Source organism: Vulpes vulpes, chromosome 16 (genome assembly GCF_048418805.1).
Source record: "Vulpes vulpes isolate BD-2025 chromosome 16, VulVul3, whole genome shotgun sequence".
Lineage (NCBI taxonomy): Eukaryota > Metazoa > Chordata > Mammalia > Carnivora > Canidae > Vulpes > Vulpes vulpes.
Window position 1 is genome coordinate 70,851,339 of NC_132795.1, and position 72,089 is coordinate 70,923,427.

A 72,089-nucleotide genomic window follows, 5' to 3' on the forward strand; every position below is an offset into this window, starting at 1 on the left:
AGCTGAAATCAAGAGCTGGCTGCCTAACTGACTGAGCCACTCTCTGATTCAATAGTGACCCAATAGTGACTTTGTTTTTGTTTCACTTTATCATGGTCTCAGGATGACTTTGTCTGATGTTGGTGTTTTATGAGATTGTTCATGTCCATTAGGAGAGTAACATTAACTAGTTGTGTGCAGCAGGCTAGCTTTATAATAATACTGAGGCCTCACTGTCAGACCAGATGTAAGAAACTCCTTTCTTTTATGGATCATGATTTTGCTGTTAAATATAATGCCCAGAGTCACAAAGGTTCTCTTCTATGCATTTTTCCCCCTATAAGTTCTGTAGTTTTACTTTGAGGTCAATAATCTTTTTTTAAATAAAAGATTTATTTATTTATTTATTTATGAGAGAGAGAGAGAGAGAGAGAGAGGCAGAGACACAGGAGGAGGGAGAAGCAGGCTCCATGCCAGGAGCCCGACGCGGGACTTGATCCTGGGACTCCAGGATCACGCCCTGGGCCAAAGGCAGGCACCAAATCGCTGAGCCACCCAGGGATCCCCTCCGGTCAATAATCTTTGGGTTGATTTTCATATATGATGCTTGGTATAGATCAAAGTTTTTTCTTCTTCTATTTCTCCCTCTCCTCCTACTTTTCTTCCTCTTTTTTTTGCCTATAAATAACCAATTAGTCCAGCAGTATTTGTTGAAAAGACTATCCCTTCTCCACTGTATAGGTTTTGCCAAGAATCAATTACCAATATATATATGTGGGTCTGTTTTTGGAATCTCTAACTTATTCCATGGATCTACTTGTTTATTTTGAAACCAAAACCATACTCTGTTGGTTATTGTTGCTTTTTATTGTAGAGTCTTGAAGACTCTGCTTTGTTCATTTTTTTAAAAGTAATTTTGGATATTTTAGGTAATGTGCATTTTCATGTGAGTTTCAGATGTAGCTTGCTAATTTCTACAAAAAGACATGCTGGGATTTTGATTTAGATAGTTTTGGGTTTATAGATCAATTTGGGGGAGATCCTTCAAAATATTTGAAGCAAAAATTGATAAAATCATAAGGTGAAATAAGTTCATAATTATAGCTGGAGATTTCAATATCCTTCTCCCAAAAATCAAAAGAATATGTATGCTGAAAAGAGAATATTACCAATCAAACTGATTGGTAATACTGGTCAGGTCTTCTATATCCTTATTGTAGAACATTTCACCTGTCAACAGAATACATATTCTTCTCAAGTGCACATGGACATTTACTAATATACTACATATTTGAACCATCAAACAAGTCTCAATAAATTTTAAGAGATTCAAGAAGTCATACAAAGTATGTTCTTTGACTACAGTGGATTGAAAATAGGAATCAGTAATAGAAAAGTATCCAGAAAATCCTCAAATATTTGGAAACTGAACAACATACCTCTAAGTAACCCACAGAATGAATAATTGGAATGAATAATTAGATTTCTATATACTAGCAACAAGTGAAAATTGAAACCTAAAGACAATAGTATTTATACTGTGTCAAAAATTATGAAAAACTTAGGGATAAGCGTGAAAAAAAGCACAGCGTTGAGAGAAATCAGAGAAGACCTAAACAAATGGAGAGACATGTGTTAATCTTTAGCGTATCGTCTTTGTAGCTCTAATTTACTCAGCTTTTTTCTCCTAGCTTTCTGGTTGTGAATTTGTTGAATAAACAATCTTTGGGTAAGTGAATTATTACTGTATAGAGAAAGTAGATAAAAATTCAAAAGGAGGGGCACCTAGGTGGCTCAGTCAGTTAAGCATCTGCATCTGCTTGGCTGGGGTCATAATCCCAGGGATCTGGAATGGAGCCCTGGGACAGGCTCCCTGCTCCCTGCTCAGTGGGGAGTTTGCTTCTCCCTCTTTCTCTGTTCCTTCCCTTGGCTTGTGAGCTCTCTCTCTCTGTCTCTCTCACACACACACACACACAAATAAATAAAATATTTAAAAAACCCTCAAAAGTGATTAGAGAGAGAGTTTGGAATAATTCAGTAATGAGAAACAGATCAGAACCTACTTCGACTACAAATGTTATCAGTCAAAATAGAGAGCTGGGGTGGAAATCATTCATGGAAAGGGCTGGTGGTGGGATGGGAGGTGGTGGGATTACCCTACATTGATCACAGGACTAGAAGGTTCTCCAAAGTTGTCTCTTTTTTTTCTATTGCTAATTAGTCTAATTTTTGTCTCCTTACCTAATGAGGAGGCATTTCCTCTTCCCCAAAGCCAGATTTGATTGTTTTATATTTTCTTTAGTCATCAGTCTTAACGTCAAACCTCACCAATTTAGAACAGAGACATTCCGACTCGACACAATGAACATACAGATTCTGGAATATTGCATTTTATTGCATTCACAGAATAAAATAAATGGTGAGACAATAGGCCTTATGTAGCGAAGAATTCTAAAAACTGGTTAATGAGCACAGAAGGGAACATTTAGTCCTTGCTTATACACCAATGTAGCTTTTAACTCCCTCCTTCCAGCAACTTCTGTCTGCAGAACCCCACGTTGGGAGACGTTTTAAAAACTTCGATTTCTGCTTTCTAAGTCGAGAGCACAGCGCAACCGCCGTCCTCCTCCCGGCACCCAGCGCGGTCTCTCTCTGCGTTCTCTGTTAAAACTCCTGTTCTAAATTAGGCTTCTAAAGTGTCCGGGTCTAAAATTTACGGAGGCTGCCCGGAGGCCCGCTCAGCGCCTACTTCGGGCTCTCCCGTCACTCGAGACAATCTCCTAAGTCGAATTCGCTGCGTGCTGCGCACCCGCCCCGGTTCCCTTCGTAACCGCGGCCGCGGGGTGTGGGGGCGGCCAGGCCTGGGCTGCGGCGGCGGCGGCGGCGGGAAGAGAGCGCGCGGCGAGGGGCGCGTGGAGGCGGCGGCGGCGGAGGCGGAGGCGGACGCGCACGCACGCAGGCGCCGGGCCGCGGAGGGTCGCGGGGCTCTCACGGGCCGCCTGGCCTACGGGAGCGAGCCGGCGACGGGGGCGCCTCGCGCGCGGGGCTCGGGGCTCGGGGCTCGGGGCTCGGGCCGCGGCCTGCGGCGTGCGCCCGCCCGGCCCGGGGCGTGGGCCCGCGGCACCTGCCGCCCGCGCCGCGGGGGGCCCCGCCCCGCCCCGCCCCGCCTTGCCTCGTCCCGCCTCGTCCCGCCCCCAGGCGCGGGGCTCTCGCGGAAGGCGGCCGGCGGCGGAGCCTCCGCTCGCGTCGGGCCTGCGGCGCCCCAGCCCGCGGCGATGAGTCCCGAGCCGGTCCCGCCGCCGCCGCCGCCCCCGCGCCCCGGCTGCGACTGCGGGGAGCCGCTCGCCCGGCGCTTGGAGAGGGCCGACGAGGCCTTCCGCGCCGGCGAGTACGGGGCGGCCGCGGAGCTCCTCCGCTCCGCGCTGGCGGGGCCGGCGGGGCCGGCGGGGCCGGCGCAGCCCGAGCGCGGCCTGTGCCTGCGGCTGGGGGACGCGCTGGCCCGCGCGGGCCGCCTCCCCGAGGCCCTGGGCGCCTTCCGCGGCGCCGCGCGGCTCGGCGCGCTGCGGCCCGAGGAGCTGGGGGAGCTGGCGGGCGGCCTCGCGCGCGCCCTGGGCCGGGGCGAGCGGCGGCTGCCGGCGGGGAGGCCGGGCGGCGCCCCCGGGGAGGCGCGCGGGGAGGCGCGGGCGCTGCTGGGCTGTCCGCGCTGCCGGCGGCTGCTGCACAAGCCGGTGACGCTGCCGTGCGGGCTGACGGTGTGCAAGCGCTGCGTGGAGCCGGGGCCGGCGCGGCCGCAGGCGCGGCGGGTCAACGTGGTGCTGAGCGGCCTGCTGGAGAAGTGCTTCCCGGCCGAGTGCCGCGTGCGCAGGCTGGCGGGCCAGGCGCGGAGCCTGCAGCGCCAGCAGCAGCCCGACGCCGCGCTGCTCAGGTGCGACCAGGCGCTGGAGCTCGGTAAGTCGCTCTGCGGAGCTGCCCGCCGGCGCGCGCAGGTGACCCCCTTCCGAAGGGGGCAAGGCGAGCCGGCGCCCGCGGGGCCAGGGGCAGAGGCAGGTGCGCCCAGCGGTCGTGCTCCGCCGGACCTGCGCCGCCTTCCTCCGTGGCCGTGAGGCCCGCACCGCCTTCCACCCCGTCTCGGCCGTCCGGGAGTGGCGGGATGACCCGGTGGTGTTGTTTGCCCCGCAGGAAAATGCAACACCCTAGAGGGGCACGAACGGGGGAGTGCCTGGTGCTGGGGCGGGATTTGCTCGGGGGGGTTTCAAGTAAAGAATCCAGGAAGGATCCTTTTCCGTCGTGCTTTTCTTATTTGCACAGTCTCCCTCAAAGGGCATTAGATGTTGTTCGGGTTTATTAGATAGTTATACTAACTAGTGTTGTGTGTTTAATTTTTAAAAGGTTGCTGAAATTCGTGGCCAGCAGCAGGCTCTCTGATTTTCTTCCCACCTGTTAAGAATATGTCATTTAAAAAGACCAAACTTGGGGATCCCCGGGTGGCTCAGCGGTTTAGCGCTGGCGTCAGCCCAGGGCGTGATCCTGGAGACCTGAGATCGAGGCCCACATCAGGCTCCCTGCATGGAGCCTGCTTCTCTCTCTCTCTCTCTCTCTCTCTCTCATAAATGAATAAATAAAATCTAAAAAAAAAAACAACAAAAAAAAACCAAAACCAAACTTCCTGCCATTGTACTTGATTCCCACTGCATATACTATATTGACAATTTTTTGGGGGTGGTGAAGTCTATGTGGAGGGTGATTCGGATTCCCTGGTTTTGCTACAGGTTATGTGCGAGTTAAATCACTAGCCAAGAAGACTTCGCTTATTTTTTTTTGTTACTAAAAGAATCTTGTGTGCTGTAACTCATTATGCATTTTATTTTAAATTTAGAGTTAAGGTTTTCCCTTTTAGAAGATACACTTGTATTTAATATGGGGGATTCTTTGTTGGATAGAGCAGTTAAACTGTATTATATAACAAATATCCTGTACCATTTTTGCAGCTTGTATCCATATTTTAACAGGCTGTATATTTTCGTATTTTCATCTATCATGTTTTATATATGTAGTGTTGAGCAACACTATCCAGTGGAAAAATTGTGTAAGCCACATATGTAATATTTAAATTTCTGGTAGCCACGTGTAAAAGATGAACAGAAGCAGATAACATTTATCTTAATATTTTTAAACCTATATATCGAAAATACTATTCAACATATCTTCAATGTAAAATATGGAGATTTTACTTTTTTTCCCAAACAGATCTTCCAAATGCATTGTAATTTTTATATGTACTACCAACTTCAATTTGGATACAAAATTTTCATCAGAAATCCCTCCTTTATATTTCAGTTTCATAAAACTTAGTGTTGAAAAAGTAGATCGGCATGTTGAAATTGTTCCAAATTAACTTAAAAGCTTTCCACTAGTCAATAGAATATCAGCTTTTAAAATTAACTTTCAGTTAGTTAAATTTAAAAAGTCCGCATCTCAGTTCCTTTGTCATTCCAACCCCATTTCATTTGCCCTAGTGGCTATTGTCTCAGTAAGTATGGAACATATAGAAACAGTTGCTGGGGTGCCTGGGTGACTCTTGATTTTGACTCAAGTCATGAGCTCTGGGGTTGTGAGATCAAGCCCAGCTTCAGGCTCCCTGCTCAGCAGGAGTCTCCCCCTCCCTCTCCCCCTCCCTCTGCCATACCCTCCCTCTGTCTGCTTATGCTTTCTTTCAAATAAATAAATCAGAAATAAAAACAGCTGCTAGAAGTGTAGAAGATCACAATACCAGCTGTTGGAGAAGATGGAGGAAATGAGAACCATCATATGTTGCAGATGGGTCTGCAAATTATACACCTGGAAAATTGGTAGTATCTGAAGTGTTAAATATAATATTGGCCAAGCAGTTTCAATAAGGTACATATATATGTGCACTGAAAGAATGTACAAGAATGTGCAAGAGCTTATATCCTTATGTAGAGATACCCCTGAAGTGGAAACAACACCCATGTCCAATAAATGGAATGAATGACTAAATATATTATGCCTTTTGGAATACTGTACAAAAAGTAAACCAGCTACAACTACACACTACAACATGGACAAATCACAAACATAATGTTGGGTGAAAGAAGTAAGACTCAAAAGCATTTTTACCATATGATTCTATTTATAAATCCAAACAGACAAAATCACTATAGCATGTTGTAGGTAAGGGCAGTGGTTACCTTTGGGAAACAAAATATTAGCAGATTGAATCCAGTGATACACTTAAAACGGGTCACAATCAAGTAAAATGTTATTTCATTTAATCATTGTGTATCAACTAATGTAATTCACTACATCTATAGAGAAAAATCATATAAGCTGTGTTAAAATCTTTCAGGGAAGTAGGAGTACAAGGGAACTTTCTTAATATGTTAAAGAGTATCTACAAAAATCTGTAGCAGGGAAATACAAATTAAAACCACAATAAGATACCATCTCTCACCTGTGAGAATGGCTAAAATTAACACAGGAAACAATAGATATTGGCAAGGAAGCACTGTTGCACTGTGGGTGGGAATGCAAACTGATGCAGCCACTTTGGAAGACAGCATGGAAAACTTCCTCAAAAAGTTAAAAATAGGACCACCTTATGACCCAGCAACTGCACTACTGTGTATGTATCCAGAGGATACAAAAATAGTGATCCAAAAGGGCACATGCACCCCAATGTTTATAGCAGCAATATCCACAATAGCAAAACTCTGGAAAGAGCCCAGACATCCATCGTCCATCGACAGATGAATGGATAAAAATGTGGTTTTATATATATATATATATATATATATATATATATATATATATATACACACACACACACACACACGCAATGCAGTACTAAGGCATCAGAAAGAATGAAATCTCCCTATTTATAATGACGTGGATGGCAATAGAGGGTATTATGCTAAGCAAAATAAGTCTTAGAAATACAAGTACCATAGGATTTCACTCGTGGAATTCAAGAAATTAAGTCTGTTATCTGTTAAAGGTAGGGAAGAGAAGGAAAAGTAAGATAAAAATGGTAAAGCAAACCATGAGAGACTCATTTAACTCTAGGAAACAGTTGCTGGAGGGGATGTGAGTGGGGGATGGGGTAACTGGGTGATGGGCATTAAGGAGGACACTTGATGGAATGAGCACTGGGTGTTATATTGCAACTGATGAATCACTACATTCTACCCCTGAAACTAATAATACACTATATGTTAACTACATTGAATTTAAAATTTAAAATTTAAAATTTAAAATTTTAAAAAATCTGTAGCAATCATCATAATGAAATATTGAATGTATTACCATTGAGCGAAAAAGTAAACTGCCGTTACTGCCATTTTGTATCATATTAAGATTCTAGGTGCTGCAATGAAGAGAGAATAAAAAGTACTAAGATTGGAAAAATAAAACATTTGTAGATGGCATGGTGGAGTACATAGGAAGTCCAGAGGAATATTTGAACTATTGGAAATTATAAGTGAATTATCAAGATTGTTGACTATAAGATTAATACAGCAAGATCAGTGATGATTATATATACTTAGTAAAAACCAAAAAATAAAATAGAAAACCCATTTAAATAACAAAAACCGTCTTTGGAGTAAATCTTGACATACCTGAAAGTTCAAGACCTCTTCACTGAAATACGAAACATTTCTGGGAGAAATTGAGTAAGTGGAAAGGTACGTGATTTTCACAGATTGTAAAACTCAGTATTGATGTCAGTTCTGGGCATATTGAACTATAGATTCAGTGCGTTCTCAGTCAAAATCTCAGCTAATGATTTTGGTGGAAGTTGATGAATGGCCAAGGCAATACTGAAGAAAAATAATGAAAGTGGAGAACTGATACTTGCAAGATACCAAGACTTATTATAATACAGCTGCAGTAATTAGCACAGAGTTGTATTGGCCCAAATATAGACACATAGAAACAGACTCTCATGTACAGTCACTTGATTTGCTACAAAGATGCCAATAGAGTTAAATGGTTGGGGAGGGGGGAGTGTTTTAAATAGTCAAAGTCTGTTGTTTATCCATTTGGAAAAAAAAAAATGAACCTAGATGCCCATCATACATCATACATGGAAATTATAATCAGATATCTAAAAGAAATCATAGAATATTTTCATGAATTTAGGGGAGGTGATCCTTTTTAAGGCACAAAAAGCATAACCATGCAGGAAAAGATAGATAAATTCGATTAAAATTAATAACTTTTGTTCCTCAGAGACCTCCACAAAAGACTGAAAAGATGATGTGTATTGGTGATATGTATCTAAATGAGAATGCTAATTCAGACTATTGAAAATAATGCTTGTAGCTCAAGAACCAAAAAGGAAGTCTGTCTAAATAATAGGCAGAGTTGAACAGATGCTTTGTAAAACTAGATCTCAGAATGGAAAATAAATATATGAAGGGGTGCCCAATGTAATTACTGATCAAATGCAAATTTAAAACCAAAGAAAGATATTAGAACATACCTGAAAATGAAAACAAGTAACAGTACCTGGTTTTGGCAAGTATTGGAAGCAATCGGAACTCTTACATTGCTAGTTGAAGTGGAAATTGGTATAAGTTAAATATACTTAGGAGTACCTACTAAAGCCAAACGTAACATAACTTCTGGCACAGTATTCACACTTTTGACTATGTCAAATAGAAATTAATGCTTTTACTTGACAGGATGAGCACTGGCTGCTATGCTATATGTTGGCAAATCAAACTCCAATAAAAATAATATATACAAAAAAATTAATGCTTTTGCCCAACAAAAGACCTATACAAGAATGTTCATAGCAGCTTTATATTTATTTATATAAATAAATGCCAAGAACATTTGGATAACAACCCATCAGTAGGATGAGTATATAAATCAAACCATACAGTGTAGTATGCAGCAGGTCTTTTATTCTCTTAAAGAAACAGACATACAGCAGTATGAAGGAATTTCACAGAATGATAGTGACAGATACAAGAGTACATTCTATTCATATAGCCCCATGTATAAGTTCAGAAACAGGTGAAAGTAATCCATGGTAATGGAAGTCAGAATGCTGGTTACCTTTAGAAAAGGTGTACTACCTGAGAAAGTGCACAAAGGAGCCTTCTTAGGTCCTGATCTGGGTCACGATGACTTAGGTGTATAGTATATAAAAGTTCAAGATACACACTTAAAAGTTGTAGCCTTCACTTTATAAGTCCTTACATCACTTCAAACAAATAACCCATGAGGAGTATTGCTGTTGATTCTTTATATTAACCAGGACCACTACTTAGCTGTCATGGCTTTATGTATCAATTCATTCAGCTCTTCCTAAATAACACTTGTACAGTTCTCTACTTCTCACCACTGCCCACTCATTTGACAGATCTTACGGTGGTAACACTAGCTCCCAGCACAATGACAACTCTGGGTTGCAGTTGGAAGAGAACAGTCTTTGATTAACCCTAAATGCAAATGTAGAGAGTAGACTGTCTCTTCCTCACAAAGCCTGATTCTCAGACTGTACTCTTTTTGGCTCATTTCCCGTACAAGGGTTAATTTATAAACTGTTTGCATATTTGTGTCAATTTCTTGGAAGGTGCACACATGTCTTTTTCTTCCATAAGCTGTCTTCACACAAATAATTTTTAAGTTGCTTTTCCTCTTCGATTTTTTAGTGATTCCTCCATAAATTCTCTCAGTTTTATTAAGCTTAAGGCTTAATATTTAGGAAATGTGTAGAGATTTATTTGAAATGTTTTAAAAGATTAAATTTTGAAGTTCTGGCTTCATAAGTGGATTACAAATGGTGGAAGTCAACAAAGAAAACCGTTTAATTTACTCAGTGTCTTGGATGAGAAATGACTTTTTTGGACTTCAGTAAAAGCTTTTAGACTGTGAGGAGTAGAGGCTTAAATGCATTCATTAGAAAAGAATGATTAAAAATAAATGTAAATGAAGAGTATTTTTAACTCCAAAAACTTTGTCAAGATAATGAAACTAACACAAGTGTAAGCATAGAGATAATGAAGAAAACATTAGTGAAACAGGAAAAAAAAAATTGATTTCGCTAAGTCAGAAGCAGGTTCATTACAGAGACCAATAAAAGAAACAAATGTTCGGCAAATGTGATGAAGAAAAAGGAAAACACAGGATCAGGAATGAAAAAGGCAACATAATTGCAGATATAAAGGAACATAACAGATTTTAGAGTCTATATAAAAAGGACAATTTTAAGGAAATTATAAATTATCAAAATTAACCCAAGAAGAGGTAAAAACTTGACACTGACCAATAATCATAAAATAGAAGTGCTACTCAGGGCTTTTCTTTTGAAAAAGCAAGTTTTAACAAACTTTGAAGGAGTATTAACTTTCATCTTATTTCAGATCATGCAGCGATATGAGAAATTTTTCATTAATTTTAGGAGATTAGTGTTGATACTACAATCAAGTAAAGCTTAGGAAGAAGGTTATAGGCTTATATATGTAAATAGCTGCCAAAATCTTAGTTAAATCTCTTAGTATTTGAATCTAGCAATATAGTAAGACTCAAGGCCAAGATGAGATTATCCCAAGAAAATAAGGATAATTAAGTATTAGACAAATTGTTCAATGTAGTTACTATAAGGACAGATTTAAGGAGATACACTCCATGTAATTTTTCACATGCTGAAAGATCATACTATAAAATTCACCCACTTTTTATAATGTCTTCATAGAAAACGAGGAATAGAAAGAAGCTTGACTAATTTGATAAATATTCTCACTTAGGAGCTTATAGTAATAGTTCATGTTAAAGCATTCCACATATCCCTCTTTAAGTTCAAAAATAAGTGGAAAATGTCTGCTATCACCACTGTTACTGCAATGTGGAGTAAAAAGAAACACAAGGAATAAAAACTAGCTTTCCAGAATCAAAGCTGATTGCACATGATATGGTTGCTTAGAAGATTCAAGAGAATCAACTCTGGCAAAGTGGGAACAAAGTGGGAGATCTTCATTCTCACCCACATTTGCAGCAGGTGTATTTCTCAAGCTCCAGCTATAGTTTCAGTGGCATTTTCTTTTTGAGATTTCCAAAATCTCCAAAGATTATTTCTGTATTTGAAAATGTATTTAATTGTGTAGTTGAGGAATTTTCACTTAATCTTCAGTTGGAAATGATTAATCTGTAATTATATTTCCTGTATGACACACTATGGAGACAGATAGGAGGATCTGATAGGATTCAATAAAGAACTTCTAAGCAATAAAATGCTCAATTTAAAATCCTACCCTAGTGGATTGACATCTGTATTTAATATTCCAAGATGAAAAACAAAGTTTCATTACAGATCATAACCAACACGAACATTTTCAATTTATTTTGATGATAGGGAACATTAACTTTGAACTTTAAGGAAAATGTTATCCCTTCCCCCCCAAAGAATTCCATTCTTCGAATTAGTAGACCTTTGTCACAAAAAAAGTACTAAATTATTAATGTTTTTTTTAAATTTTATCAAAAAAAAATCTGAAAGTTTGTTTTCTCTCTTGTTATTTAAGTACCTGTACAATATTCTCAAATTTCTTTCTGGCCTGCAAAACCTAAAATATTTACTCTTCAGCTTTTTACAGAAAAAAGTTGTTGATTTCTAATCTAACCAGTCAATGTCATTTTAAAAGACATTGTTTTGTTATTGCTTTTATTGTTAGATTCTCCATTCCTGCCATTTCTTTCCTCTTTTCCACACTTTTTTTCCTTGTCATACCTTTTCTACATTAAACATATGTAGCAGTAACACAGTTATAAGTAGCCTCATCATCTTGATATGATGTCTTTCTGCATGAGTTCTATTATGCACTCTTGCTCAGTTTCCTACATTAGCTAAGAGGAGATGTAGTCACGTTTGGAAAGGTGGCTAGCTTGAGAGTCAAAGTCTAGGATTTGGAGCAAACTTAAATGGGTATTGGGTAGAGAAATGAGACCACATTTTAAGTACTTACAATATTTATTATCAATTAAAATGCATATTGTAGCTCTCTTTCAAAGATCCTGCAATGAGTATAGGTAGAGTGAACCAGGTCCAGAAGTATGAAAATGGCTGTGATGGTTCTGTCACTTTTCCATGGTATCTTTCCAGGTCAAGGACTAAACATACTACACATTAGAGAGCCTATCTTGGCTTCTGCGTAGCTAGGCTTATGTCCATAGTCTAATACGAGCAGTTCTCAACCTTTCTTCTGTTTGAGAAAGATTTTTCCCCCTTCTTTTCTCACTTAAGAGAATATACTACTGTAGGTACAATTATGATGATAAGTTCACATCCATGCAGTTGTATTAGAGGACAAGTTATGCATTCTTTTGTTTCTAGCATGAATCTCCTTGTGTACTTCAAGAAAGTTATTTTAAATCTTTTCATTTTTAATACCTAGTTATAGCATTAAGATGATTCAGCATTTACTCATTATTATTGCAGATTGTGTTAAACCTAGTGTGTATTCAGCAGTCTGTTTTTCTTGATTTTGAAGTCTTGTTAATTTTCTTTCTGTTTTCCTGAGAGAGGTCTTTTAAAATATACTTACCAAGCTACCAAACCACATGTGATTTGAGGGAGGAAGTGTTTATTTTGCCTTTATGTTTATTTTCCAATTTAATGTTTTTAGTGACTTGAAGATTGATTTTTAAATGTAATCATTTAATTTTTTTTTTTCTATTCTCCATGTCTTTCAGCTCCTAGAGATAACTCATTATTGCTGCTGCGAGCAGAGTTATATTTAACTCTGAAGAACTATGAGCAGGCTCTACAGGATGCTAATGCAGTTTGTCAGAATGAACCTCTCTTGACTAAGGTATTTGACTAAGGTATTGGTTGTCTTTGGAGATAAATGTTAAGTTCATGGGACTTCCTTAAGAATAAACTAAGATGATTGTGATTAGGTGCCTAACACAGCGTACATTTTCCTCATGATAGTAGTCTAAATGTAGCAATCCACTTCATAATAAACCAACTCTGTTTAAAAGACCAAAAAGTCTCCTAAATGGATTTAGTTAAGAAACACTAATTCAGATTACTTTTAGGAGATATTCAGCTGCCTTATATAGTATGCCTTATATACTAAATAAATATATAAGCAATAATGATAAAGTTATATAAATTTGTGAGTAAAGGGAGAATGTTTAAAACCACACTTTAAATAGGAAGATTATATAATATTCATGATTAACAGTTGTCCCCTAATATGCGTGTAGCATATAAATGTTATATGCCTTTGTTAGTGAAAGGACTAATGTTTTCTATTTATTTTGGAATAACTTTAGTCTGTGTTAGAAAGGTCTAATATTTCTTCCTGTGATGATACAAAATAAGCTTTAATTAATAAGTTAATTAAAAATAATAGCTTAAGTTATCCTTGAAGATTAAGAAGCCAGACAATAAAAGTTGTAGCTTTTGCATGAATCTCTGGATTTTAAAACCCAAAAGAGATTTTAAAGTTTTAAAGAACTTGTAATGAAATTAACATGGATCACATGCTCTATAGCTAGTAAATACAAATATTTTTGTCCTTCTATATTACTTTTTATCGTTTTTGTTTTAGAAGCATTGAAGAGGCATTAACCCATTTAATAGAAAAGATGCCCTTCTTTCCTTTCTTCCGTTCAACCTTCCATTCTTTAAAACAAAATGTTTTTATATCAGATTGAGTGTTAAATCGAAATTGAGTATAAGGGTGGGAAACAAATGTTTGTTGGACTAAGCCCAGAAATCTATTTTTTTGCTTGCTTGCTTGCTTCACTATAAAACATTTTCTCCTCCCTTTTCTGATGACTTTTCCCCTATCCCTAGATCTCTAATATTCTGAGGGATAATGAAGGATAGAAATGTATTTCCAGGTTAATATTATAACTAAAGGATTAGGGCAGAAGCAATATTGGAAAGTAAGTTGAAAGGACTGAGGGAAGGATGATGTTGTGCAGCTGTGGCTGAGATGAGATGGAAGCACTTTAGAGCCAACTTCGAGTTTTCAGTTGGGGACTACTATACCAGTGTGTTTTTTCCAGGCAAAACTATTCTTTCAAGCCATCTGTCATGGCTGATGCTGATTCACAAATCTATTTTTTTGCTTGCTTGCTTCACTATAAAACATTTTCTCCTCCTTTTTCTGATGACTTTTCTCCTATCCCTAGATCTCTTAATCTTCTGAGGGAATTTCTGTCAGTAATGATTGAGCCTTAATTGTTATGAATTATAAGTTTAGGATTTCTGAATGACAGTAGACCTGTGTTGTCCTGTGAAGCTAGTTTCTTCTCTACAGAATTGATTTTTGAGCTAAAAACTTGGTAAGTTGGCAGTGTGTCTTTGAAGAAAGACAGACTCTGTTACTGCAAAGTTATGGAGATAATTTTAACTGTAAGAGAGCCAGCAAATGAATCATTAGCTTTTGGGATTTGGGTTATATCTTTAGGATTTATTGCAAATCTGTGGACCTCAATTTTTGATAAATGCCTAGAGAAGAACAGCTTCAGTGGAAGTATACCCTGATAAATCAGTTTAAGATAATGAAGGATAGAAATGTATTTCCAGGTTAATATTATAACTAAAGGATTAGGGCAGAAGCAATATTGGAAAGTAAGTTGAAAGGACTGAGGGAAGGATGATGTTGTGCAACTGTGGCTGAGATGAGATGGAAGCACTTTAGAACCAACTTCGAGTTTTCAGTTGGGGACTACTATACCAGTGTGTTTTTTCCAGGCAAAACTATTCTTTCAAGCCATCTGTCAATCAGCATCAGCCATGATTCACAATTTTTGGTGCAAATGGAGATAAGCCAATGCAAACAAAATATTTGGCCATATACAGAACTATAAATAGGCATGTGAAAGTTTGACCTTATCAAATGGGTAAGCATGCTTGTGCTTTTTAATGCTCATAGATTCCTATGCTGGTAAATTAAATCTCAATAAATTTCAAATTGCTGAAATCTTGAAGAGTCTGCTCTCTGACAATAGAATGAAAAGAGTAATCAATGATAATGAAATATCCAGGAAATCCTTAAATATCTCTTATTTAATTATATTACTTCTGAACAGTCCGTGGAACAAAGATGATATCACAAAGGAAATTAGGAACTATTTTTAAATCGTTGATAATAAAAGCATATTACATCTAATTCATCATATGCAGCTAAAGCTATTCTTTGAGGGAAATTTATAATATTAGTAAATTATTAAAGAAATAAGGTCTCAGAAGAGTGATGTTTCCTCCTTAAAATACTAAGACAAGAAGAGCAAATTAAAACAAAGATAAACAGAAAGAAAAGAAGAACTATAAGAAACAGGGAGGCAATAAAATAGGAAAAAACAATAGAGAAAAGTCGATGAAACAAAACTTGTTGTTTTGCAAGGATAAATGAAATTGATATACCTCACCAGACTAATCAGGAAAAAAGAGAAAAGGTACAGATTACTTATAGCAAGAATGAAAGAGTTGATACCACTATAGATCCCACATTAAAAGGATAAAAAAGGGGCAGCCCGGGTGGCTCAGAGGTTTGGCGCCTGCCTTCGGCCCAGGGTGTGATCCTGGAGACCCAGGATTGAGTCCCACATTAGGCTCCCTGCGTGGAGCCTGCTTCTCCCTCTGCCTGTGTCTGTGCCTCTCTCTCTCTCTTTGTGTCTCTCTCATGAATAAATAAAGAAAATCTTTTTTTTTAAAAAAAAAGGATAAAAAAGAACAATTTTATGAACAACATTATACCAATACATTCAACAACCTAGAAGTTAACTCCTTAAAAAACACAAACTACCAATGTTCATTCAAGGAAAAATAGAGAGCCTCAATAGCCCTATCTCTATTTAGTGAAATTGAAATTATAGTTAACCCCCCCCCCCCAATTTATCAGGACCTGATAGAATTACTGGTGAATTCTATCATAAATTTAAGGAAGAAATAATGCCAATCTTTCAAGATTCTTTTGGAAAACAGAAAAGGAGGGAATACTTATTTTATGAGAACAGTATTATTATTGATAACAAAACTAGGTAAAAACATTAAAAAACAAACTTCAAACTAGTATCTCTATCTCATTTGAAAATTAGTTTGTATTGACAGACTGAAAAAAAATGCAATAAATGGAGATAAAGCATTTGATAAAATTGAACACTCTTCATGTTAAAAACTTCGAATGAACTAGGAATAGCAAGGGATTTCCTCAATCTGATAATGACTATCGTACTTACTGGGGGGACTTTCTGCTAAGACCATGAAAAATAAGAGGTGTTTGCTTTTAGCACTTACCAGTATGGTATTGGAGGTCCTAGCCAGTCTGGTAAGGCAAAAAAAAAAAAAAAAAAAAAGGAAATAAATAAAAGGCATATATATATATATATATATATATATATATATATATGTATATTAAATGTTTTATTTATTCATGAGAGACAGAGAAGAAGAGAAAGAGAGGGAGAGACACAGGCAGACACAGGGTCATTGTATGATTTACTTGCCTAAATGAAATACTGTGAAACTAATAACATTTCTTTTTAAAAATTAAAAAATATAAATAACTAAACACTCAGTGGAATGAACCCAACCTGGTGATAGGGAGTAATGGAGTGTCAATTGATCCATTCAGTAAGGTGGATGAACTTCAGAAGCATCACATTAAACTGAAGGAAGGCACACAAATAAATGTGTTATTTCATTTATATGAAATTCTCAAAAAGGCAAAACAGTAGTGGCAGATCAGTGGTTCCTGGACTAGGAGAGAGGAGAGGATTGACTTTGAAGGGGCATGAGAGAACTCTCTGGGGTGATGGAAATGTGCTACATCATGATTGTGGTTGTAGTTACACACTGCATGCATTTGTCAAAAGTCCTATATTATACATTTACAATTGATGAATTTTACTAGGTATAAGTTATAACTCCATAGAACTGTGGCAGCAAGAAAGCATAAACAAGTATAAGTCCATCACTGAAGGGAATCTCAGCAAATTTTTAAAATGCAGGTGAATGGATGAAAAAGCAGAGATCATGATAGTTCAAATGGGATCTGAGCTCATGTCATAATACAAACTCCAGAGAAGATTCAATTTAAGCTCTTAGGAAAGGAATTAGAAAGGTTTGTTTGATGGTACAGTTCACTCCACCATGCAGAGTAGTAGTAGGGGAAAAAATCCTAGCCCCCCCACCTCCACCTCCTGCAAAGAATTTGGACAGACTGCTTGGGGAAAGTTGTGGCTGCCAACAGGGCCCCCCACCCCTGAGTAAACCCCTCTAAATCCTGGTACATGAGGTTCTCAGCCTAAGGCCTGGCTTCTCTACCACACATACCTGAAAATAAAACATCTCAAATAGATCTCCCACATGTAGATGAAGGACCCAAAGAGCCTTCCATTCAGCAGTGAAGTCTATGAAGTCAGGAGTCTGACTCAACATGGATGAAAATCAGTTGAAACAGTACATCTTCTTTATTTTTATTATTTTTTTAGATTTTTTATTTATGAGACAGAGAAAGAGCATGCAGGGGGAGGGGCAGAGGGAAAGGGAGAAGCAGACTCTCCGCTGAGCAGAGAGCCCAAGGCACAGCTGGATCCCAGGACCCTGAGATCATGACCTGAGGTGAAGACAGACACTTAACTGAGCCACCGAGACACCCCTAGTACATCTTTTTAAAATATGAATGAAGAAACAGGGATTAACAAGAAAAAATTCAATGAAATAAAGAAGAAAGAGACTAATATGAATGATCAGGACACCTGACCCCAATGGAAACTGTGAACTGATATGTGAACTGATAAAACAAATTACAGTGTTTACTATGATTTGAGAAAATACTACAGGCACAAAAAAATGCTAGTGAAAATACTGATTCATATTGCACTTTGTATATTTCTGTTGTAGTATTTTGTATGTTTTGCTTTGTGTTCTAGGTATTTCTGGTCATATCTGTCTTCTCTCACAAGATTGTATGCTCCTTAAAGACAGGAACATAGTTATGATCTGTGATGACTGAATGTATTTAAACTTGGTAGATACCACTTCTCTCTTACTTAGCATGTCCCTTGAAACCCACCTTGGGTTCATATTCCTAGTCTGGTGACTGCTGTGTTCTGATTGTAGATTGTGTTTATGAGGTATTCAGATTTGCTCAGGTTCCAAGGTAGTAGAGCTAGTGTCATCCTAGGTGGGGTTTTGTTTATTCTAGCTAATATGAAAATTAAGTAGTTCTAATGATTTTTTTTTTATCAAGGCTCTTTGTATGCAAGTATATGATCACACTTTTTAAAACGCATGTCTTGTCTTTTGATGAATCCAGGGGCATCATGTGAAGGCTCAGGCTCTTTCTGCATTGGGAAGAAGTAAGGAAGTGTTAAAGGAGTTTCTCTACTGCCTTGCTTTAAATCCGGAATGTAACTCAGTGAAGAAAGAAGTACAGAAGGTGTGATTTTCTTTAAACCACTTTCTTTTTTAGGTCTCATTTATAGCCTTTATGTCCATGCTGAGTAGCTCCTACATGGAGCATAAAGAAGAAATATAATCCTGAGTATTCATGACAATGTAGTTAAAAATACAGGAATAATAATGAGTTTCACATGTTTGACACCTTTTATCCAACGATAAAGCACAATGTTTCATGAGATGGCGTTTGTGCGGCTCAGTTCTGCTGAGATAGTGACAAGGGCTAGGGAGGCAGGGTCAGTGTGTGAGACTGGGGAGGCAAAGCAAATTTTCTTAGAGTTGTAATTTCAAGCATTATAGTTTGTATAGGAATTCTATGAAAGACATTGTGATAATATATAAAATATACAGGTTCAGCTGGTGTTAACTTAAAATTTTTAGAAAAGCTTTACTGGCACAATGCAGAAAGATCTTTTCTCTTATTGGGTCCTTAGCCCAATTTTGTTTAGAGGTCACTGAGTCACAGTTACTGTGGAAATCCACCCTATAAGAGCCTGTGCAATTGTTACAATCTTAGCACTTCCAGTGACCACAGTTCTTGTTTTTATGTCAGTGTTTCCCTATTTTAGCACTATTCATTGCTGACTTCTATCATACATTTACCTTATAATTTTGACTTTAGAGTCTAGTTTTATTTTCTGGAGCAAGAGAAAATGAATCCATTCTTCCTCTTCCATTTTAAACTACCTTAGATATTTGAGATTGGCTGTTATCTTTGCCTTACGTCTTTAGACCCAACAACATCCTTTTCTCATGGAATAAGGTAGTAGGGTTTCCTACTCTGGATGCATTCTAGTGTACCTCCATATCTGACAGCTACAGGTGGGGAACTTTGACCTTCTCTTGTGTTCATATCATGAGGCATGTTTGTTTATTTTTAGCCTAATACCATCACACTGTTGGCTCCTATTAGAACCATAGTTAGCCCAAATACCTAGATCTTTGTTTTTAGTGAGAACCTTCTAGCAATATTTTTCGTCCTTTTATTGTGCAGTGGATTGGTCTTCATTAATGCTGTCAAATATCACTTACAGGTTTTGGCCATTGTTTCAACTTCTCAAAATAATAGTGAATCTTAAGATTGGCTCTTCTGACTATCCCTGCCTGTTCTGTCCCACCTGCAAATTTCACAAGAACCTTAAAACATAACTCAACTGCTCTTTACAACAACATCATAAGAAATTCAGCCTGAGCTCAAAATTAAGCATATTTACAAAGGTCCAAGGACCAGCATCTAGGTCTTGTGGCACTTGTGGTGCTTCATGTCTGTCAGGTGCTATTTAAATTATGATGCTTTTCCCTGTAGCATTCTGTGAGAGGTAGATGTCTTCTGTCTCAGGGTCAAAACAGTGCCAGCCTGTCAATGCCCGTGAAATATAGTAATCTACTGGGCAGCCTTCTGCTGCTTTACTGAAGCCTCTCAGAGCCAGCTCAGAGGACACCAGTGTCCCTGCCAAGTGCTGTTCCTTCTTGATAGAAGGGTCATTGGTTCTGGTGCATTGACCTGTCACATGAGGAACAGTGATGGGTTCTTTATTGGGTCTTGGTCACTCCTTTGTACCTCTCTTTAAGCCCTTGAATTCAGCTGAGTCCATGAGGTTTGGCAGGACCATCGAGTGACTGGCAGTCACTTCCCACCATCAACAAAGGCTGGCCCATGGCTTTTGAATTAGAATTATGGCCATTCCCTTGGTTTTCCTTTAAAATTCCATCCAAGGCAGCTCTTTCTGGTTCTCTTGTAAGTTGAGTAGTCCTCTAGAAATATCTCAGTCCTGTGGGTGATCACAGCTTGGATTTAATTTAGGGTCCCTGCAACCTCTACACCCTACTTTGCTCTCTTAACCATGAGACTTTTAGGGGTGATCGTCTGTAACAGATGTCTAAGGACCAGACAGAAAAAAAAATGGTAATACTCATATTTTGTAATTGGTGAGACCAAGCTGGAAAGGCACTGGTAGCTAAAATGCCTAAAGCATTGATTTTGGTTTCAGAAACTTGAGTTTTGAAATAGTGGCAATTGAAATACGATAATTATTCTTTTCAATCTTTTAGGCCTATTTGGCCTTATAGTTTCCTTTGGATATTTCAGGCATATTATTTATTTTTCAAGAGTGTTTTAAAAAAATTTTTTTCTTCTCGGAAATTTTGTAGGTAATGTGTGAGGTGTTTTTTCCAGCTTCAGAAAATGTGCATCAGAATTTGACATCTTCCATCCAAAGCAGGATATTAAACAGCAGGTTGAAGGCTCAATGTGCTAGCCATGTGAACACCGAGCCTCTGGAAGAAGGGGACAGTGCAGGGAGTTCTAAGGTATGAAGTGCATGTGTTTGTCAGTGTTATCTTGATTAAGCTTTATGTAATTCCTTAAAATTTGAACATAAGTTATTCAGACTGTGGCATTATGTTAGTTGGAAATACTTCTCAAGACTGGTTCCAGCTCCTCAAACTGAAAGTTGATCCTTTTAAAGGAAGTTGGTGGAAGTAATGAACATGATCAAAAAAAAAAAAAAAACATATAGAAACATTTAGGACATCATATAGAAACATTTAGAACTTCACACATCACATCCCAAGTATCAGGAAACTTGAATTGGTTTGGCTTGGAGAAAAGAAAGAGAGGGATGATTTGAATATATGCAGGTTGATGTTCCATTGATCTGTCTCAAAAATAATTATTCTGTATCTTACCATGGAAAGCATAAAGTTCATCTAGAAGTTGTTAGATGAAACCAGTTGTGAAGGAAGAGTATAAGTCCTTTTTTCCAGAATTTTCTAAGAAAGACCACTGCATGAATATTGTTTTCTCTTATGCTATGATTTCTTTAATATTCAGGATTCTTTTTTCCTACTTGACCAGAATCCATCTGAGAAATCTGATGTGTTTAGAAATACCAGTTCTTCCGTTTTGTATTTTATACTGGGTCTGCACTTTGAAGAGGATAAAGAAATGTTAGAGAGTATCCTTCCAGTGGCACCCAGCACTGGTTTAAAGAGACAATTTCCAAATGATTTGGAGGATGTGCATGAACTGAATGGCCCTGGGAAAATTCCCAAGAAAGGTCAGTAAGCTCTTTTGTCATGGAGCTATGTGACTCCAGAGTGATAGGAAGTTAGCTATATTCAAGATATTTAAAAAAAAAAAAATTTACATGGTTTTTAAAAATTATTAATAAAAGAATATATTAGCTTTACTGTTATAGAATAGTTTAAGTAGTTAATCCTATGAAGACTTCATTGTCAGAAATAGGGAAGATTTTGTTATAACTTTAACTCCCATTTGTGCTCACTGTCCAGATAAATTATTGCTATCTATCGTCAATCCGATAGGAACTATTCCTGCCCAGCATGGTTTGTGAAATTGGCAAAACACACTTTAGCCAGAATAAGTGCAGTTACTGCATGCTTTTGTCCAAATGAGCAATTTTAATTATAGCATTGTAACCTTTTTTCAGAGGTGGATTCCTCACCTCAAAGGAACATGACCTCCAACACAGGAGAAAGTCCAGAGCTCTCCATAGATGTAACTGACTTCGAGTGTGCCCTTTGCATGAGGTAGGATGACAGAGAATCTGTGCAACTCTCTGAAAAACTCATCGTTTCTGAATTTGATACCCTAAATATAATGGGCTTTTTATTACCAGAGAAATTATGTATACCTTAGTAATAAGTGATTTATTTTCTAAAACTTTGATAAAGAAGATCTCAATGGGAATGGATATCAGTGATTTCTGCAGCCGTAAGGGAATTGTAAGCAATTCTTAGAAAATAAATAGTTTATTTGAAAATCTCTTCTGGATATTTTTGGCTAAAAGCTCAGATATATTTTCCAGGTTGCTCTTTGAGCCTGTCACTACACCATGTGGACATACATTTTGCCTGAAATGCCTTGAGCGCTGCCTCGACCATGCCCCTCATTGTCCGCTGTGTAAAGAAAAACTGTCAGAAGTAAGTATCTCTTCTGAAACAAGATTATTCAGCTCCTCTTCTCATCCCTCAGTAGACGCCCATTTCTTGGGTTGGCTTTGCTTCTACTACCCATTTATGAAAGAAAGTTGGATTTCTCTAGTCAAAGGTAGGTCTTTTTCTTATATGATTTCTCAAAAAATACACAAGAGAAATTTAGATACAGAAACAATTAAACTTCAGGAAAATTTTTAGGCATAAATTATAGTCGAGGTATACTGAAAACAGGTAATATAATTGGAGCTCTTACTATGTGTTTATTATAAATAGTTGAGATAACAGTACTGAGTCCTCACCATATGTTAATCATAAAGGGTTGAGATAACATTATGGTGCACTTAATATGTGCCAAGAATTCTGTCCTTTTCCCCATCTCAAGGTGAAGTCACATTGTAATACTCAGTTTTGCATAGGATTGAAGACTTGATCATTTTTGACTACTGGAAATCCCTTTGGTGTGCTGTCAGTTGTGTCTTCTGTCTGTAATCAAAGCCAGTAATATTTAAAACTTCATGAAGGGAAGCTATTTAATTATGTCTAACTCAAAAATAAACTGTTAAGTCTATATATTGGGTATGGTAAATATAATAAACACCACTTAAAAGCTTTTAAAGGCTTTCTGATCAACTTTTCAAATTGTGAATATGTATCAACTCTCTTGGGCTCTGGTGCCACTAACCTTCCATGAAGCAAACTATTTAACTTCCTGGGGTAGGAGAGGGTTTTTTTAAATCATTAAAATGATACTAATAATATTTGCCTTAATTACTTCTGGGGATTAAGCTTACTTAATGCATTTTAATTTAAGTAGGATAACGTGTTTTTTTTTAAAGATTTATCTATTTTTTATTTTTATTTCTTTATTTTTTTCAGATTTTATTTATTATTTATTCATGAGAGACACACAGAGAGAGAGAGAGAGAGAGAGAGAGAGAGGCAGAGATACAGGCATACAGGCAGAGGGAGAAGCAGGCTCCATGCAGGAAGCCCGACGTGGGACTCGATCCTGGGTCTCCAGGATTAGGCCCTAGGCTGAAGGCTGCACTAAACCGCTGAGCCACCCGGGCTGCCCAGATTTATCTGTTTTTTAGAGAGAAAGAAAGCATGTGTGTATATGTGTGTGTGTGGGGAGGGTGCATGTGTGAGCCAGGGGGAGGAGGACAGAGCGAGAGAGAGGGAGAGGGAGAGAATCTCAAGCAAACTCTTTGCTGAGGGTGGAGCCAGTTGCTGGGCTTGATCTCAAGACCCCGAGATCATGACCTGAGCTGAAATCAGAGTCAGACAAGTAACCGACTGAGCCACCTAGGCATCCCAGGATAAAGTGGTTTTTTAAAACAGATGTCTGGTAAAATTTTAAAAATTCAAATTTATTTTTGAATTTGATATGGTAAAGGAGATACTATACTTACATGAATTTTTGAATAATTATAACTTAGTTTACTGCTAAAACTTGTTGAACTAAGTTATTATAATTAGACTTTTCTATATCATTATATGTTCATACTTGCTTTTTTAAATTGCATACATCCTGAATCTAGGTTATTTAGGGTTCTCCTCATGAATACTGCTCATTGTACTGTGCACCATGTGTCATGACAGTGGATGCTTCTTGAGTCTGTGTAGCACTTCTCTTTGGCAGTTCCTGTGCGGGTCTACTGCACTGTGTTTGCTTTCTTTGCTTGCTAACAGTGACACAGCATCTGGCCTGCTGCCCTGTTGGGCCTATGCTTGTTGGGGCCAGTGGGTCTGGAGGCAGCTTGTTTATTCTAAGACAGTGAAACACATGTCTTTGTGACCACTGTTTGTTCACTTTTGTTCAGTGCTGTCTGGTAGGGGGCTGTGTGATGAAGCAGTATGCTGAGGTTAGCACAGTAATATAAGCTCCATAGGGATAGAGAAGACTTCTGTCTTGTTTTCACTCTATCTCCAGGGGCCAGAACATACTCTAAGAGGTTCAGGAAATCCGTGTTGAATGAATGATTAAATGAATGAATGATTAAATGAGTGAATGGTAAAGTGTAAGCTCTGCGTAGACTGCCAGTGTTGCAGAAATTAGAAATTATAACAAAACCAATTAAAATTTAAAAACCACAATTTGATCTTTCTTCAATGCAGAAATCCCTTCATGAGCTTTGACTTTGTCACATACATTAGTATAAACATGAATCATCAATTATCTATGTATGCACAGAAGTCTTTTTAACGTAATGCCAAGTAAAGCAAATTTTATGGTATTACTCTTCAACAAGATGGTGCCATAGCAGTGTAAAATACTGATGTCATTAATAATGCTAATTGTGAATTAAGTTAAACTTGTTTCTGCTAGTTATTCTGTTACTGAGGGTCTCAAACACAGTCATGTCCTTGAGGTTGAATTCCTAGTTCTTAGTCAATTACAGCAACACATGTAGCTTGTTTCATAGAAGCTAAAGGGAAACTTGGCAGTATGTCTAGGACTCACCCAGATGTAACTGTTAGAAATAGGTAAAGCAGCCTAAGCCCAGAAATGCAGCAAGTTAACAAAGAAGCAACAGCCCATTGAAACCTACCAGCCCTGAGGTCCTTGCTGTGCCATGGTGGCTCTACACTCACCCTTTAACCTTTCTGAGTCCCATCTTCCTTATGAGTGCATTGTAGAGAATACCTATGGGATAGTGCTATTTTAAGACCTAACTTAATTTACATGAAGCATCTGCAATTGGTTCCTGATACATGTTAGGATATTAGTGAAAAACAACAACAAACGCATGTGCAAATTCACATGCATAAGATAAAAGCAGTGCACACACACAGAATAATGGATCTTCAGCTACATAGGACCCTTCCACTCATACTAATCCTAACATATTTTAATGCAGTTTTCACCTGTTTCCTTCCCTTCACATCCAACTGTAATTCCTTGGTTCCTCAGTCCCTTTCCCAATCCAGATATAGTCAGCGCTGCCTCTTGCACATGTCCGTATAAGTGACGAAGCAAAGCTAGAGAAAAGCCACAAAATTGGGAAGATTGGTTTCAGTTTAAATTGATAGTCTTAAATCTTAGACTTGAAACTCTAGTAGGCACAGTCATTCTCACTGTGCTTCTCTCGTAGCTTCAATTATTCACTTTTCTGGATGATTACTTCATATTTCTCTTTTGCAACATATCCTACACCTTCTCATCTCCCTGAACTTATGACACTTGATTGCAAATACAGAGGCCGAAAAGGCTGGAATTCATTCATCCTTCCTCTAGGTGAACACCTTCTCGTGCCTTTTCTCAGAGGGAAGGAGCTGCCCTGATCTTGTCCCTATGCCAGGCTGGCTGACCTCTGAGCTTTCCATCCCCATCCTTTGGTCTTCCTGGAGACCCCCCACCCTTCACCCTCCTTGTTCGCCTTTTCTACTGGGGAGAGAGTATTTTGTCCTCTAGAATTAATTACCACGTGGTATTACTTAACATTTCCTTTTGTTTACAGTTGTTGGCAAGCAGAAATTTTAATATAACTATTCTGGCTGAAGAGTTAATATTTCGATATTTGTCTGATGAGCTCTCTGATAGGAAGAGAATTTATGATGAAGAAATGACAGAACTGTCAAAGTAAGTCCTCATGTGGTACGTACTTGGTCTTAAGTTCAGATTAAGGGAAATCCTTGCATTCATAGCTTTATCTCAGGTTTTTCCCCCCTTGGCAGAGAAATTAGTACTTAAAAAAGAAAAAAAATTAATTGTGGAGTTTATGGAAATTTAATTGAAAGGGGTAATAAGAAGTATTTCAAAAGTGTGTCTTCATGGGGCCCTTGGGTGGCTCGGTTGGTTAAGTGTGTGACTCTTGATCTCAGCTTGGGTCTAGATCTCGGGGTCATGAGTTCAATCCCCATGTTGGGCCCCATGCTGAGTATGGAGACCACTTTAAAAAAATGTGTCTTCAGAGGATTAGGTAGTTGCTTTTTGTATTGGAATAAGTGGTACTAAATTTTTCAGAGTTGAAAAGGCACAGTATATGGAAACAGGAGGGAGAACAGGTTTACCTCTGGAGGTAGGCTTGACAGTTGCTTTTATCTTTTAAAATGAGCAAAGTTGTGTGTTGTAGCAACCTTTAACTATTGAGGTCTTATAATTCTTCCACTCTTTTCCTCTCACTTCCTTTGATTACTGTGTAATTTTTGCTTTTGTCAGAACTTTTTTCTCCTTTTCCTTTTATATTTTTTGAGGTAAAATTGATGCATAACATTATATTTGATATTTCTATATATTGCAAAATGATCACCACAATAAGTCTTAACATCCATTACTATACATAGTTAACAATTTTTTTCTTTTGTTAGAAAAAGAACTTTTAAGATCTGTTCTCTTAGCATCTTTCAAATATGCAATGCAGTATTATTAACTATTGTCACCATGCTGTGTGTTATATCCCCAGGACTTATATTTATTTTGCAGCTGGAAGCTTGTACTTTCCACCCCCTTCACCCAATTCATCCACCACCACCCCCACCTCAGCCTCTGGCAACCAACAGTCTTTTTATCTCACTTAGCATAGTGCCCTCAGGGTCATCAGAATTTTTTCTGAGCATGGTCCTAAGCTATCACTTTTTCTAAGTCCATGAATACAATTCAGCAGTTCTGTTTCATCAAATTAAATAAGACAGGCTTGGCAGGAAACCTGGTGAGCTGAGAACTTTTTCTTAAGGTGGTCCTTGGTTTACTTTTCCCACTAAAGACCAAGACAGGCCTGAGGGTTTTATTTTGTAAATGACAGAATTGAGGTTGGTTAGCTTTTGCTATTTTATAGGGACTAATATTGCTTTCTGCTTCTAACTGCTCCTCCTCCTAAGTTTACATTTTCCTTCACCCAACAGTCTGACCAGAGATGTCCCCATCTTTGTGTGTGCCATGGCCTTCCCTACCGTCCCGTGTCCACTTCATGTCTTTGAGCCCCGCTATCGGCTTATGATAAGAAGATGCATGGAAACTGGCACCAAACGGTTTGGCATGTGTCTCTCTGCTGAGCATGCAGGGTAAGAATTGTCAGCATTCAGAGGGTCCTAAGTAAATACATGACTTGTTACTTTTCTCAAAGAATAATTTAAGATGATGTTGAAAACTTCCATTGGCTCCCATTACATGACAAGATATAAGTCTGAGGCCATCCTTGATGTGACTCCAGACTTCTTTCTAGTCTCACCTCCTATTCCTTTGTTTCAGACATTATACTTGCTAGCCCATACCATATTATTTGCCTTTCTCTAAATACAATTCATATTCATACTTCCATGCTTCTCTCTGCCTATAATTCCCTTCTAGTTCATCATCATACAAACAAATCTAGTCTAACTTTTAAAGTCTAAAAAATTTGCTAAAAAAATAAAAAAACCTCCATCTACACAGCCAAATTTCAATCTTATAAAAACCACAGCCCTAAGTTTTTACCTCTTTTCATTTTACATCAGATTGGCAGGTGGCTCCCCTCCATGGCTGCTCTGGGGACTCTGGGGACTCTGGGTCCTTCCCATCTGTGGGCTTCCTTATCCTCTAGGGCTGTCATTACTGCTTGGTTATGATGAGGTCACTACATGCAAGTTCTAGCTGGTGGAAGAGGCACAAATGCTCTAAAAGGATTCTGGAAAAACAGATACACATCACTATTGCTCACACCTACTGCAAAGAAGGCTGGAAATTGTAGCCCACGGATGTGCCCAGGAAGGAAGGGAGAATGGACATGTGGGACCATCCACTGGTTTCTACCATATATACTTAGGAACACATCTTTTTAAAGATATGTGCAGGACCTTCATGGAAAAAATTCTACAGCTTTATTGAAAAATATTCAGGAAGATCTAAATAAATAGAGAGAAATACCATGTCCATGGATGGATGCATTGACTTCCATGTCACAGAAATGTCAGTTTTACCCAAATACATCTACAAATCTAAAGTAGTTTTCAGTCAACATTACAAGAGGGATTTTTTCATGGAATTGTTTAAGCTGATTTTATAATTACGGAAAAACAAAAGACCGAGGTCACGATAGTTTTGAAGAAATCAGCAGTAAGATGGGAGAACACTGCTGTAATAAACTCAGAAGCCCTAATAAGTAGACCACTGAAACAGAATAGGGAGATACAAAACAGAACCACTCATATATGGACCCATATTTACATACAAGTTTGTGAGAAAAAGCAAGCTGCTCACTTTAAAGGTACTTAGAAAATTTGTGGGCAGCCCAAGTGATACAATATTTTCTCTGCCTTGTACCATATACACAAATTAACACATGTTATTTACATTCTCTATGTGAAAAACAACCTATAAAATTTTTACGAGAAAACACTGGAAACTATAATTAGGAAAAGGAAAAGTTTTTTTTTTTTAAAGATTTTATTTATTTATTCATGAGAATACACAGAGGAGAGAGAGAGAGAGAGAGAGAGAGAGAGAGAGGCAGAGACACAGGCAGAGGGAGAAGCAGGCTCCATGCAGGGAGCCTGATGTGGGACTCGATCCCCGGTCTCCAGGATCACACCCTGAGCTGTAGGTGGCGCTAAACTGCTGAGCCACCAGGGCTGCCCAGAAAAGATTTTTTTAAATACAAGATTCTGAGAGTGCATCACATAGAGGAAGAGATTAATAAATTTTAATGTATTAAAATTTGATTCATCAAAAGCAGAGTGAGAAACCAAGTTCCAGAAATTCTGCTTCCATGAAGGATACAGAACACTAAGAAGGGCATTATCCAGATAAACTATAGAACATAAGTCTCTTCAACTTGTTGGTGAGCAGAGGTTGCTCAGAGTAAGTGAGGAAAGGCAAGTCCTACCATGGAGAACAGTAGACAAAAGCATGGCTCACCTGTGGCAAAGGCCAGGAGAAGGAGACACGCAAGTGTGTAGGAAGAATTCAGCTAATTTTGGGGGGCCATGTTCTGATGGCCTCATGAGAGTCCAGATGTCCTGAGAGTTATAGCTGTAAAGGAAATTTGCATTCATTCACAAGTTCTTGTCCATAGACAGGACAGTGTGCTCTTTGGAAAGACAGTTTCCACAGCTGAGCCAGGCTTTGAAGGAGCAACCATTTGAAGGCATTTGTCTGCCGATAGCTGGGGCAGTAAGCCTTCCTTTGAGGATCTTCAGGGTACCTCCGCCCATGCCCTGGTTATGGATAAGATAGCCCCGTTCAATAAGCAGAAAGAGAGTTTTCGGAGAGGTCCAGGTAGAGGTGTCCAGCCTTACAGGCCTGTGTGTGACTTGAGAACTGTCACTTAAAGTTAGCTTGAAGTAAGTAATGAAGTTGTTCATTCACTTTAAAATTAGATAGGGTTAGGCTCAGGTCTCAGCTCGAAATCTTACTGTGGCCTTACATAAGTTATTTGACTTTTTTTAAACCTTCCTGTTTTGGAGGAGCTTGACTGAGTACATACTATAAACTCCACGTGGTGCTTGACATGTAATAGGCACGATCAGTGTCCTCAGGAAGCAGACAAGAGTTCAAAGAGCAAGAGTGGGTAAGATCACATGGAAGAGTTTGGGAGTGAGGATGCCACCCTGGGTGACCTCTGTGTGTGAGGGACATGTGGAGGAGGGAGGCAAGCTGTGAAGAGCTGGTCACAGCTGATCAGAGAGAACGGCAGAGAGCAGCAGTGGGGGTTGGCTCAGTGACAGATCAGCAGGCTCATGGTAGGGTTATTTGTGACTTCCAGTGGTAGAGTCAGAGGCCTGATGGGAAGCAGAAGAGGAAGCAGTGACTGTAGATGACTTTCCATAGCGGTTGCTAGGGAGGACAGAGTTGGCCAGCAGCAGTGGAAATGGGGGAGGAGGGAGCAGAATCTGTGAATGATATGGGAGCTTGGATATACCTTGTGCTGTGTGTACCCCCTGCTGGTGCCCAGACCACGATGATTCTTTCTCCACCTCTTGAGTCTTTCCAAACCACTAGCTTGTTTGAGCAACCAAGGCACAAGGGCCTTTCCCGTCCAGCCCTCCCTCTGCAGCCCTTGCACACCCTATGTTTCACATTAACAGAAGGAATCTCTGCCAGTGTCTCTTAGACAAAATAAGCTTGCTGGTCTCATGTGGAGACAACCATTTGTTTTTTTTTTTTTTTTTTTTGGATCTTCTGCATTTTTCAAATCAGTCATTTCTCCCAATTGTCCTGTCAGAATTTCAGAGTATGGCTGCATGCTGGAGATTAAGGATGTCAGAACATTTCCTGATGGGAGTTCGGTTGTGGATGCCATTGGAATAAGTCGATTCAGAGTCCTAAGCCACCGTCACAGAGATGGCTATAACACAGCCGACATTGAATATCTTGAAGATGAAAAGGTGAGGTTTATTTTACTGCTGCATTGTTTAGAGGTCACTCACCTTGGTTCCCTCTTCGTAGTGGAAAAACTTGGTCGGATTTTTATTGACAGTATTACTTACATCCTCCCCAATTCAGCATTTTGTTACTTATTACCTCACTGGATTTTTCACCTGAGTTGGAGCTGGTGGAAACATCTCCTAAAAAAAAATTACCTTACTGCTGCACATTTGAAATGCCTTTGTGATTTGTTGTCTTGGTGTTCTATCTGCAGACTATCTGCAGAGGGCCATACAGTCAATACTATAGACTTTGCAGGTCATACAGCCCCTGTTGCAACTACTCAGCCCTGCCATTGTAGCACTGAAGCAGCCATAGGCATTATGTAAATTAGTTGGCATAATTGGTTTCCAGTGAAACGCTACTTACATAAACATACAATGAACAGGATTTGACTTGTGGGTAGTAGTCCATCCCTGTTCTAGATACTCGTATTAGTGCAGAATGAGATATAGTACAAAAAATGGTGCTTAAAAATAGCTTCTTAAGCCCAATATAAAAGGTTTGGATCTCTTACCCCTTAAGAAATATTGATATGCCTAATGGAAATATCAGAACCCATATTTTGACAGATTAACAAAATGTTTTCAAGGGATTCTTGAAAAGACGTGTACAAAGATGTCCCTAGCAGACATATTCATTAGTGGCCAAGACCAAGAAATAGTGCAGATGCTCATCAGCAGAGGAATGGATAAACAAACTGTAGTGTATTTATACAATGGAATACTACTTGGCAGTAAAAACGAAGGAACTGCTGACATAGAACAACGTGGAACAATCTTCTAGGTCTCTCAGTGAACACCTGTCTTAGCGTGATGCCAAGCCAAGGGAGCCAGACTCACAACCTCACATGATATGTGGCTCCATTTATATACTCCAGGACCAGGCATCACTTGTCTCTGGTGTTGGAGGGCAGACACTGGCTGGGGGTGGGGATGTTGTAACTGACTAGAGAGGGGATGGGAGGGCTATTGTGGGTGATGGAAATATTCTCTCTCCTGTTTAGGATCGTGATCCCACTAGTGTGTACGGCTGACAATACTTTAAGCCAACCATTAAGATCTATGCATTTTCTGTATGTAAATTATCTTGCAAGAAAAACATTACCACCATTTAGAAAGAGGAAATCCTTGGAATTACTGTATCCCTCTTTTGAATTCTTTGGTTCACATTTAGAAAGATGGGAAGTGAGTCTTCAGCTGTCTGACATCACACTGGAAGTCGCTGTGGGGACAGTGATGTCCATTCGTGATGCCCCTGAGGAGAGCTACCCCGCAGCAGCGCCAGCACTGTCTCTTTTCTGGCTGCTGGTTCTGGCTCCTGGTCATCCTCAGGACCAGGGAGGGGAGTGTAAAGAGTGTGACAGAATGGGATTGTTCTCAGGGTCTCTCTGCTGATAAGAGGGTTTACTGACTCTTGATGTGGATGGTGATTGTTAGTGGTATATATGTTTAAAATGAGAGCTTACATGGCTACAACATAAAATAATTTTGGTGTTTTTTAAAAAACAAAACTCTCTACTACTTGTGAGTATTTAATTTGTATAAGTCAAATTGAGAATGGTTGTATGCATTATCATCTAATTCCTCAGTTTACCCTAGTTTTCAGAGATTCTGGAATTTTATAACCAGAAAGGACCAGAATGGTTTATCCCCATTTTATAGATGAAAAAACTCTACCCTCAGGGGGCTGTGTGACTGGCTCATGAGAATCAGCAGTGAAGCCAGAACACACCTGGATCCCTGGCTTCCCCAACCCAGTGCTTTTCCCACTCGGTGTTCCTGAGTAGGACTGGGACATACTTAAACTGAGTGACTTGGCACCCAGAAGCAAAGCATGGTAAATCTAAAGCGGCAGGGCTTCCTGCTGCATAAGGCTAATGTAGGGAATGTGTGGTGACGGTAACATGTTTTTTGGAATATAGTTTGATGATATGGAATACAATATTTTAAATGTCTCACTCTTTAATTTGGCAATTCTTCTTCTAGGAAACTATCCTGAGGGAATGATAGCCCCTTCTCTTACCACCACCAACAAAATTTCTTAAAAAACACTCACTTTTGCATAAATACTTATATTGCTATGTTATTTTTAAATAGATCTTATCTGAATGGTGGAGTAAATTCTCAAATATAGATTTGCATGTAGCCAGTGAAAATTATTCATAGTAACATGGGATTTATGTATACGTGGTTAAGAGAAAAATCAGGGCGATATAGACAGGGTGGATAGATCTTCCCTATGTAAGAGAAGTAGAGATTTGTGTGGTTGGGCATATAGTATGTTCCTAAACACAAATGAATCATCTAAATGCCACGAGTTCACATAGCAAATGCAGCAGACATCAGTACGTTCACATGTAAGAGTGGATTCCTTTCTCCTTGATCAGGTGGAAGGACCAGCATATGAAGAACTCACCAGTCTTCACGATTCTGTTTACCAACAGTCAGTTTCCTGGTTTACTTCACTTCAGGATCACATGAAAGAACAAATTTTAAGCCATTTTGGGTTAATGCCAGACAGGGAATCTGAACCTCAGGTATATTCTCCTTATTTATTTTATAATGCTCTTATTTGCTGCTGTAATGTGTTAAGACATACTATTCTGCTGGAAAATTAGGCAGTACTATGCCGCATACTCCATTATGCTCACTTACGAACCGATTCATTCATCGAGAGCCCAGAGAAGCACCTAACAGAGTAGCATGTGCCTTTTTGAGCAAAACAGTCAGTGCTTTCTGATTAATGTACTGCATAAAAGTAATTTCTTTTCTATCGGAAATGAATTTGTTCTGATTGGCTGTTACCTTTAGTACTTTCACTTCTCTCACCAACTATTTCAGTCAGCTGTTTAAATCTTATAATTTAGGGATGCCTGGGTGGCTCAGTGGTTGAGCATCTGCCTTCGGCTCAGTCATGATCCTGGAGGTCCTGGGATCTAGTCCTGCATCAAGCTCCCTGCTTCTCCCTGTGTCTCAGTCTCTTTCTCTGTGTCTCTCATGAATAAATAAATAAAATCTTAACAAAATAAATCTTCTGATTTAGAGAGTAATAATCTTTGTACATTAGCATGAATGCTCTATGTTTTACACATAATATTGCCTTGTGCCTAAGAAACAGGTGTTGAATAAATGAAGAGAAAAATCTAGCTCTGGGTAAACGAGAAGCCTTCCTGCCCTCTGTCCAATGTGGCCTCCTTGGGTGCTCTGCAAGGATGCTTTTAGTGAAGCTGGCTCTTCAGGCAGAGTGTGGCTTCAGGCTGTGAAGCAGTTCTAAGTGCAAATGAATCCCCTCCTCCTCCAGATGACCGCCAGGCAGGAATGGCTTAGGCTCATAGCTGAGAGTATGTAATTCCTTCTACTATACATGCTCACCTGTCTCATAGAGAAAGCAGAGCTGGAGGACCAGCTTTCAGCAGATCGGGGGGAAGGTGAAATGTCCTTTATATTTCTCCCATCCATTTTTAGGTTCTTTTTCTGTCTCTCGAGGACTTCTGTCTTGTCCCCGCCCCCCATCCGAATTATGTATCTTCCAAACTCATGACTGTCCTGTCCTTGAAGCCAAAAATTGTCCCAAATATGATACTCCCAATCTTTCAGTAGAATCTTTCTCCTCTTAAGCTAAGGTGACTCCAGAGTCCGCCCTCTGTAGTTCCCAGTGGGATTCTGTATACCTTTGGGGTGGAATTGGAGGAGAATCCAAGACAGGAAACAGGGAGGCCTGGATATTGTGGTTCTTAATGCCAGGAATACTGAGAACAACTTTATGACCAACTTTGCTTAGAGCTCAATCCAGAATTGTGTGTTTTGGTATGTGAAATAAAGGCTGTCAGCTTAATAACTCTTATATAGTTAATTCATGGTGATTAACAATAATTCATACATAGATGTTGCATCTATATGTGTACATTCATCACATAGATATTGGAAGCATTATAATACCCAGACTTATACACATATTTTTTGCCTTCCTAATATTGAACTTTCTAAAGTGCATTTAAAACTTAAAAAACAATAACACAGAACATTGGAAATAGAGGTAAAAATGTATGGTCTCCTCTTCTGACTGATATATACTCACAACTAGAGCTTTGAGAGAACAGAAGCAAATAATTCGTGGAATTTCCCTGTGGAAGATACTTCTCATTGCAAGCTCTATATTTTGACTTCTCCCATATTTAAATGTGTAACAGGAATGTAAACTTTGTATGTCAAGGGCTGAATGGATGGAAAGTTGACCTAAAAGACAAAGTGGCATTTAATTCTTCCTCATAACTTTTTGGTGAAACACAAGGACAGTATCGGGGAAGAGACTTGTATTTTAGATGATAATTTTGTTTTGCTTTCATTTCTTTTTCAGAGTAACCCTAGTGGTCCTGCATGGTCCTGGTGGATCCTGGCAGTGTTGCCATTGGAGCGCAAGGCTCAGCTGGCTATTCTTGGCATGATCTCACTTAAAGAGCGTCTGCTTGCCATTCGGCGAATATTGGTCATCATCACTCGTAAGATGAATAGTCGGCAGGAGCTGGTTAATAGCAGGGAGAGAAATAATTGATTTTTTCTGGGAGCCCTTGTACATTTTTGAGGAGTGCTAGGCATGGACGAGTAGCATCCCATTCATCATGCTTTGTAATGTGCTTGTTGATAGGGTTGCAAAATGGAACATTTAGCAAACATTGACTCCTACTGAAATGTTAAAAGTCTGTGCCTGGTGGAACCTGACTGTGTACAAGGTTAGTGGGAAGTTTGAACAGAGCCTATGGTTGGAAAAGAACCTAAGAGAATCTCTTTGAAGCAGATGCTCTACTTTGTAGTTCGCTAACAGCAGAGAACACCACAGATGGTTGAGGAGTGGTTTAGGTTTTGCAAGAAAGAAGGACTCCCTCCCCAGTAAAGTATTTTGCTACACCAGATGGAAACAGCATGCTTTAGTGGCTAGACAGTAAGGGGAAACCACATTTTTTATCTAGAAGCAGATTTCTCAGTGCACAGGCTAACGGAAAATGCACTTAGGCTTTGTGTGTCACTGTGAAGTTGTCTGTGAAATTGAGGAATCAAACTGTTGTCCAGTGCAGGAGCCAAAATTAGTCCTCACCCAAGAAGTAGTAGCTGCCGGATAGAACTGTGTTTTGTGTCCTGCAGTAGTTCAGGTGTTGTACATTGCATGTTGTAATCAAATGAATGTCAGAATACACAAAGGTGTACCTTGGATATAGAAAATCTGAGAACAGTATGGTGACTTAAGGATACATATTTATACACACTCAATGAAGAGTGAGCAAAAGTTAGCTAATACTGTACATGCATTGGGATGTCAAACATAGTCAAATTAGTGCAAAAAAAAATAAAAACCTCCTTGAAAGCATAACCCTATCTCATTAAATTGGTAGATACAAAGCATTGAGAAAATAGCCCTCTTTCTAATGGATTTGCATTGGAAATTAGGCCCATCAGTAATTTGAGTTTACCATCCACCCACTCATATATGAAGATATTAAAAAGCTCATGTGGAATGGGAATTTATCTATTCCAGGAAAACCTATCAGGACAATATGCAAGAAGAGGGAGATGGTTATGGGATGTAAATATTCGGCAAGTTTTTCCTCCATCCTCAACCTAAAAATTGGCTTTGTGTCTTTTGAAAAGAAGTTGTAGAAGTGATAAGACCTGGTGTTATCTGTTAAAGAACCATATAATGACAACTTCAACCTCTAACAGATGTTGGTAGTATTAATTGAAATAACCACTTGAACCTGAGATACTGAATTGTCCTCACTGGCCTAACCAGCTGGTGTGTTGAGTTGGCTTCTTGGTATATGCTGTGGATTGTCTTAACTAAAAGATGATGAGAACCAGACCAGGGAATAAATCACAGTTTTAAGTTTCTCTTTATTCATTCAAGGTATATGATATTTGAATTTTAACAAATATATTTCATAATGTCAAAAGTTGGTTGTTTATCAATCCATCAAGCATTTTATTAGAAAGACTCTATGATTGTATTTTGTTTTCATTGGAGTTTTCAAGCTAAAGCTCAGTTCCATTATGGGAGTGAGAAAATACTATTCTTGTGTAACTTAGTCATAAAGAGAAAATGTGAAAGTATTTCCAGTCAGATGTTTCTAGTGCCTCACTTATTGCAAATCTCAAATTTCATCTTGAACATGGTTTAAAAGCTGTTTGGCCAAGTGATTTTTAAACTATTTTATTGATTCATGTGTTAATGACAATATCCAGCAGTTTTAGGCTGTGTATCCTAAGCTGATCATCTAAAAGAAAGCAAAACTGTATCTAATATGTGAGAGGACCTTTCTTAGGAATGGTTCATGAAAATAGGTATGTACTGACCATTCTCTTTCTTTTTCTTTTGGAGAATCTTTCCTACCCTGAAACCTTATCATTGCTGTTTCCATCTGGGAATATGTAAAATAACCACATTGTAATCATAGTTTCTCCAGGAGCTTTCCTGAAGTTAAGTCTCTGTGCTCAGAGTACCAGGGCTTCTCCTGTACCCATTGGATGCTGTTGCTTTCTCAGTCTTACTCCTGATATGTCATAACTGGCACAGATCTCTGACCAGAGCTATAACGTATCTCTTCCTAATTATGTCTGCCTCTTTCTGAGTTGTCTTCTCATTCTGAGTATTCTGGTGTAAAAGCCTGTTTGTCAGTAATGATGTAAATAGAGCAGCAAAACTTTCTGTTGTCTTTGTCTTTTGACACCCAAGGGAATGGACTGTGACTACTTCATGCTCTGTTGAGCATCTAGTGTCTACCTAAAGCAGAGCAGGAGCAGATGGCTACTTCGTGAGCACTTAGATGGCATTCTTTTTAAAAAAGATTTTATTTATTTCTTTGAGAGAGAATATGTGTGCACGAGAGCGTGAGCAGGGAGATAAGGAGAGAGGGAGAAGCAGACTCTCCCTGAACAGGGAGCCCATTGTAGGGCTCGATGCCAGGACCCTGGGATTATGACCTGAGCCTAAGGCAGACACTTAACTGACTGAGCCACCCAGGTACCTTTCAGATGACATTCTTTCTCAGGAAGTTGGACCAGGGAAATAATATCTCAAGTCATATTATGAGAGAAGCTTCCTTTTACAAATTTAAGGAAGCCTAAACTCTAGTTTGCTCATTTTGCTACTAATTTAGCTAAAGCAGTAGAACAGCTCCCCTCCACACACACACCTCTTTTCTATCATGGAGATGTCATGTCTAATATTTCTCAGAAAATAAGATCTCATTCAGAGTCAGAACATTCAAGTTTAATTTTACTGAAAATGTTCCAACACTAACGGTCTAGTTGCATCAGAATAAAAACAGAATCTACTTAGAGTAATAATAACAGTGTGGAGGAGTAATTTTTCTTCTTTAAGTATAGTACTTGAAGTACATTCTGTACACTCTGTTAGGTATTTTTCCATTTCAGTCTCCTAAGTGGCTTGACTCATAATTCCATCCCTGCCTACGTCTCTGAAATACAGCTGATATCCTGATGGGCAGTATGCTGAAAGCTCATGAGATTTTTAGGGTATCACATTCCCTGTGTTTGCTCATCTTCAGAATGTTAGAATACTTTTTAAAGTTCTGAATTAAATTTTTTTTAAATTTTAAGATTTATCCATGCAACCACAATAAGTGGTTCATAACCAGTTCATGTGCCAACTTTTGGAAGTGTTATCCCATTTTATAACCCTAAAGGTGTCCTTTCTTCTCTTAAGCATCACCCCCCTATCTCCCATATCAAAAGACACCAAGATTGTTTAGTAAATTGTATCTCAACTAGTAACACATATCAGGTCTTACTACAGGACTTTTGAATCATCAGGGAACAAAATTATAGATGGTAGAATTACCATGAACTGTGATATTATCATTTTGTCCTAAAATTATTTGAAAACTGGCAGTTGTTATAATCAAAATACTCCATTGCCTGACCTGGCTGTATTACATAGAAGTCATTATGGCTTTTACATTGTACTCATCTGTTTCTTCTTCCTTTCTCCTTTTATGTATCTACTTTGGTAGATACCACTCCTTAAAATTTAGATGCTATCTGTCAAATAATTTGACAGATATGAGGAATAAAAAGCATTAGGAGGGAAAATAAATGTGAGTGGTTTTTGTTTGTTTAAGGCATGGGTTTTTATTTTTTCTAAATACCCCTATAGAATAGGGTAGAGAGGTCCCCGTCTTCATTCTCAGCATGGATGCCAGTGGCAGCTTGCAGAAAAAAAGTTATTTGTCTGTAGCTCTGCCCCTACTAAAAGACCCTGTTCTGATTCTATAGTTCATCAAAACTAAAACCAGGGAGGCTAGATCTGAATGAGTAGGGTGAGCTATGCAAGTCATGTGGGAAAAATTGAACCCTGATTGTTGCCCAGTATCACCTCATCCCTACTAGGACTAATGTTTCATTCTGAGGCATTGCCTTCTGACTTGTGGGAGATCTTTCCACTTTGCAGCTCCTTGCCTTAACTTCACCTTAACTTTGGCCTTTCAACTGCTAAAAAAAAATGTACCCAAATCTGCTTTTAGTCAAATAGCTTTTAGTAGTGTATCGGCTTTTGGGTGAACATTAGCATATTGAATTAGAATATTGCAGTAGCATAAACTAGTGAAGAAATTCAAGTGCCCCCATGGTGGGTGGACTAGTTGGGACATTAGCTCCGATTTGTGCCCAAGACTTAACTTCTAAAGTTGCCAGAGAGGTCCATGGCATTGAAAGGAAAATTCATTGCTACTCATATTTCCCCTAGAAATGACAGGCATGCACTTAGGGCCGCATGGGGAAGCACCAGAGCCACAAGGCAGAGGCAGGAGTGAGGGGAAGAGCCCTTACTGTGTTTTGGTAGGAAACACCTGGCAGGGCAGTGGAAACAGCTTAGGACTGTCTAGTTTGGATGATGGTGGTGGACTCTGGATTATAAGGGTGGGATCTACTTGTCTGGTAGTGAGCCCTGGGTGATTAAGGCCAAGGACTCTTTTCTCCTAGACTGTAAGAGCCAGACAAAGAAGGTGGCTCAGAGTTTAGGCTCTGGACTGGTTAATTCTCATATGAAAGGTATGCTTGTGGGCCCTTTGCTTCTTCTGAATGACCAGCCCAAGACCAAGACCAGCCTAAGACCAGCCCTTGGTCTCCTCAGCCGGTGAGGCCCCCAAGCTGTCAAAATATCATACTTCTTAAACACATGATTAATACAATTGGCCCTCTGATGTGACATCATATTAAGGAATCTTTGGAGTGATAAGAATGGAGACATAAATGAGTAAGGCATATGTTAGCTTAAACAGAACAGAAAGCATTTTATTATGAGAGTAGAAAGGAGAAGCATAGGCAGGGGTGTAGGGAGTCCTTGAGGCTGGTCTATAACTAAGGTTCCCATTTATACACATTAGCCAGGATCATAGATCTGGAATCTTGGGGGGTCTTCAACACTATCTGGGTGGAGTTGTAAACTATATGAAAAGTGAGTGTGGTAATAATATCTTGATATGTTTCTTGAGTCAAGATGGCAGGTCCAGCAGTTATGCTATTGGAGCCTGTGATAATTTAGTAAATAAATTAATGATTAAGCAGTGAGTATGTGTAACCAAGGGAAAGGAGTATTATGATTGGAGACATGGGGCAGGAGGTTCTGGTGGAAAGCTGGAGAGGGCAATAGGAGAAGGCAGTGGACAGTGAGTGAGTGGTCCTCTCCCAGAGACTTCAGGGGTTGACTGAGAGTTCCTGGGGAAAGTAATAATCACCATTCATTTTTTGGAATACTGTACAGATAGTAACTTCTATCAGATTTCACTTTAGGCATGAGAGTGTAGGAGTGTGTGTTTTGGCAGAGAGCAAGGAATATACCAGGGCAATGCACTAAACAGGCAGGAAGCTCAGAAACATAATAGAATTCTTAATATAGAAGGAAGAGAACTAAAAATGCCCTGTGTCTAATTTGTGACTTAGCAAAGGTAGTCCATGGGCATAAATTCTAGTGTCCAAGGTAGAGTTCTCTCCAGTGGCAAGCTTATGGTCTGGGAGATGTTATCTGAGTAGTGAGCTTCTGACCAGAGTGATGTTGTCTGGGGTGTGAGACATGGAGTATCTATCCATTTTAAGTGGGTACCCACTCAGGTTGGTGTGGGTTTGATATGTTTGCTTGAAACAGTGGTTTACTTGAGGTGTTTGCAAACCAATGAAAGCAACCAGACCAGCAGTAATAAGACCAACGGTCAGTGGAACGGTGGGCAGCTACACTGGGCAGTTTTTGCTTTTGATTTTTGGTTTAGGTTCACTTGGGTCTCTTAACAGTTGAGCAGCCACCTGGCCTGTGGGAATGTCTGTGATTAATGGGTCCCAAGAAAGTATGTGCCCTCAATCTGGCCTATATCCCTTGTGGGATGAGGGCAAGATAAAAAAATTTATAAAGGGAGGGGGAAAACTTGTTAAAGGGCCTAACATGTAATGAATTTTTAATGTACATGAGGGCAACACACCCCCATTTATTTTTTTTACTTAAATTTTAGGTACCTGACATATAGTGTGATATTGGTTTCTGGAATAGAATTCAGTGATTCATCATTTATATACAATACCCAGTGCTCATCCCCACAAGTGCCCTCCTTGTTACCCTATCACCCATCTAGCACATCCTCCACCCACCTCCTTCCATCAACCCTCAGTTTATTCTATCATTGAGAGTTTCTTATAGCTTGTTTTCCTCTCTCCTTTTTTCTTTTCCCCCTTCCCATATATTCATCTATTTTAGTTATTAAATTTCACATCAGTGAAATCATATGGTATTTGTCTTTCTCTGAGTGACTTATTTCACTTGGCATAATACATTCTAGCTCCATCCATGTCATTGCAAATGACAGGTTTCATTCTTTTTGATGGCTGAATAATATCCATCCTGTATGTATATATATCACATCTTTCTTATCCATTCATCAGTTGATGGACATTTACACTCTCTCCATAGTTTGGCTATTGTAGATAATGCTGCTATAAACACTGGGGTGCATGTACCCCTACAAATCTGTATTTTTATATCCTTTGGGTAAATCCTAATAGTGTAATTGCTGGATTGTAGTGTAGTTTCTATTTTTAACATTTTGAGGTACCTCAGTACTGTTCTTCGGAGTAGCTGCACCAGTTTGCATTCCCACCAACAATACAGGAGGATTCCCTTTCTCCACATCTTCGCCAACACCTATTATTTCTTGTGTTGTTAATTTTAGCCATCTTTACAGGTGTGAGATGGTATCTCATCATGATTTTGGTTTGTATTTCCCTGATGGGTGGTGTTGAGCATCTTTTCATGTATCTGTTAGCCATCTGAACACGTATCTCCCTTTAAATGGAGGACAATCAGAAATTTCTCCCCAGCTTTATTAAAAATGAATGAATATAATTATGTATATTCAAAGTGTACAACATGATGATTTGATGTACATGTACATTGAGATAACACAGCCATCACTTTACAGTGTATGTGTAATGAGAATGTATAAAATCTATTCTCAGCAGCTTTTAAGAACATGATACTGTATAATTAACTCTAGTCCCTATGCTGTGCATTAGATCCTCAGAACCAACTCTTCTTATAACTGAAAGTTTGTACCTTCTGACCTACATCTCCCATTTCCCCCTCTCCCCAGCCCCTAGCAACCACCATTCTATTCCTTATTTCTATCAAATCAGCTTTTTTGTTGTTTTTTTTTTTTTTTAAAGATTCCATATGTAGTGTTACCATATGGTATTTGTCTTTCTGTGTCTGGCTTACTTCACTTAGCATAATTTATCCCTGTTGTCACAAATGATAAAATTTCCTTCTTTTTTTTTTTTTTTAATTTCCTTCTTTTTAAGGCAGAATAATATTCCACTGTGTGTGTGTGTGTGTGTGTGAGAGAGAGAGAGAGAGAGAGAGAGAGATTTTCTTTATCCAGTCACCCATTGAAACACATTAAGATTTCCCTATCTTGACTATTGTGAAGAAGCTGCAGTGAACAGAGGGTGCAGAGATTTCGAAATCCTAATTTCATTCCTTATATGAGTTCATTTCATTTCCTGTATGGTTCAAATATTTCTTCCCATTCTATAGATTGCCTTTTCAATTTATTAATCATTTTCTTTGTTGTACAAAAATACTTTAATACTTTGTGGTCCTCCTTGTTTATTTTAGCTTTTCTTGCCCGTGCTTTGGGCATCTTACCCCAAAAGAAATCATTGCTAATACCAGTATCAAGGAGTTTCTTTTCTTCATTTTCTTCTAGGAGTTTTACAGTTTCAAGTCTTACATTTAAGTCTTTAACCAAATTTGAGTTAATTTTTATAGGTATAAAATAGATGTCCATTTTCATTCTTTTGCATGTGGATACCCAGCTTTCCTAATACCATTTATTGAAGAGACTATCTTTTTCCCATTGTGTTTTCTTGGCTCCCTTGTCAGGGTTACTTGACCATATCTGCATGGGTTTATTTTGGTGCTGTCTGTTCTGTTCTACTGGTCTGTGTGCCTTTTTATGCCAGCATGACACTGTTTTAATTACCGTAACTTGATAATTTTGTTTGAAATCAGGAAATGTGATGCTACCAACTTTATTCATCTTTCTTAAGATTGCTTTGGCTATTAGGGTCTTTTGTGCTTCCATAAGAATTTTAGGACTTTTTTCTATTTCTGTGAAAAATTCCATTGGAATCTTGATAGAGATCACATTGAATCTGTAGATTACTTTGGGTAATATGGGCATTGTAACAATATCAATTCTTCCAATCTAAGAAGGTAAGATATCTTTCCATTTATTTGTGTCATCATTTTCTTTCATCCGTGTCTCATAGTTTTCAATGTACAAGTCTTTCATCTCCTGGAATAAACTTATTTCTATGTATTTTATTGTTTTTTGATGCAATTGTAAATGGGATTGTTTTCTTAATTCCTCTTTCTGATAATTTGTTGTTAGTGTATAGAAATACAATTGATTTTGTATCATGTGACTTTACTGAATTCATTGATTAGTTCTAACAGTTTTTTGGTGGGACCTTTGGGGTTTTCTATTTATAAGAGATAATTTGACTTCTTGTCCCGTTTGAATGCTTTTTATTTCTTTTTATTGCTCAATTGCTGTGGCTAGGATTTCCAGTACCATCTTTAATAAAAGTGGTGAATGTGGACATCTTTGTCTTACTCATGACCTTAGAGGAAAGACTTTTAACTTATTACTGTTAAGTATGATGTTAGCTATGGGCTTATCATACGTAGCCTTTATGACATTAACATTCATTCTACACTTAACTTATTGAGAGTTTTTATCATGAAAAGTTGTTGAATTTTGTCATATATTTTTCTTCATTATTGAAAAGCTCATTCTGATAATGTGGATGTCATATTGGTTGATTTGCATATGTTGAACCTTCCTTGCATCCCAAGGGTAAATCCCTCTTGATCATGATGTAAATCATGATGTAAATAAAGGGTAAATCTTTTCTATATGCTCTTGAATTTGGCTGACTGGTATTTAGTTGAGGATTTTGTAAGTCTGTCTTCATCAGGGATATTGGTCTGTAATTTTCTTTTCTTGTAGTGTCCATTACCTGGTTTTGTGTAAGGGCAATAATGACCTTGTAAAGTAAGTTTGGAAAGATGCACTTTTCCATTTTTTTGAGATGGTTTGAGAAGGATTGGTATTATTTAAATGATTGATATAATTTGCAAGTGAAGCCATCTGATTCTAGGCTTTTCCTTTTAGGAAATTTTTGATTACATATTTAATCTCCTTGTTTGTTATTGACTTACTCAGATTTTCTATTACTTCATGATTTGGTATTGGTAATTTGTATATTTCTTTGAATTTATCCATTTCTTCTAAGTCCTGTCATTTGACATAAATGCTCACAGCACAGTAGTCTCCCCTACAGTCCTTTGTATGTCTATAGTATTATATGTGGTGTTTCCTCTTTCTCACTTTTTTCTTAGTCTGGTTAATGAATTGTCAATTTTATCTTTTTTAAAAAAAACTCTTAATTGATCCTTTCCATTGTCTTTCTAGTGTCTATTTCATTTACTTCTCTTATTTTTATTATTTCCTTCCTTCTGAAAACTTTGGACATAGTTTGTTCTTCTTTTCCTAGTTCTTTAAAGTTTTATTATTTCCTTCCTTCTGAAAACGTTGGACATAGTTTGTTCTTCTTTTCGTAGTTCTTTAAAGTTTAAATTAGGTTTATTTGATATCTTTCTTTATTCTTAATGTAGGCATTTATTGCTATAAACTTCCATTTTAGAACTGCTTTTGCTACATTCTGTAAGTTTTAATATGCTATGTTTCCATTTCATTTGTCTCAAGATAAACCTTTTTGATTTCTTTTTTGATACATTGATTGTTCAAAAGTATGTTAATTTCTCCATATTTGTGAATATTGTAACTTTCTTCCTGTTATTGATTTCTAGCTTCCTATCATTGTGTTAGGAAAAGATAATTCATAACATTTCATCTTTTAAGTTTCTTAAGACTGGTTTTGTGACCTATACATGATCTGTCCTGGAAAATATTTCATATACACTTGAGAAGAATGTATGTTATGCTGATGTTGGGTAGAATATTCAGTATGTCTGTTAGACCCATTTGGTATAAAGTATAGTTCAAGCCCATTATTTTCTAGTTGATTTTCCTCTAGATGAAATCCTTGCTGAAAATGGGGTTAGAGTCCCCTCTTGCATTGCTGTCTGTTTCTAGTTTCAGATCTGGTAATAATTTTTTTTAAATATTCAGGTATGTGGTACCTGATATGTGGTATCTATATATACAGTTGTTATATGATCCCTTTGTCTTTGCATAATGACCTTGTTTCTTGTTACAGCTTTTTATTTTAGATTATTTATTTGTTTATTTATTTATTCATGACAGAGATGGGGGGGGGGGAGAGAGAGAGAGAGAGAGAGGCAGAGGGAGAAGGAGGCTCCATGCAGGGAGCCCAACATGGGAGTCAATCCTGGGTCTCCAGGATTACATCCTGGGCTGAAGGTGGCACTAAACCACTGAACCAACTGGGTGCCCTCTTGTTACAGCTTTTGACTAAAAGTCTGTTTTATTTGACATTAAGTATAGCTACCTCTGCTTTCTTTTGGTTTTCATTTGCATGGAATATCCTGTTCTGTGTCTTTACTTTTAGCCCGCGAATGTCATTAAAGCTTAATTTAGTCCCCGTGGGCAGCATATAGTTGAGTCTTAATTTTTTTTTATCCTTAGCCACTTTATGTCATTTAATTGAAGAATTTAAACCATTTACCTTAGAGTAATTATTAATAGGCAGTGACTATCACCATTTTGTGAATTATTATTATTTTATAGTTAATGTGTTCCTTTTTTTTCTTCTATTACTGTCTGTCTTTCTGAATTAGTGAGTTTTTATAGTCGTATGCTTTGAATTTTTTTCTCTTTATCATAGATGTATCTGTTAATAGGTTTTTGCTGTATGATTTCCATGAGTCTTTCATAACATATCTTACAGTTTTAATAGTCTATTTAAGCTAATAACAAGTTAACTTTAATTTGCATTAAAAGTTCTACACATTTACTTGTCCCATACATTTTATTTTGTTGCTGTCAGTTTCCCTGTTTTTATATTGTGTGTCCATTAACAAAATATTGTAGCTGTAGTTCTTTTTAACACTTTTGTCTTTTAACCTAGATGCTAGAGTTCAAAGCGATTTGATTAAGAGTATTTTGAATTTGACTATATATTTATCTTTACCAGTGAATTTTATATTCTACGCTTTAATTTACTAATTAGCATCCTTTAGTTTTAGTTTTAGTTTGAACTTCTTTTAGCATTTCTTGTAAGGCAGGTCTAGTGGTGATTTCCCTCAGCTTTTGTGTATCTGGGAAAGTCTTTATTTCTTATTTCCTTCTGAAGGACAACTTTGCTGGGCAAAACATTTTTGTTTGGCAGTTTTTTTTCTTCATCCCATTTTCTCCTGGTTTGCAAGGTTTCTGCAGAGAAATCTGCTGATAGGCTTCTGAGGTTTCCTTGTATGTGATGTCTTTTTTCTCTTTGGCTGTTTTCAAACTTCTCATTTTGATTGATTGATTGGTTGTTTTAGAGAGGGAAAGAGAGCAAGAGGTGTGGAGAAAAGGGAGAGAAAATATTTTTTTTGTTAAGATTTATTTATTTTAGAGCATGCACACATGCACAAGTGTTGGGGAGGAGCAGAGAGAGAGAGAATCTCAAGAAAACTCCCCACTGAATGTGGAGCCCCACATGGAGCTTCATTTTAGGACCCATGAGATCATGACCTGAGCTGAAATCATGGGTTGGAGGTATAACCAGCTGAGCCACCCAGGCACCCCAGGAGAGAGAATCTTAAGGGGACTCCCTGCTGAGCATGGATTGTGACATGGGGCTCAGTCTTACAACCCTGAGATCATGACCTGAGCCGAAATCAGGAGTCAGATGCTTAACTGACAGAGCCACCCAGGATCCCATCTTTGTCTTTGAGTTTTGAGAGTTTCCCTATACTGTGTCTTGGTGAAGATCTGTCCAAGATGAATCTGTTTGGGAAACTTTGAGCTTCATATGCCTGGATGATCCATATCTCTCCCCAGTTTGGGGATTTTCTTCCTATTTCTTTAATTGATTTTCTATCTCTCTCTCTCTCTCTTCTCCTTCTATGACATTCATGATACGAATATTTTTTTGCTTGCTTATGTCCAGTAACTCACATAGGTTTTCTCCACTCTTTTTCTTTTTTGGCCTCTGATTAGATAATACCAGTTCTCTGTCTTTATGTTCACCTACCCCATGAAGATTCTTTCTTCAGCTTGTTGAGCCAGCTTCACTGAAACTTTTTGTTGCATTTTTCATCTAATTTATTGTATTTTTCACCTCTAGCATTTCTGTGTGGTTATTTTTTATGATTTCTAATTTTTTTGCTGAACTTTTTGTTTTATTCATGCATTATTTTCCTGAATTCACTGACTTGTGTTTTCTTAAATTTCACTGAGCTTCCTTGAAATAATTATTTTGAATTCTTTTTCGGGTAACTCACACAGAGTTCCAATTCTTTGGGGTCAGTTGCTGGAAGTTATTGTGTTCCCTTTTGTCATGTCATGTGTCCTTGCTTTTTTGTGTGTTTCTAGTGATGTCTGAGCATTTGAGGGAGAATTTACCACCTCCAGCCTTTTCAGACTGGCTTTGATGGGGAAAGACTTTTATCTGAAGGTGGGCTGTGAGGGCACTGTCTGAGTAGGGTACATTTCTTGTGGGGAGAGTACAGTGACACGGTCTCCATGCAGGCCTGTTAGATGAGCTCAGTGTCAGTAAAGGCTGTGGAGATCTTTGGTGGCCCAAACGATGGAGGGCTTGCTGGTGGCAATAATTGACTAGGGCTACTGCAGTCCTTGGTGGTGAAGGTGCTGAGGTTCTCTTGTTCTCCTTTGTTGTCCATGGAAGGAAGTTCTAGCTGAGAGCATCCCTGCTGGCACCAAGTCAGTACACTGATCCTCAGTGGAGCTGTGCTCCAGGGATGGGTTGCATGCAGAACTGCCATCGTCCTGGGTCCTGAGGCACATTAGCCCCAACCCTCAGTCCAGGGGAGCTCAGTACCAAGAGGGATCCCCTCAGAGGGATTGTATCCCACAGAGAAAGGAGAGCAGGGACCCCCAGCAATGGACATTTACAGCCTTTGCTACAGAGGACCCAGGCAAAGCACAAAGCGGGGCTTGATCTCATGACCCAGAGATCATGACCTGACCTAAAGCCAAGAGTCAAAGCCTTAACCAGCTGAGCCACCCAGGCACCCCTTGAAGCAACATGTTAAGCCTTTTGGGATCCGTGGTTTCCATGAGGAGGGCTCTCACGTCATGTTACTGATGGATCCCTGTAGTGTCCTGGGGACTAACACTTGGACTTCTGCCAGAGACACTTTCTAAAAGGAAGATATTCTGGAGGAAGTTGGCATCAGTGTGATGGGATAAGTTGGTCACAGAATGAGGAGAGAGCTAACTCAGTCGAGCAGGCCTGACTGGCTTTGGCATTGCTGGCTTAGTCAGTCAGGCTTACATCTCAACAGTCTGTTAGAGGAAGCCACTCTCGGTCCCGGTTGGGAAAAGCCTCTTGCCTATGAGAGCTCTGCAAATGCCAGTAGCTCAGACATAAGTGTCACAGCTACAGCAAGTCCATGTGTGTCTTGTGTGTTTTCCAGTTATCCTAATCCATGAGGGTCATTAGTCCAGAAATTAGGCATATCAGGGTAAGCAATCATGTGGGAGCTATGAGTCCAGTTATTTATCCCGGTAGGGAACTTGGATTCCCATCAGCCTAGGCTACAGCGCTTAAGAGTAAATGAGGACCATAGACACACACGCCTTTGAGGTCTTCCTACAAGTTAGGCTGGAACACCATGTCACCATATGGCAGGTGCAGCATAAGTGTAGCTGCCAGAGTACAAGCATGCCAACAGCTGGCTGTGCTTTCATAGGCAGTGCAGGCTACTTAGTGAATCTATTTAGCAAGTCAGGAGCAGTGAAGAGGCTTGCCCCTCTGACAAAACTGTCAGCCTTCTTGCTGCATCAGTTGTGTTAAAATATACCCAGAGGATTTTATTTATGGAGGCAATCGAGTGACAACATGGAAAAGCTAATGCCATGCCAAAAGCCACAGGGAAACACACCAGAGCCACTGAGGAGGAAGAAACAGGAGGGCTGGGAAAGAATGGAGTGTTTTTGCAGGAAAGGCCAGGCAGGGCAGATGAACATCTTAGGATTGGCTAGCTTGGATAATGTCAGAGGGCTCTGGGCTATAAGCCAGATTGACCTCTATTTGTGTGGTGCTGACTCTGGGTGATTAGGACAGAGGAATATTGCCTTCCAGAGCATAAGAGCCAGATAGAGAAAGCAGCTGAGAGTGTGGGCTGTGGATTGGCTGGTCTTCATAGGAAGGGTATGCTCAGTGGTGGGTCTTTTGTTGTCTCTAAGAATTGGCCAGACCAGGAAGAGCAGTTTCTTCACAATCAGGGAGGCCCCCACATTGCTGAAATGTCACAAAATCTTTTAAAAAATGATTAAAGAAGCTCTACTAGCATTTCTGACTACAGTCCCTGTAAAAGAGAGGTAGATGTATTCTCCGACGAGTAGGCATTTCTCTACAGAAGTGGGGCCTGGGCCCATGGGCACAGGCCTTCGTGTGTGCAGAGCTCAGCAGCAGAACCACTGTTGTAGTTGTGTGGCAGAGGGGTAGCTCTGCAGAGCAGGGAGGCCTCTCAGCGTAAGACAGTCCCGGGGAAAGAGCCTGAGCCCAGGTAACAACAGAATCTGTTGAGGGAGTCTGCCCAACTCATAAAGCTGAGTTGGTCTGTATGGCTCTTGAGGACAAAAACAGCATTTGCAACATGGATTATCTCTAACCTTTTACTCTTGAGATCATTTGAAACATTGCATTGGGACCTTTGTCATTTATTTGTCTTTTAGCTTGAATGGTTTGGTCAAGTTTTGTAAGCTAACAGTTTGATCAGTGACTGGCTTATCTTACCTCTCATACTACTCACCCTCTATCCCCCCAACCCATACACACAGTTTTCCACTGAACTCTGGAAAAAAAATTGTTAATAGGTCGGAAAGCTCTATTTGTATATTGTTCTTTGCTAGTAGAGGATGGTGTCATTAGCATCTTTTATAGCTGTGAAATGATTTTACCAGTTAAAAATTTAACGTGTGTTTTTTTCTTAATTAGAAGAGCAGGTTTGAACTATTAAGTCAAAGTAGATAAACTTAAAAATTATGCTTTTATCTGTTTAGAGATAGGCAATGTGTTATCACATTCATTAATGTAGATTATTCTGGCCTTTTATTTTTTAAGATCAAGTCAGTGGTTAAAGATGTAATAAGTATTTGGCATTTCCTGTTGCTTAAGTGAGGCCAGTCTTAAATGTTGCAGTATTTACTTCATGTATTCTTGTACTGTTCTTTTCATTCATTGGAATTCTATATCTAAGATGTGATATTTGAAGTAAATAAAACATACAGTGTTGTAAATGCTCTTTAATAAATAATTGCACCCAAATAATAGGGTACAACGACTGGAATTTAGATCAGTTTAATGCATAGAATATTGTGTTCATTTCCTATGGCTGCTCCAACCAATTACCACGAACTTAGTGGCTTAAAGCAACAGACATCTATTGTTTCACAGCTCTGGAGATTAGAAGCCCCAAATCATGGCATCAGCATGGCTACACTTCCTCTAAAGGCCCTAAGAAGAATTCTTCCCTGGCTCTTCTACCTCATGGTGGTTGCCAGCAGTCCTTGGCTTGTGGCAACTTAACAGCAAATCTGTCTCTGTCATCACGTGGCCTTCTTCCCTGTGTGTGTCCATGTCTCCTTCCTCCTGTGTAAGAACACCAGTCATTGGATTTAGAGCCCACCCTAATCCAGCATGATCTTGATTACCTCTGCAAAAACTATCCCCAAAGAAAGTCATATTCACAGTTCTATATGGATATGAATTTTGGAGGAACACCATTTAACCCAGTACAGATGTAGAACTATTCCAGCTTAATTCAGTATTAGAAAAATAAGGGAAGAGGCTGTCAGTGGCTTTGCCTTAAAAACAAAAATTACTTTTTTAAGAATAGTTCTATCCAAGGCATATAAGATTTTATAAGAACTGAGGCTTATGCAGTTTTTGGGGAATAAGTGAGTGGAGTAGGACTTCATGAGAAAAGGAATATAAAATTGCAAATACAGAGTTAGGTTATAAAAATGTATATTTAGAATTTTAAAAGGAGTAAGTTAAAAATTTTGAAAATGGATATACCACACTCATTGCAAAATACTAAAAACTGTTTTTATTAATAGCCTGACACCTTTATGATACATTTCCTCCTCTTTTTTTTTTTTTTTTTTGGTTGCATTCACTTTGATCGCCTCTTCCTATGATAATTTTGTATTAGTTTCTCAAGAGAGAATGATATTTAAATTCTACTTCTCTTGTGGTTGTTGAAAGAACTTTATGATTTAGAAGTTTCTTTTAGTTTCCACAAGTTGTTGGTTATACCATTTATGAGGATTGTTGCTAAATTTGGGAAAACCTAAACTGGTATTCTTTTATACATGAGCATTTTCTTTTTTTTTTTAATTTTTATTTATTTATGATAGTCACAGAGAGATAGAGAGAGAGGCAGAGACACAGGCAGAGGGAGAAGCAGGCTCCATGCACCGGGAGCCCGACGTGGGACTCGATCCCGGGTCTCCAGGATCGCGCCCTGGGCCAAAGGCAGGCGCCAAACCGCTGCGCCACCCAGGGATCCCCATGAGCATTTTCAAGGTATTTCATGGAGTGCCTAACCTTAAATCCTTTAGCACTACATCACAGAATTATCTGAAATGATGGGAATGTCTATTTGTGCAGTCCAGTATGGTCACCAGTACCCATAGGTGGCTGTTAAGCACTTAAGCTGTGGTTGATGTGACTGAGAAGCTAATTTTTTTATTTAACTCAGTTTTAAACTTGGCTTTTTGCCCAGAAATCTGCCCACTCCCAGCCCTGTGGCCCACCTCAGTACCCTCTTCTGGGCTTCCCTCCAGGCCCAGTGACCATGTTAGCAAATCAGGGCCCAAGCCAGTGAATTTGGTGAAACTAACCAAGGACATGGAGATATGAAAAAAATTGTCTGTCTCATCTACTTACATATGCTCAGAATGATTATTGAATCAACATGTTTTAAAAAGAAAAGGCATACTATTCTGGGAAAAATGTTCCTTTTTATGTCCTTGACACTTGAAAGATGTCTTTCCCTTCTTTCAGAATGCAATCAGATGTATCAGGATAGGCTATATGATGCTACAGTAACAAGCATCCTCTCAATCTCATGGTCTTCAAATGGTAAAGATTTATTTTTTAATTACATGACCTATCCACAGAAGTAGCATAGAGATAATGCAAAGGTTACTAAGCCTATAATAGGGTTAAATCACAGTGAAATTCTCCTGGGGATATTCTGAGCCTGATAAAGGGGTTGGGGAGAGTATTGTATCCCAAAGGAATAGACCTACCCCATTTGTACCAGCAGAAGGCAGGAGACTTCGTGGGGTAGGATTCTGGGATGTTCTCAACACGATTGGAATATAACCTGCTTAAAAGAGAACTGATCAATTTGGAAGCAGCCTCCTAGGACTCAGGATTTCTTTAACATGCTAACAAGGACCCCAAGAGATGGGAGAGTGCCCCAGTAAAAGGAGTCCCAGCAGCCCTAAAATCCAGCCAGAGCTGATGATAGGGGAAGGGTGTTAAGAGAACCCAGTCCACTGATGGTTTTTCGGATTTTGGACTTCCAAAGCAATAGCAGCAACATGACAACATAGAACAGCCAGAAGCCAGGTGAATAGTTATTGTACTGTGTAGCAATGCCCCAGCTGTAAAGGGAGAGATGCTGTTGACCATACACACAAGGATGGATATTAAAACAAGGTATCCCGGGGCAAAATAGATGAATAGCCAATGAGGGAGCTATTCAGTCTACTGCTGAGAATATATATTAAGAAGTCCAGAGGTGAAGGAGAGTTGCCCCAATACAAATTCACAGTCCTTTGCCAACTTCCGTATCTGAGTCCGTTTCAGACCCGGAATCTATTGAGTGAAGAAGATAACCAGCTCTCCACGTTGGAAGGGGACTGTAACACCTTGATAAATCTCTCCTGGCCTTTCTCCAAAGACACCTTTGGACATTCGTTCAGCCCACAACGCACCAGGGGAAGAGAAATAGTTCACATATCAAGGACTCTTGGACAGAGGATGCAAGTCCATATTGTTATCCAAGTCCACAAAGCACCATTGTGGTACCCCTTCTGGAGTGAAGCATATGAAGACCAGAGGGAGTAAATGCAGTGTGGGTCAGGATCCAAGTCACTGTGGGTCGGTTGCTTCACAGACACCCCTGCCCTCCGCCAGTGGCCATTTCTCTGGTGGCTGAGTGTATAAACAGAATAGACACACTTTAGTGCCCTTGGCCTATGAGGTGAGAGCTATCCTAGTAGGGAGGGACAAGCGAAAGCCTCTGAAACTATTCCCCCACTCTCTCAGCCAAGATAGCAAATGAAAACAATATCCAGCCCCAGCAGGATGGCAGAAATTTGTGCCACTATTAAATATCAAAAGGATATAGAGATAGTGGTTCCATCATTTCTCCATTTAACTTACTAGTCTAGCCCTTGAAAAATCCTGGTGGAGCCTGGCAAATGAGAGCAGACTCCTCTAAACTCAATTTAGGATTAGCCCTGACTGCAGCCTGCGATGCCAGATGTTCTGTCTTTGCTAGGACATATTGACTTGTGCTGAGGCAAATGGTATATAGATACTGATTCGGCAAATGCGTTTCCTATCAGAAAAGAGGCACTTTGCGTTCACATGTGTACATTTACAGTCTTTCCTCTGGACCAGTGTTGACCTTCTGCTCTTTGTCATAATAGTCTGAGGAGGTCTGGACCATCCAGTTCTGCAGAACAGTCCACTGAACTACTGAGCTGATCCCAGTCAAACTGGATGAGCAAGAAGTAGCTAGCCCATGGAAGGCCCAGGTAAAACACATGCACTCCAAAACATGGGAAAGAAGCTCTACAAAGACTCAGGGCTTGCCACATCAGTGGAATTTGGAGGGAGTTCAGTAATGAGAAGCATACAGGATATCCTATCCAAAGTAAAGGACAAATCATTTGCACCTCCCACAGTGAAGAAAAAAGCATGGCATCTTGAAAGCCTCTTTAGATTTTAGAGGCACCATGTTGCATATCTAACCCACATGCAAAGTGAATCAAGAGCTGCTAGTTTTGGATGGGGCCCAAGGGGACAGGGAAGGCTCCTGCAAGGATCCCTAACATTGAGACCATATAACCAGGCAGATAGACCATTGGTGGGCAAGATGTTGAGCAGAATTTATGGCAGACCACAGTAAGAGAATTGTAGCACATTCACCCCTTTGGCCTCTGGAGAGCAACACTGTGCCATTTCCAGTTTATATATTTTTAAAAGACATTCCTGGTATGCTAGTGTGCCCTGGCAGAGACAGAACTCTTGACCATGGGGTATAAGGTGACCATGAAGCCACAAGTGCCCACGATGAGCTGGGTTCTGACAGACTCACATCATAAGGTTGGGTGGGCTGGCAAGAATCCATTTTTTTTTAAAAGATTTTATTTATTCATTAGAAAGCACAAGCAAGGGTAGCAGGAGAGGGAGAAGTAGGCTCCCCACTGAGCAGGGAGCCCGATGCAGGGCTCTATCCCAGGATCCTGGGATCATGACCTGAGCCAAAGGCAAACACTTAACCATTTCAGCCATCCAGGTGCCCACTGACAAGAATCCATTTTAAGATGGAAGTGGTATACCTACAGTCACACACAAACAAGAGCAGAGGGCACAGCAGATGACAGCCAGTAGCCGAGATCTCTTCCCCATCCACCAGTCTTGCATCAGTGCACCTTCACAGCTCCTACCTGCATCTGCCTTGGGGATTCTATATGGCTGGATGAAGGAGGAAGAAAAAGTCCAACCTTAGTTCATGGTCAGGTAGGCTTGATATGGTTGTATAAGCAGAAAAGAGGTGGCAGCTGTCTACAGCCTCAACCAAGGGTGGTCTCAAAAGCATAGGGAGGAGGGCATCCCTGGGTGGCTCAGCAGTTTAGTGCCTGCCTTTGGCCCAGGGCACGATCCTGGAGTCCTGGGATCCAGTCCCACGTCGGGTTCCTGGCATGGAGCCTTCTCTCTCTCTGCCTGTGTCTCTGCCTCTCTCTCTATGTCAATTATGAATAAATAAATAAAATCTTTAAGGAAAAAAAGCATAGGGAGGGGAAAACCTCTCAATGGGCAGATTTGGGGCAGGGCACCTGGTTGTCCATTTTGGGTGAAAAGAAAAGTGGGCCAAAATTGGAATATATATGGACTCAACAGGCAGTGACAAGTGGCTTGTCTGGCTTCAAGATCCTGGAAGGAAGACGATTGGAAGGTGTGGGACAGGGTCTGCTAGAGGCATGTGGGTGGGCATATGGGGAAGGTGGGCAGAGGGTGAGGAGACTCATGTCACCTGTTAGTGTTAACTGCAGAGCATTCACCCAGTAGAAGCTCTGAGCTTCCAGGGGGGACAAAATGATGCAGCCAGGCTCTGACACTGATCATCCTAGTGCTGACATGGTGGCAGGGACGGAGGCTGTGGACAGGCCTGGCAGCATGGGCTTCCACTTATCAAAGCTGATGTAGCTACTGCTGCTACCAAATGTCCAATCTGCCATCTACAGAGACACAAGCCAAGACACAAGCCGAGTCTGTGACATGTCCTCATCCCTCCAGGAGACTTGGCAGCATGCTGACTACATCAGACCCCTTTTACCCTGAAAGGGCCAGTAATTTTCTCTGACAGAAATAGACACTCTGGGTATCAATTTACCTTTCCCACCAACAGAACCACTATTAACGTGTGTAGGGAGTGTTTGATTCACAGCATGGGGAGTCACATATCATGGAAGCTCAAGAGATCCTGTTCATGGCAAAAAGGCAGGAGTGGCCTGTGGCCTTGGGTTCCTATCACATACTGAGCCACTGATGGTGACTTGCTATGGCCTATTAAGGAATAGTGCCATCTCAGAGGCCCTGCTTTACAAGAACGGGATGCCATCCCCCAGGATGCAGGATACACATTGGATCCAGCCCCCTTATGCAGGACTGTGTTCCCAGGAGGAAGAATACAGAGGTCTGGGAACCAAGGGCTGCTTACCGTGACTCCCAGTGAGCCACCTGGAGCATCTGTACTTCCCATAGCCTCGTTTTGAGCTCTGTAGGTTCAGATGTCTTGGTTCCCAAAGGCAGATTTCTGCCTGGGAACACGATCAGACTCGCTGGATTACAAACTGCAGTTGCATCTAGACACGTCAAAGTGACTAGCAAGTAGGAAGAGAGTCCCCATCCTGTTGGGGGGTAGTTGACCTCGGAAGGAGGAGGCAAGTCTGTTGCACACTGGGGAAGGGAGGACTGTGTGTGAAACCTGGGTGATCCATGTAGGTGCCCCTTGGCACTCCTTTGCTCAGTTTCAATTGAAGATGGGAAAAATGCAGCAACCCAAGCCTAAGAAGGGTGTGTAGAGCAGGGGCGCATACTTCTCAGAGATGAGGGTCTGGTTAAGGCACTGAGGCCAGCAGAGGTGCTCACTTAGATGAGGGAGAATGAAATGGAATGAATGGTGCAGTGGGGAGATGGTGCTCATCAGCTGAGGCCTGAGACGAGCAACAGAGGCAGGAGCTGGAGAGCATCCTACTGATCTTGTTTGAAGTTTCCTCCAGGAAAAGAGGCCCACCAGAATCCTGAAGGATCTGCTTCCCATACACATTATGTCTGACAGGCACTAGGTGTGGGCTGTAGTGAGCATTGTGATGTGCTGCCCAGACCCCTTTCTGTGGAGACTAGTCACTGTAGTGGCTGAGCACATTGGCAGCATGTGGCCTACAGCCCTCTGACCCTTCCAGAATTGTCTCAGGTGCAGAGACTTCCCAAGGAGCCTACATCCCATGACTGACCAATTTGGAGGTGCAAAGTCCTGGCCCTCTCTGCTAGACTTGGACATCTCTCAAGGATCATTCAGGCTCCAGAGCTCTCCAGGGGAGTCAACCCAGGCTGTCATTGGGTTCGGCTTCTCTCTCTGCCCACTTCGGTCTGCTTTCCTTTGCCTTCTGCAGGTGTTGATTCCGGGTGCATTCCTTAATAAACGTTCTGCACACCACAGCCCATCTGGAGTCCGTTTCCCAGAACCCAGACTGCAGCATCACTCCCAGCAGGGAAACACACTGGCTGCAGAATGTGTTAAGGACAAAAGCCTGTGTCTGTGACCAAATCAGAAGTATGGGGCTGTCAGCAGAGAGGGACAGGATAAGGGCGCAAGGCAAGGACTGGATGGACTTCTCTTGGTAACAACAATTCCTCCAAACCCAGACTGAGCCATGCAAGAAAGCCTTACTCAGGTTCCCATGCTCCTCATTGGTGGCACCCTGAGAGGCAGTGCCTGGCTAAGTGCCCACAGGCTGTTGAGACCCCATGAGGTAGGCAAAATAATGAGCCCCTATAGATGTCCAGGTCCTCATTTCAAGACCCGTGCATATGTTAACTTACATACCTAAGGGACTTTGCAGACTTGAATGAATTAAAGATTCTGAGAGGAGACTATCTGGCTTATCTGAGCGGGCCCAATATAATCATAAGGGTCCTTAAAAGTGTGAGAGAGGGAGGCAGGAAAGTCAGAGGAGGAGATGGGATGACAGAAGCAGAAGTCAGAGTGATGCAGTTGTGGGCGTTGAAAATGAAAGAGAATCGAGGCACAGAATGTGGGCAGCCTGGCAAGGGCAAACCTGAAGTTGGAAAAATGGATTTTCCCCCCCAGATGCTCCAGAATGAAGGCAGCCCTGAGGACACCTCGATATGGGCCTAGTGAGACCTGTGTCAGACTTTTGACCTCCAGAACCAAAAGATAACTAACTTGTGGTCATTTGCGCCACCAGCAGCAGGAAACCCATATACTCCATAAAGGCTCTTTCCAGGGCCTGGCCCACCCCCTTTGCCAATCCCTTTTGCAGGAAGGGTGAGACAGCTCTGTCAAAGAAAAAGGGACTTCTTACTTCCTTGGCTCTTCAAACCTAGGACTGCCCCAGAGATACACTGCCTGGCATTGTCAGAGCTCTGTATTCCTTATGAAACCTTAGAAGCTGACTTTGGAAAAAAACAGAAACAGTTCGTTGTTTCAGAAAGAAGGGGAAAAAAAGAAATGGAGAGGCTTGCACAGGAAACAGAAACAGGCAGCAGATTTCTTCCCCTTGCAGTAACAGTGTCAGCAACTCCCCCCAGACAGACGATAAAGCTATGGGTAGATGCTAAATGCTCAGGCTTCCCAGGGATGGAACCAACACAGGGGCGGCAGCACAGGAGAGCAGGTCCAGGCTCTGTTTCCAGATCACTCTTCCTTTGCTTCTTCACCACTTCAGGACTTTCAGAAATGCATTTTTGTGAAAAGGTCTTATTTCCAGTACGAGCCTGAGGAGCAGAGCCTAGCAATTAGCATAAACAAGCCCTGGAAAGAAACAGCAGACCCTTAAAAGCTCAGCTCACAACCAGGGCCATTAGATTGCTCCTGGGGAATGTAATGTTTTTTTTTTTTTTTTTTTTTTTGGTGTTTTGTTTTCCAGAAGAGTACAACCAATGTGACTGGAGCCAAGGCCTTGGAGCTACAGGAAGGGAGGGGGGACTTAGATTGGGGATACCTGGTTTGTACCCAGAGCTGGCTCTATGGTGCTCTCTTCCTGCAGCCCACCTCCAGACAAAGCAGGACCCCTGCCTATCCCTAGCCACTGTTTACAGGAGAACAGGCCCTGAGAGGCCCCCAGGCCCTAGGTAGCTGCTGCAATTGAAGTCAACACATGAATCAAGTTACATAAAAGCAAAATATAGCACCCAAATAAATTATGTTACTGGACTATTCCTTAACATGTGCCATATTGAGCCATTTCTGTGCATATTAGTGAGGGGAGAGCTGCAGAGCCCACAGGAGATGAGCTAGCAAAGCGCACTGTGATGCCTCAACCCGAGTCAGGGCAAGATGCATCAGTAAAGCCAAGAGGAAAAGGAGCTCAGGGACAAGTCACTCTTAGGTGTTCACCCCAGCTGAGTGACTAACCCAGGTCCAGTAGTGTCTAGGTCCCCATATCCTGCTGGTGGGAAGAAGGCCTTAGGCTGGGCAGAAAGCCCCCCAGCTCAGTGCTCTCTTGAAACCACTTGAGGATTCTGAGTTTTCCCTGGAAATTACCACACCCAGATTAGTGGGAAGAAAGGGATCCTAAGCCCCTGTGTAACCAAAAATGCCCCTCCTAGAGCTCCATTGGATCTGGGGCACTTTAGCCAATGGAAACGTGGAGCCATTGGCACAAGGCAGGCATCAGTTCATTGTGGAGCATCACTGACAGGTAGCCCAGGGTCGTTAGTGTGTTGTGATGTCAATTTAGTGGGTTGTGAACATCATTTCAAAGCAACGAAATAAAACGAAATAAAATAGAAAACTGCAGAACTCACTGCACACAGTAAGAACACGTGCTATAGTTCTCAGCATGGCATAGGTTGTCATGGGAAACGTAGTTCTGAATGGCTAGGGGAGGGCTACAACTCAAAATTTGGAACTCCTTGCTGGAGCCCAACCTCACGCTTCAAGCCAGAGTAGTACAGTGAAATGCTATGGCCACAGGCTAATTCAGGCCTCCAGATCCTTGCCTCTGGCCTGACCTCAGTTTCAGCAAGATCACTTCATCTGATTAACTTGACATCAGCCCCTGCTCTTAACACAGAGCCAGAAAACATGGTCTCCAAAGGCTGGAGCACCAGCTATGCCATGCAGGGCAGGATCTAGGAGACTAAGAACAGAATCTGTGGAATGAGCGCCTGGCATATGGTTGGCACTCAATAAATGGGGTGGACAGCAGGGGAGGGATGTTGCTCAGGCATCTACACGGTGCCAGGCCTGGAGGAGGAGGAGAGGGGCAGGGCTGTGCACGTGGGGGGCCCACACATTTCATCACACTCACAACTTGTCCTCCTGGATACTCATGCCAGATTTCCTTTCTTGGGACCCACTTTTCTTCTTCCTCCCAGTCTTGAAGTAGGGGCTCTCACCCCAGCACCATGCATGCTGTGCTTCACTTCTAGATGATGAGACAGAGGCCCCAATGTTCCGCCTGGCCAGGAAGGGGCCGCATCTCTCACCCCTGTGTACTCAAGGAGACTGAGGGCCCTGATATCCCATAGACCATTATGCCCTAATATGGCACTGGGGACACACTCTGTGCCTCAGAAGGGCAGTTAGCACTGCCTGGCCAAACAACTGAGCCACCAGCCACTGAGCCAGAGTTAGCAGCCCCACAGGCTGCAAAGGGCCAGACTCACTACTTGGCCCAGGTCCCAAAAATGGAACATTGGCATGCCCTCAAACCCATGTTTAAGACTGCACAGGTATCATCTGCCCCAGAGCCCATTCCACTGGTGGATTGCCCTACCGTCACTGGGCCTGGAGGGAATAGTCAGCAACCTAAGGGAAGGGGGAATGGGGTCTGGCCTGAGGCATCTGTGCCACCATCTGTGAGCAAACACAATTACTAGCCCAAGGATACTCCTGGAAATGGGTCAGTGGTGCGCTGGCTGCTGCTTCTGGGGCAGGAGGAGGAGATATGGACTAGATTAGCTCAATGTATGGTGCCCTCCCAAGCGACAGTGGTTCTGTGTTTTGGTGTCCCTAGTAAAGGAGAAAAGGAGCAAAATGGGTCTGTGACATCAGGGGTTAGAAGGCACTGGTCACTCAAAGAAGCGGTCATGGTGGTATTTTCCTGCTGCAGCCTGACCTTTGGGAGAAGTGCTATTTCCTGGAACCCTGCCACTGGCTCTGAGTCTGTCCTCCCAAGCCTGGCTAACATCGGGGCTGCTTTTTTCTCTTTACAGTAAGCTGATTTTACAATTTTAGTTTTGGCAGATTTTTACTCTTTCACTGGGGAAGGAATTCAGAAATATGTTGAACAAGTATCCACATAAGCACAACTCCCCAGAGCACGAAGGGTTCCTTCGATCTATAACGTGCCTCTCAAAACAAGGATGGTCTTTTTAACGTGGCTACGTATGACAAATGCCTATGGAATAAATGCGTGCATGAAAGAATGAGTTACATGTGTTAAATAACATTTTGGGGATTTTTATGTGTTAAGTGTTTCATATCAACTCATGTACTCCAACGGTATGGAAACCTCATGGGGTGATCTACTGTGTCCCCATTCTGTGGAGAAGGAGACTGAGGCTTTGAGAGATTAAGGCACTTGCACAAAGTCACAGTAAGCATGCAGTTGGGACTTGAAGACAGACAAGGCAGGTCTAACTGCAAAACCTATAGGCTAAGCTCAAGGATGACGCTACTCCCTTAGCAACCTGTCAGCCTCAATTGTCTGTTGTATTTTTCTTCATATGCCCTGGGCATCTCAAAGACAAGGACCTTGTCCTAATGCATTTCCCCACTATCTTGCACAGAGCCCAGCTTTAAGCTTTCATAGATATTTGATGAATCAATGAATAAAAGGAGAAAGGGAGGGACAGAGAAGGGAGGGAGAAAACAGGAGGGAGGGAAGGAGGGAGGAAGCAGCCAGGTTCGGGAACCATCCCCTCGGAAGGACAAGAGATGTTTTGCGCCATCTGCTGGACGTGCTGCGGTCCTGCCAAGGCTTGAGTGTGCTGCCCGCAGGGATTCCCAACGGGCCTGCTGCCTGTGTCTGATGGTTTTCCAAAGAACTTCACCCAAATAATAAAAGCCTAAAGTGGGATCCCATGACAAATGGCTTTAGGAGAACAAAGCACAAACACCATTGCCCAGGCAATTGATCGTGGAGCAGAGTGCTTCCAGAGGCCCGACTGTCAACATTTCTCTTCATTATCAGAAATCCTAGGCAGAGTTGGACTTTGCTTTAGAGGAGAGACTAGTGGGAAAATTCTGGTTATAAATGCAACTCCATTTTCCCACTGATCTATACTGTGCTGTCTCGTGATTCCCGTATGATCGTTACTTGGCAGTGTGTCACACAATCTCGTTTTAAGTTTCTCTGTCCGTAGGCGATTTTGCCAGCTAGTTAATACCTAAAAATATTGTATACTCAAAAATACGGGAGACCTCCAGTTAAAGGAACCCTGGAAGGAGTTCTGTTCTGAAGCCAAGAGCCTTTTTTACAACCAAAAGGATTGGTCTATTTTCTACATTTCAATGATTTTTTTACAATTCTGGACTCAAGTACGCAAATAGTAAAAGATGACAGACTTCAAACCGAAATAGTCAAGAGACCTGTGGAAGATTTCACTGCGATTACAAGGTCAGCAGCCAGGCAGAAAACAGAGGAAGGGTCTGGGAGAAATGCACGTGGGCAAACTTGCTTATTTAGACCAGACTGTTGCATTGAACACTCTGCCCTTTACAACAGGGGCGGTGGCGCAGAAAGGTCCTACTCCTAAAAAAGAATGTTTTAGTGTTGTTTCTCACCACTTACCATGAGGGACCAATGATAACTCCCAAGGATAGATCAGTGATAAATGCTCAGGGAGCAGCTTTGGTATGGAGCCCTTATGGTAAAATACCTGGAGGAGTCCTGCGGTTCTTCCCCTGCTCCTGGTGCTGTAATGTTAGGACTGTTGCCGAAACCCGAGTTCAGCCGCTCACTGCTCAAAAACCAATACTCCAGAGACAAGTGTTGGTTGAGAGGAAAATTGCTTTATTCAGGAGGCCAGCAAACTGGGGAGATGGCGGACTGACGTCCAAAGACCATCTCTTGGGTTCTGGGTTAAGGAGTGGGCTTTTTTAAAGGGGAAATTCAGGGTAGGAGATTGAATAGGTATTGATGAGAAGAGCGGGAAAGCTTATGATTAATCACGAGGAAGGATGGAGCATGCGCATTGAGCAAACATATAGTCAACATGCATCCCATGTTCACTTTGGGGTGGAGACTTGAGTCAGAATAAGGTGTAATTCAGCTGCTGACATCAAGAGTTTCTCTTAGAACAAGCACAGAGGCCATGGGCATTCTTCAAGGACCAGTATAGCCTGGATGGGATGCTGGGCTTGTTATCTTGGGTAAGGAACACGGGGGCCTTGCCTGTTGCCAGGCTGGAACCATTATCAGCTGACCTTGAGTCCAGGATTCTGCAGAGACAGCTGGCGGACTTGTTAGTGGGGTCTGGAAAGACACCGTAGCTGATTAGGGGGAACAATTCTCTGAAAAACAAGCTTTAAACTTTGTGCTGGTTTCAACCTCATCAACCCTATGATGCACAGTTTCAAGAGTGTGAAATTTGGAGTAAGATCCAGGGTCAGATTTTGTCCCATCTCTCACTGGCCGTAGTGCAGGGGACAACCTCACTCAGCTTCGTTTTTCTCCCCTGTGAAGTAGAATAACAGATTCTGGCAGGTTACTCTGCGGGTAAATGAGACAGTGCATGTAAACGCAGTAGACACTAAAGAAATAGTAGGCATTGTAATCACCACTAGTTACAGAGGAAGCTTCTAGTTGTCTGTGTCTTCATTCTCCCTGTCCTTTCTTTTTCTTAAAGATTTATTTATTTATGTTAGAAAAAGAGAGAGAGTGACCAGGTGGAGGAGCAGAGGGAGAGGGATAATCCTTAAGCGACTCCATGCTGAGTGTGGAGCCCAACACAGAGCTGGATCCCAGGACCCGGGAATCATGACCGAAATCAAGAGTCAGGTGCTTAACTGACTGAGCCACCAGGCGCCTCTGCCCTTTCTTTCTTAGCAATGTGCCCAGCTTACAAAACTACAATTCTAAACCTCTTTTTACAGAGAGGGATGGCCAAATAAGAAATAAGGGAAGTTATTGGAAAATGGGAAAAGCTATTTAAAAGGAGCTTTTCAATTCTGGCAAGAGAGATTTTGCTCTTGCTCTTTTCTTTTTTCTGCATGGAACTCAGAATCAACAGGTGAGTCTCTAGCAACCATATTGTGATCACAATGTAACCTTATGGATGGAATTTATTCTTCAGGGCTGATGAAGCAGAGGGTAAAAGAGCTGTGGTCTCAGATGATATAGCATCTGGGCCACCTACCTCAGAGGGACTTTAGTTAATATTGACTTAGGCTGAGTCTGAAGACCCAGAGGGGGTTCCTGAAGGACCAGCCAAGAGGGTCTTGGCTTTGCACAGGATAGAAATTAGATGTAAGTTGGAGAAAGTGAAAACAGAATTTATTGTTTGGTGATAAGATGTATCAGACATAATGTCTAGGAGACTCAGAAGAATGAGTCTCCTGGTCACTGATTAGGGGTTTACATTGGAAAGGGGTCCAGGGTATGTGTTCCTTCAGGAATCCAGGGTAGGGTCCCATCAAAGGCAAGTGACAAGTGAATGATAGGTGTTATTTCACAAATCATCAACGGCAGGGGGTATGGGTGCAAGTATCAGCCAAGTTTTGTTTGAAACTGATATCCCGGATAATGTTTGGGATCCAGCTCTTCTTAGATGTTTATCAAATGTTGAAGGGCCTAGGACAAAACTCAGAAAGTGATTAACTTGCTTGCTTCCCCCTTGAAATGGGAACATGGCTTCTTTGGTTTATTCAGATATAAAACATACACCATGAGTAAATAGGGCCCAGCAGAAAAACAGCAGAGATTGAGCCTTTCTAAAAATGGAGTCCCTTTCTGTTTCCCTGCCTCAATATGAGAGAAAACAACCCCTACCTTCTTTAAATCACCATGACTTGACCTGTGTTAGTAGCCATATGCAAATCCTTGCTGGGTGCCTTTAAGGAGAGACTTTCTAAGACTTCTAGCCCTCTTACTTTTATTTATTAAATAAAGGGGAGCTTAGATCACCCCCACGGGCCTTCCCAACTCTCACATCATAGGCCCCCATCTCCACTTCCTAAGTCTGGAGGTTATGCCAGAGCAGTTTCCTGGTTGTGCCTGCCTGCTTTCATCTTCCTCTAGGATGCAGCAGGTTGGCTTGGGGAGCAGGGGAGGGCTGGTGGTGCTGTGGAGGAAGGAGCCAGGGGCAGGTGCAGAGAGGGTGGAAATGGACTTGGGGTTAGCTGTCCTGATCACTGTATCACCGTGTTGCTGTCTTTCAAATACTGCCTTAAGGGGATGCTCGAGCCCACTTCCTGAGCTCTAAGGATCTTGTGGTCAGCTGGCTGGAAGGACATTTTTTCCCACAAGTTCAGCCTATCACTCAGAGCTGCTTGTTTTGCCTGCCTTCTCTAACAAAAGACATCAATCTGATGATTTTTTAAAATAATGAACTATCAGCAAGTGGTTGCACTGGGAAATGGCCACGTGGGGTCACTGCACACTCAGGAATGAAGGGACAGCAGTGAGGGGCCTATCAGACACAGCTGAATTTAAGAAAGGAGCTGCCCTTGGAAGGGATGAAGATGCTCCCTTTCTGCAAAGCTGAACTGACCAAGACACATTTGAGCCTCTCCTAAAGTCTTAGTTTAGAAAACAGGCTTGTGGAATATTACTCTTTTTTTATGTTCATTGTTATGGGATTTTGGAATTCCTTTGTGATCTTTTTTTGTCTCACAGCTGATAAAAGCTGTAAGTCTTTTCTCTAAAGAGGTCAAATGCCCACTAAAATAAATCAAGGCCAAAGCCTTTGTAAAGCGTCCTGATGTGAGTGTCTAGTTTTGTCTGCTGGGTGATTGGTTTTGGCGGAAAAGAACAGGTGGTGTGGTGGTGTAAAACAATTGCTATGCCAGCTCCAGACATAGGTTTGAATCTCATGCTGGCTGGGTGACCTTGGGTGAGATGCTTCACTTCCTGGAATCTTTATTTTCTTACTTATAAAGTGAGAAATCTAATATCTACCTTGGTTTGGAGTTAATGTGCATAGAGCTCCTGTCTGAGCTGGGCACAGGGTGAGCAATCAACATGACCATGTTGCTCCCAAAGTAGGGAGCGCAGGAAGCAGACAGGCTGGGGGAGAGGGTGGTGGGTTCAGACATACGTTTGGATGTGTTTGCAGTGTTCTGGGAGGGGTAGGTGGAGGAGCAGCAGACAGGGAGCTCAGGACAGCTGGGTCTCTTCTCTAGAATGACGCAGAGGTAGAGCCATCCCCAAGTAACTAACATCACCGCAAGTGGTGTGGGCCAGTGGTTCTCAAACTTCCACAAGTTCAGAAGCATCTGGAAGGCTGTTAAAACACAGGGTTGTTGGGACAGCCAACCCCAAGTACCATGCAATTTGTAACCAGCTATTTTCAGGGTTCACAACACGAGGCCTGGACTGGTCCTTCTCTGGTGGCTGGCCTAAAGCCAAAAGTGAATTTGAGAATTTCTAGTCGGTTTGAATCGTGCCTTAGGAAGTATCTAGCAGGGCACCCCTGCCCCCATGCCATCACCTTGCTCCTTATTTTTGCACCTAAGAGATTTCATTTGATCAAAGGGTTCCCTGGCTTTAAAACATTTGAAGATCATTGGTTTGAAGCAGTAGTTCTCCAGGTACATTCCCAGATCGGCAACACCAACACCGCCTGGGAATTTGCCAGACAGGCGAAATCTTGGGCCCTACCCAGACCTAAGTATCAGAAACAGGTGGAAACCTGCAAGTGGGGCCTTAACAAGCCCTGCAGGTGACATCAATGTAAATAAAGTCTGAGAAGCACTGATACAAAGGAAGTGTGGGCACAGTGCCCATGCTCCCGCCATCCTTGTGCTGGCAGATGTGCTTCTGGTGTCATTCTCCTAAGTGGCTCTTTCCTGTTTGGCATCCCAGCACCCACCCTTTCCCCTGCCCCTCATCAGACTCCAGGCATTGCTCCTGCATCTCTCAGCCCCCCGGCCTGGCACCTAGCAGGGAATAGCGAAGGGCTAGCCAGGCACACTCATTTCTCCTGGTTCCATAAAGTGAATAATGAAGTTCCCTCCCCGATTTCCACCTGCAACAATGCGTGCTTCCTTAAGAATCCTAAAAAAGAGAAAATAGTAACCGCAGGGCTAGATGTGGATGCTGGGATATTTTGTGGCCTTCTGACACCGTTTAAATGGCTAATGGTAATGGTCACTGTTGGTTGCACAAGGAATAATAGCAGTAATGATAACAAGCCAACAAAAACAGCCCCAGCGGCTGACATTTGCGGGCACTTTCTGGATGCCAGCCACTGTTCTACACCAACTTACTGGCTTCTCCTAACAAACCACGAGGTTCTCAGAAACGTTATCCCACTTTACCCAGGAGAGAAGAGAGGCTCAGAGAAGTGACCTGGCCTGCATTCACACACCTGGTTAAGTGGGGGAGCAGCCTCTGCAGCCCAGCTAGGGTGACCCCTGCCCCCCATGGACTCCTCACCCCAGCTCTCTGCCCACTGGGCTGCATGAAGATCTGAGGAGACAGTAATTATAGGACAACTTATTGTGACTGAGCATGTCTACACCTCTCAAATTACCCAGGTACTCCTGTCAACTGAACATCCTCCTCACATTATCAGATCAAGGAGATCTGAGACGCTGGGGGTTCAAAATTTCCATGTCATTTTGGGAGGCAGTGACTATGATGAATCAAAGCACAGGCATGACTGTTGCACTTGGGAGGCACACTCAGGACAGCTTCTTAACCTCCTTGTACCTGAGTTTTCCCCTGTAAAATCGGGATGAGAATAGTACCTGCTTTCTGGTGTTGCTGTGAGGATCTGATGCAGGAACATACGTGAAGCATTCAGCATGGAACAAGGCGTCTAGCTGTGACTATGCACAAGCAGCAAACCAGACAGTCAATCCTCCTCCATCTCCCTGAGCCAGTCATCCTGCATCAGAGGTTCCAGCCACCAGAAGTCCTGAGAGCAAAGCCCTTCCAGGAGCTCCTACACTTGTTTGGTGACAGCCTTCATTCTGGCTTCATATCTTGGGGGCTCAGGGCAGGGAAGACTAGGGAGAGGGCAGTGGTGGGCTGGTGCGAAGAACCACAGGTAGAAGTGGGTTGAGTGTACTTGCTCTGTGCAGGGCAGGCCCTGACTCCCCTGGATTTACCCCAGGCCTTGGGGAGATACTTTGTGGGCACTTTCTTGGTGCCAATTGCTCTTTATTCACTCTCTTTATTCACTCATTTGCTCTTCCAACTGCAAGTGTCTTCCATTTACAGCTTTATTGTATTCACCAAGCAATCCAGGAAGAGAGTTCATGAAGATCAGTGATGTCTGGGGAAAAAAAAAAAAACAAAAAACCATGCCCTGGAAGCTGAGCCCCTAAGCTTTGCAGCCTCTAGTGTGGAACCCTGCCTCCCCAGCCACAGCTGTGACCTGGTAACACTGCAGGAGATGTCCAACTGCTCTTGGGCATCTGCCCTTGCCCTTTTGCAAAATCTGATTCCAAATTCCTCATCTCATCATATGCTTTTCTGGGTTGGGTACAGTGCTGGGATTTAGTACTGGTCACTGACTTAGGTGGATCACTTTTCAATATACCGAGGTGGCTTGTGGAGCAATGCATCATCCACTCAGGAAGCTAGCTGAGGCCCTGTTTGTTTCATGGCAGTGATCACTATGAACATACCTGCTGGGGTGTGGCCATGTGAAGCTGGAGCCTCACTCTCCACTGGCTGGATCGAGGGAGTCTAGACAGACATGGCCACAGGGACAGGTGGTTCTGACCAGGTGCAGGTGCTGGTGACCATCTCAGGTGTTCTAAATAAATACAAGTTGAGCACAATCTGACGGAGTTTACAAGTGGAATGTTCCTAAACAGAGCCAAAAGTACGTCTACTCAGAATAGATGATACAGCAGATCTTGCAAACCATGACTCTATAAATGAAGTGAAAATATGTCCCAGCACTACTGAGTGTTCTTGTGAGTTTTCCAAGTGCCAGGAGGGTGTTTATTGCAGAATAAGTAAATAAGAAAAAAATAGATACCATTATAAATGCATGCAAAAGAGGAAAAGAGGGATAAAAAATATTATAAATAAAACATAATAAATGTATAATATAGTTATGTATAATTATATGTTATATACAATTATACTAGCTATATATAATTATATATTAATACACACACACACACTTTTCTTTCTTTTTTTCTTAGAAAGAGCATGAGCTGGGGGGGAAGGTGGAGATCAGAGGGAGAGGGAGAGAATCCCAAGCAGACTCCTTGCTGAGCATGGAGCCCAGTGCAGGGATCAAACTCAAGTACCCTGAGATCATGACCTGAGCTGAATTCAGGAGTTTGATGCCCAAGTGACTGTGCCACTCAGGCACCCCCCTACACACACTTTTCAAAGGAAACATAGCCCTTTATTCTATTTTAGAAAATTGTTACTACATTTTGGTGTTGAAAATGCCCTTTCCCTCATGAAGCATTGCTGATAATCGATGGTAGTTTTCTATTTTAACCTCCTTATTTGGTGAAATGAAAAAGTTAGCAACCCTAGGCCTACCTCCCCAGATATTTCTGGAATGTGACTAGTCTGTGAAATCCAAATCTGGGTGCCTACCCCAGGGGCCCCCTTCCTCCTTCCGAATTTCCTCCCACAGCCCCCATGCCCACTGCCTGGGGTGAGGGGTTGGCCAGACCCCAGAGACATACTTGCCCTCATCTGGGTGCTAAGGAACCTGTGTGGGCCCACCTGAACATCTCGGCCCTGTCACTCTGTCCATCCTTCTCCTCAAAGAGCTCAGCGTAGGGAATGGGGAGATCGTTCTCGGTATCCTCTGCATAAAATTCAGCTCCAAGCACACATTTCACACCTGCCTCATGGCACTTACCATGTCCTCGTTAAATTGAGTGCAAGCTCGGGCACCGGGGTGGCTCACTGGTTGAGCGTCTGCCTTGGACTCAGGGCGTGGGATCGAGTCCCACATTGGGCTCCCTGCAGGGAGCCTGCTTCTCCCTCTGCCTGTGTCTCTGCCTCTCTCTCTGTGTCTCTCATTAATCATGTTTCAGCACGATAATGTGGGGTACCTACAACTGGAAGGACCCCAGTGCCAGAGAAAGGCTGTGGCAGGCAGCAAGAAAGAGGAAGATGGTTCTGAACCTGCACTAAAGCCATCCCATTTGCCTACTCTGTTTCCTTAACACACTGCCTTGTGGGTGGAAGGACAGCTGAGAAAGAAGTCCCAGCTCCTCTCCTCTGCAGGGAAAACTGGCCCTGGGCCCCTGAGGGCACAATGAGCATGGATCCAAGAGTAGGAGATGGGAAGGGAGCGTAGTGCTCCCCAGTGGATGGGACCCAGTGGATGTCAAGTTCTTACCAGTCAGATGAGCCCCGCCCCCACCCCTGGTGTGAGATAGTATGGGAGATTCCCTTCTCTCTGAGCCATGAGAAAAGCGAGAAGGCCCCACCGGGTACCCTATGTGCAGTAAGTACATAATGGACCCATGATTGCTCATCTACCTGAGGCCCCCAGGGTCTGGGTCACTCCCTCCGTTTTTCCTGAGGTCCTGGTTACTAAGGACTCTGCTTTCTCCTGCCATGAAAAGGTGCCTATTTTTAGCCTCAGTTCTCCCACACAGCAGCACTATTGATTCACTTCAGACACTCAGCTAGGAGGAGTTCAGATTAAAGGATGGGGCAGGGGGTGGGGGTTGGGGGGAGTAGGGGGATGAGCCAGGCTCAGCATCTAAATACAGGGTTTCGAAGAACCTAGGACCCAGGAGGTGCAGGAGCATAAGGAATGCCTGTGCCTTGCAGAGGAAGTGGTTCCAGGCCTCCTGGGTATCTGACGCACATGTGTGCACTTAAGCCAGGAAAAAGCAGGTTTTGGACACATTTTTGCAAGCTGATGAAAATCTACCTTCAAAGGGCCCTGGATCCAAAAGCTAAAATGCAATGAAAGGAGCTGCAAAGCCACAGGAAGTGATCATGAGCTTAATCAGAATCTCCCCCTCCCCTGAGGGGCCTCCCTGGTTACCTCTCTTTCTTTGCTCCCAGCTCCTCTGGTCATAGTCCCAGCCACACTAGAAGACTAACAATGGTGGCACCGAGGATGCCAGGCATGGTCCTGAGCACTTTACACATGTGTTGCCTCCGGATGGATATGATCACTGTCCCCAGTGCATTGAAGGGGACATGGGCACAGAGAGGCCAAATGAGCTGCTCAGGACTGTGCCGCATGCAGTGGGGCAGCTAAGCGCTGGAGCCCAGATACAGTAGACTCTTCCTTTTCCTACCTCTTCCCTGGGGCTAGCCTGTGAGGAGCTGTGAAGGTTAATTTTATGTGTCAACTCGGCTGGGCCATGGTGCCCAGATATTTGGCCAAACATTATTTTGGGTGAGTTGAGAGTATTTTGGGTGAGATTAGTGTTTGAACTGGTAGCCTTTGAGACTACCTCCATAATGTGGGTGGGCCTCCACCAGTCAGTTGCAGGCCTGAAGAGAAGAAAAGATGGAGCCTCCAAGTAAAAGAGAATTCCTCCAACCTGCTAGCCTTTGAAATGGGGCATCTTCCTGGTTCTACACAGCTGCTGGCCTTTGGACTTGGAACAGGGGCATTGGGTCGGCAGATTTGGGAGCTGCCAACCTCCATGATCGCATGAGCCAATTCCTTATAATAAATCCTTTTCTATTTCTACACATCTTATTGATTCTGTTTCTCTGGAGAACCCTAATACAGGAGCCTTTCCTAAATTCTATGCTTTTTGCAGCCCCAGGGTGCTTAGTGTAGCACCAAGCCCATGGTGGGGGCAATGAAGGCATTTTGGGGGTGGGATTGGTGGACGCCTGGGGTCAGGGGAAGTCAGCGTGCACCTGGGGTGCGGTGGTCAGTGGGCACCTGGGGTGAGGCGGGAGTTAATGAGAAACTAAGGTGGGGGAGTCAGTGTGCATCTGAAGGGTGGGGG

At 41.4% G+C, this 72,089-nt stretch overlaps 1 protein-coding gene across 2 annotated transcripts; it reads left to right on the forward strand.

Moving 5' to 3' along the window:
- The first annotated feature begins 2,686 nt into the window (after positions 1 to 2,686).
- On the forward strand, positions 2,687 to 37,433 carry LONRF2 (LON peptidase N-terminal domain and ring finger 2). Of its 2 annotated transcripts, none has more exons than XM_072741526.1 (12): positions 2,687 to 3,927; positions 12,700 to 12,818; positions 18,288 to 18,410; positions 20,582 to 20,740; positions 21,264 to 21,489; positions 21,883 to 21,982; positions 22,261 to 22,375; positions 25,852 to 25,973; positions 27,236 to 27,394; positions 30,532 to 30,694; positions 33,124 to 33,273; positions 35,094 to 37,433. In XM_072741526.1, the coding sequence occupies exons 1-12, from the start codon at positions 3,255 to 3,257 to the stop codon at positions 35,286 to 35,288; spliced, it is 2,304 nt and encodes a 767-aa protein (XP_072597627.1). In that variant the 5' UTR covers positions 2,687 to 3,254; the 3' UTR covers positions 35,289 to 37,433. The 2 variants fall into 2 exon arrangements, with proteins under 2 accessions (XP_072597627.1, XP_072597626.1); XM_072741525.1 differs by having other exon boundaries at positions 3,128 to 3,927; positions 21,288 to 21,489.
- Positions 37,434 to 72,089: the final 34,656 nt, after the last annotated feature.

Coding starts and splice junctions, on each gene's coding strand:
- LONRF2 (XM_072741526.1), top strand. CDS start 3,255: ATGAGTCCCGAGCCGGTCCCGCCGCCGCCGCCGCCCCCGCGCCCCGGC. Junction 25,974..27,235: donor GAAATGACAGAACTGTCAAA/GTAAGTCCTCAT, acceptor TTCACCCAACAG/TCTGACCAGAGATGTCCCCA. Junction 30,695..33,123: donor AATATCTTGAAGATGAAAAG/GTGAGGTTTATT, acceptor CTCCTTGATCAG/GTGGAAGGACCAGCATATGA.